The following is a 72089-nucleotide window of genomic DNA, read 5'->3' on the forward strand; positions in this document are numbered from 1 at the left end:
GCTCATGATATGGCTCAGGTCATGATCCCAGGGTTGTGGGATCAAGCCCCATGTCAGACTGAGTGTGAACCCTGCTTAAGATTCTCTCTCTCTTTCTCTCCCTCTGCCCCTCTCCCCCGTTCTTGCTCTCTATTAAAAAAAAAAAGTAGGATGGATATATTTTAAGTATAACTTTAATACAACCAAGTAAAAACAATTATTAAATCTACTTTGAAATATAAAATGATATAATTCACATGTAATTGACATCTTATCCTCCAGCTTTTGAATCCATGGGTGTTATGTTTTTGTCATGTGTCATAGAATAAGCTTCTCTGAATTTCTCCCCCAAAATTCTACTTACAGAAAAGGAATTACTGGAGATTCTGTAGAAGTGAGATAGATCCAGGTGGGTGAGGGTTCCTAAATGCTTTTATATACTTGAACTACAAGATGGTCCATATATAAAGTAAGAGCAATACATTCATTAACTTTAAAAGCACCTCTTTTTTTTTTTTTTTTTTTCTTTCCTGGTACAAATAAATACAGAGAGTAAGGTTGGTTCAACTTTATACCAAGGAAAAGAGCAAAGCTACTTGTAGAAATACTGCCTCCTAGTGGAAAGTTCACTTTTTCATTTGTTTTATAAAGCACTGGAGTACAGCACATTTATTTGGTCACTATACTACTATTCACAATTTAAAACTACAGTTAGACAAAGTTTAGTTTGATACTTAGTACCTCCAAAAGAATCATGTCATGAACTCTCATGTGATTTACAAACGTGATTCCTCTTCTTAATAAAATGACAACCAGTATTTCATATGCGCAGTTAGTAGCAGAGCTTAGATTGAAAACTAAACTTATTAAAAATAAAAATCATCATTGTGGTTTTACCCTCAAAGTACCAGAAACCTATATATAAATGCTTGAGAGTGACAAAGATCTTATAGAAACAGTAAGACATGATTATTTAACAACCTAGTCATTCTGTCTCTGAGTTAATCAAAACTTTTTCACTGAGTAAAACAGCAAGGAGACTTTTCATTAAATGCTTTGGAACAGATAATCCAAAATCATAGTCAAATATAATTTTATTTTGTTTTAGAATATTCTGGTACATAAAGTGAAATATGGTCACCTAATCCTCTTGGAAATTTATAAATTTCCATTATAATTTATAAATAATGCATAGTGAAGAACTGGAAAATGATCAACCTTTCTTAATGTGTGAAATTATTCTTAATCTTCATTGTTATCATTAAACAAAAGTATTTTTCCTGAGTTTGAAATTGTTGTCCTATGTTTAATGCCTTCCCTGAACTGGAAGAGACGAGGTATTTAAATTTTACACTGTCTTACGAGTTGCATAGAAGAATTCAACTGAACAAGGTATCAGGTTGTGACGACTTAACAACACATATCACAGTATTGCAATTGCTGGTTTATTGACTGCCACCTTTCAGTAGACATTAAACCTCCTAAAGGCTACAAGTGTATTTTTTTTTTAACCTATCTTAGTACCTCAACAAAATTTTGACTGAATATATGAATGGATGATATTAACAGAACGTTGAAAATAAAAATTTAACTTAGATAGCTTTGATTAACTGTAAAATCTAAAATGAGATTTGAAGTCATAAGATGTGGGTTCAAGTCCTGCTTTATCACAAAGTATATGATTTTAAACCTCAATGAGACTTAAGTTTCCTCATCTGAATAAAAAGAATAACAACTGGCCTATGTATTTCAGAATAGCTGTCAAGATAAAATGAGGTAACGTATATAAAAGCCCTTTGTAAATACCCAACAAATGTAATTTTCCATTATTCTACTACCTGTTCATAGAAGACACATATGAATAAAATAAAAAAGTTGAAGATGTAATGAACTACTCACTTTAAAAATACACGCCACATATACCATTTTGCCCCATGTACACATAGCTTGACTCCTCTCTTCAGCCTACAAATATATTTAAAACTCCTGATCAAAAGAAAAAAAAATACCCCTTCCTTTGAGATACACAGCCCCCAGTGCTTTCTCTTCTCTAGTAAATACTATCAAAGAAGAGTGGACACCTACGCATCCTCTTCCGCAGTGTCCTGAAATCCGACTCTGCCACCATTGCCTATAGAACAGCTTCAATATGGTTAATCCACTGGTTTCTTCTCAGTTCTCATTTTCTTCCATCTCTGAAAATTTCTTGTACGCTGTGTCTCTGAAAATTCTGAGTTCCTCTCACATCCACACTGACTTCTTTCTTCAAAATGGGAATACTCTGGTTTTCTTCCCTTATTTCTAATTATTAATCTTTTTTTTTTTTTTTTTTTTTTTTTTTTACTGGTTCAGCCTCTTGGTTCTTCAAACCCAGGTGTTGTATGAGGTTTCACCCTCAAACCTCCTTTTCACTCATCGTGTAATTCTGCCTAGATGATTCAGTCTATTCCAATGGCCTCAGGCCTCATTTCTGCAAAGCCAACTTCTAAAGCTCTATCTTTCTCCCAGCTCCCACCAATGTGACAGGGCTGTATTTCTAGTCATTGACCAAATATTTCCATCTGGATATACTTTGGTCTGCGTGTCAAACTCATTATCCTTCTCCCTTTTCCCAAACTTCTTTCTTCCTCTTGTTGCCACTCTTGGTAGTCAACCAACCAGAAATCTTGGAGTCATCAATGACTTCCCCACTCTTCCTCACCTGTCCTCTTCATTATCTATTAAGAGGATCTACTGATTCTATATCTGAAACGTTTCTCCATCTATTCTCCTCCATCTTAATTTCCATGGTCTTCATTTAGGCTTCATTATTTCTTTTTTAAAGTATTTCGCCTCTTAACTAATTCTCTCTGGCCTGGCCTCTTGCAATTTAAATCCATCCTGTTACAGATGTCGAGAAAATAAAAACACTCCCCTACTTTTTATGCCTACTCTTTAACTGAAAAATCAACTCTAAACTCTCTGACATGGCATGTGAGACCTTAACTGATCTCTTTCCGAACCTGTTTTTCCAGTAACTCCTGCCTACACACTTCTCTCTCTAGAACATGTTACACACTCAATTTCATGCCCTAGTTCATGGTGTTCCCTCTACCTGCTATGGTTGTTCTTCATTTGTCAAAAGCCTGTACATCTTTTGGGCTCATGTGATATATCATTTTCTATATAGCACTTTCCCTATCCTGCCTTCCAGAGAGAATTAATCCTCTCTTCTTCAGTACTCTTCCACGGCTATCAAAATTAAATTTAAGTATTATAAGTGTTTATCTCCTCCATTGCATTAGACTCAAGGGGAAAAATTATTACTTATTTTGACTCACCTATGCTTCACCAGTGCCTGACAAAGAGGGTACCCAATAAATACTGAAATGAACAGACCTATTCCTGATTCATGCAACACAGAAAATAGACCACACTTTATGAATAATCCTCATCTAGATTTTGTTAGAATCAAATAAAAATCATTTGTTTTTGGATAATAGTGAAAATATACCTAAAGATGAATTATCCATTATAATCCTTTTGGTTTTAAGTAAATCAAACAGCTAAATTTGTCTCTTGTCGTTGGTTTAGGAGGAGGCAGGAAACAGCTGTGTAAAAATCCAGTCAATATCTGTAAAAATACATTGAAATCAAATAAGAGACCCTTACTAATGTTATTGTAATATCAAGGTAAAAATCACTAAGTATACTAAAGTCTTTTGTATATTAAAGAGTTAAAGACATTGTGAAGATTAAAAATAATATTAATTCAGTTAAAAGTAAACTTAAGGAAAATTAGATATGTGCTAAAGGGTCAGCACTAAATCGCTGTCATGAAATATTTTTTTATAACTCTGAGAAAATTATCTGAAATAAATACTAACTTAATGAAATTATACTCTGTCTCGCTCTATGACTATAGATCAGGTATCAGCAAATTATGGCCTGTGGGCTAAACCTGCCTGGCGCCTGTTTTTTTCATAAAGACAGTTTTATTGAAATACAGTCGTACTCTTTTGTTTCTGTGTCTTTCCTGTCTGCTTTTGCTGTACAACGGCAAAGCTGAGTAGAGACAGAGACTGCACATACTACAAAGTCTATTTATTATTTATCCTTTAAAGAAAACTAGCAAATTCCTGCTATAATCAGTTGGAAATCTAGTTGAAAACCAAGCCAGTTTGTGTATGTGAGGATTTTTTATTATTCTAGAATTTAGAATCTTTATGCAAAGATTTCTTCTCAAAAATCAAAAGAATAAAAAAAGAAAGGTATGAGGATGTTATGATAGGAAGTATACTGATATGAAATACAAAGAAGATAAATGGTATTCATACCGGATTTTTTAAAAAGAATAAATGATTTAATTTTATACTTATATGCTAGACTGATTATTCTTCATTAACTAGGAAAAGGAGTGGCTATTCTTTATATTATAGCATGTCACTAAAAATTAACTTTTCTACCTCTATTGCTTCAATAAAAAGTAGAAACTTAATTCTTCCTACAAGAATAAAGGGGTAAAGTTCAATATGATTAATTATTTTTAAAAATGAGGGGAGGGAAAGGTGGAAAGAGGAAGAAGGAGAGAAGGGAAAGACGAGAGAGAACCTACTGTACCTCATTCTCTAATTGATATGAAGCCAATCTGTGTACCAAAATTAAGGCCATCTCGGACGTGGGAAAAAAACTTGTCAGGATGGCAGGATGTACAGATGTTGAGATCTTGGTTCAGGTCCTGAATATTCTGTGGTAGAATTCCTCCCCGTTCTAGAAGAATCCTTGGGATAAAGATTTTTTAAAAGATAGCAAGAGTTTATTTTACCAATAGACAAAGCAGTAATGTGTGTGTGTGTGTGTGTGTGTGTGTGTGTGTGTGTGTGTGTATTGGATATTGGTATAAAAGAATTCTGGGAAAGATCTGCTTCCCATGCAAGTTGATTTTCAGATACAAAACATGAACAAGTCCAGGAAATGGTAGATTTTATCACCATTAATCACTTAAATTCATATATAAACTGTAAAACCTTCCATATTGTTCTGCAGACATGACCTGGGAATTTTATAATCAAAATCAAGTACTTATTCAGAAGAAACTTCTAAAGTTACCAGGGTATTGGCAGACAAGATTTATTTGATTCAGAACATGCTTTTTAGTCATTTGGCCCTCCCTTCTCCTGTCCTCCTCTTAACCAGATTTTTCACAGAGAAGTTGTTTCTTCATAAACACTTTATGATATGAAATATGACTATAAATTAGTGACACTAATTCCACAAGTCACATTTAAGAATCAATTTCAATCCTTTCTACTTATGTGCTAAATGAAGCAGAATCTCAGCAAGGTTTTGTTGGCTGGAACAGAAACACAATTCAAATCAGACAATTTTCCTTTATAGGAATGATAATGGCTATTAACAGCAACACTTTGTAATTCAAAATTGTAAGGGGCCATAAAAACCTTGAAAGTGACTATGTGCTTATATTATCTAACATTTTTTCTAAGAAATATATTCCTCTAGTTATAGAATAAAATAATTTTAAAATATCAGCTTTCTGATAGTTTATTGTATTTAGGACATTTTAGCTGAGGAATGTCTATTAAGTACATGGCAAGTTTTCTACATGAAGTCTAAGTAGGTCTCTCAAAACTACATGGTAAATATATCCTCCTTCACTTTTAAATCAGTAAGAGGTACCAGACAGGAAAATTTCATTATTCAAACTTAAATGACAATGTATTTCATAATTAAAATAAGTTTTTATATATATGTGTATGTCAGCTACTTAAATACCTGCCACCTGAATTTTTCTTGGAGTTACTAATTGTTGTCTAAAGTACTTTTCATTTTAGAAACAGGGGCAGCTGGGTGGTTCAGTCAGTTGAGCATCCGACTTGGGCTCAGGTCATGATCTCATGGTTCTTGAGTTTGAGCCCCACACTGGGCTCACTACTCTCAGCACAGAACCCAATGTCCTCCTCTCTCTGGCCTTCCCCCGTTTGTGCATTCTCTCTCTCTCTCTCTCTCTCAAAAATAAATAAATATTTAAAAATAAAATAAAATAAAATACACTGAGGCACTCATGCCATAGAAACTGTACATTAAAAAAAAAAGAGAGAGAGAAAGAAACAATAAGCAATAACCAAACTTGCAGTTCTGTAATGAAGTCAAACCTACCTAGTGGCTTTACGAATGTCAACATAGGGATTTGGTGAATCAAATAACCGTACACATTCAGGATCAAGATTATGAAATCCCTTTGCTGATTCCCTTGGCAGAGTAAAACAGCAAGGTCCTACTGAAGGTCCAAGTACAACAATAATGTCTTCCAAACTACAGCCGTATTCTGTGATCAGAGCATGCACTGTAGCCATAGCAACACCTAACAAAGTACCTCTCCAACCTGGTAAATAGGAAGAAAAAAAGGTAAGGGAAGTTAAAATGTAACATTGCACCTTAATTTATATCTAACTTAAAAATGAACAGTTTGTGTATTTTTCAGTCCAGAAACAGCAAATAAATCACAAAATTAATTAAGCTAAATAATCAATTAACTAAAATACTGGTTTTTAAATAAGGTATGTTATGCAAAGCACCTGACACAGAAAACATATTTAATGAGGGGTCCCGTCCACTTTCTTTAAAAATATTCTACAGCTTCAGTTTCCACTGGGATTATATATAACTTGTTAGTATTCTCTCTCCTTCACTTTTTTCAAATTTTTTTAAATTGTGGGGAAAAATATGTAAAATAAAATTTACCATTTTAACTCTTTTTAAGTGTATACTTCAGTAATGTTAAATACGTTCATCTTGCAAAACTGAAACTCTATACCCATTAAATAACAACTCCCCCTCACCACTTTCCCCTCGCCCTGGTACCCACCATTCTACTTTGTTTCTATGAATTTGCTGACTATAGATAAGCCATGTAAGTGGAATCTTAAAAGTGTCTCTTTGTGACTGACTTATGACACTTAGCATGATGTCCTCAAACCCCTCATTCGGGTGTCAGGATTTCCTTCCTTTTTAATGCTAAATAATATTCCATTGTCTGTATATATCGCATTGTGTTTATCTATTCATCCATCTGTGGACTCTTGGATTGCTTCCACCTCTTTGCCATCGTGAATCATTCTGCCACGAGTATGGGTATGCAAGTATCTTGTCAAGATCCTGCTTTCAATTCTTTTGGATATACCCAGAAGTACTGGATACCAGGACTTCTACCTAGAAGTAGAATTGCTGGATCATATGGTAATTCTATTTAAAAATTTCTGAGGAACCATCACATTATTTTCTATAGCAGCTGCACCATTTTACATTCCCACTATTCCCACCAATAGTACATCAGGGTTCCAGTTTCTCCACATCCTTACCAAAATTTGCTATTTTCGTTTGTTTTTAATATCAGCTATCCTAAGGAGTGTGAGGTGGTATCTCATCGTGGTTTTGATTTGCATTTCCCTAATTATTAGTGACATTAAGCATATTTCACATGCTTGTTGGCCATTTGCTTATCATATTTGGAGAAATGTCTAGTCAAGTCCTTTGCCTATTTTTCTGGGTTGTTTTTTTGTTGTTGAATTATAGGAGTTCTTTATACATTCTGGACATTAATCCCTTTTCGGATATGTGAATTGCAAACATTTTCTCCCATTCTATGGGTTGCCTTTTACCTGTGTTGATGCTGTTTGTAATTCTGATGAAATCCAATTTATCTATTTATACTTCTGTTCCTTGTGCTTTCGGTATCACAACTATAAAGCCACTGCCTCATCCAAGTTCATAAGGATTTACACTGTTTTCTTTGATGAATTTTATAGATTTAGGTCTTACATGTAGGTCTTTAACCCAATTTGAGTTAATTTTTATATATGATGTGAGATAAGGGTCTAATATCATTCTTTTCTATGTGAATATCCAGTTTTCTCAGCACTATTTGTTGAAGAGACTATCCTTTCCCCACTGTATAGTCTAGGCACCTTGTTAAAAATCTTTTGACCATATGCAAGGGTTTATTTCTGGGACCTCTGTTCTGCTCCATTGGTCGATATGTCTGTCTTATGCCAGTACCATACTGTTTTGATTACTGTGGCTTTATAATAAGTTTTGAAATCAGAGAGTGTCAGACCTCTAACTTTGTTCAAGAGTGTTTCATTTTGACAGCTTTAATCTTTGATATTTAAAAATAATGTTTCAAAACCTAAGAAGTAACAAATAAGATTTTTTTTATATCCAGGAACTAAGACTCAAACGTTAAATAACATTTTGATAATGGCAAATCAAAATTTGACTTCTAGTCATCCAATCCCATAACTCTAGCTAGATCAAAAGAAAAATATGCCATTTTCTTATTTATCTTTTGTCTAAAAAGCAAAGTAGTCCTAGATTTACAAGCAGAAGGAAATCTGAAAGATCATCCCTTATTTCACATAGAGTAGTAACCAAAAGATAATTTAAATAGCATTTTAAAATACCTTTAGAAAACAAAATTCCATAACCTTAACACAGCATCTAAAAATCCTTTGTTCTTATCTTTAGATAATAAAGGCACTAGACTATAACGTATTAAACTAAACGACTTTTTCCAAACATATCTTGCTTTTTCTTACCTCCATACCTTTTACACATGCTGTTGTACCTTCCCCTTCATGAATACCTTTCTGCAGCATGCTTAACCTTCCTATTCCCCATTGCCCAGACTTCAAGGGTTCTCAACCAGAGGCAGTACCACTCCCTTTGGAATGTTCTGAAAAGCATGAAGGCTTTCTTTTTGTTGCTGCTTTTCTTACAACAACGGGGGGGGGGGGGTTGCTACTGGCATTAAGAATTTTGGAAGCCAAGCAAACTGCAATATAAGATTATCTTGCCCACAATGTTAACATTTTGGCACCCCTGCTGAGAAACATTGGTACCTAATCAGGTCTTGCAAATTCCTCAGAAATCAGCCTGGTTACTGCTTCCTTTGGGAATTCTACTCTGATTCATATAATTTGACTTAGGTACTGCCCTCACCTACTCCTATAATAAGAGTATGCTGGTTCTACCCCTTTATACTTAATACCATGTAATTAACTGTCTTGTAATGCACGCCATAAAGAAATTATAATTTTGCCTATACTACAAAATTGGTAAAACCTTAAATGCTTCATTAAGGATACTTACCAGAGTGAGCAACCCCACATGCTTTTTTGACAGGATCAGCAAAAACTATTGGTATACAGTCAGCACCAAGAGCTGCTATTGTGACTCCCCTCTGATTTGTGGTGATTCCATCGTAAGATTCAGGCTCCTTCCTTCCCATAATCCAGACGTCATTGGCATGATCAGTCTAATACCAAAGATGTGTGATAAAAATATTTTGAAAGTAGGATTTCTCATACCATAAGCTTTTCTGAAAATACTCTTTTTGTACAAAATTAAACAATCAGTTTACTATTACCAGCAAGCATTAAGTATATCACTTCTGTATGTGGTAAAATACCAAATTTACTTATCACTTAACTTTTGGTATTATAATCTCTGCATATTTTAGTCAAAGGAAAACACACTTTAACACTTAAAAATTTAATACAGTACATCACAAACATCTCCTACCAGAGATGAGTAAATCTCTACTTGCAGCACTTTCCAAAGAGTATTACTTAAGGAAAGAAGTTAATTACCAAATCAATGATATTTTTACTTTTCCTGATTCAAATAAACCTAGCATTCTGTAAGGAACAAGGCATCCATTGTGACCCTAGTTCCTCCTAATGTTGATTTAGAAAATAATAGCCTTTTTCTCCCATCATTCTGGAATCTTCCTTCTGAATCAAAAAGGGCAGTGATACCATACCCTGAGAATTAAAAGTACTTTTAGACATGAGTAGCTTCAGGTGAAATCTATCACAGAATTGATATTTAAGCTATAGAGTACAGATCTAAGAAAAACAACCATAAGCATTATCCTAACATTTTCAGTAAAACACCAGATGCAAAAGTTAAACAGCTTGATTAAAGTCCATGAAGTCATTAGCAGAGTCAAGAATATACTTTGCATCTTCTGAAACATGAAACAAAACTTTACCTTTATTTGGTAAAATTTCTCCACATTAAATCCTGCGGCATTCCCCAACCTACGCAGATTTTCTTGGACAACAACCTTGGGATCCCTCCGTTTGGAACTACTGAAGAGATTGAATGAGCTAAGAGTTGGTATGTAAGATATTCCACCTGTCCTCGTAGTAAATCCATGCAAGAAAATATCTATCGAATAGAAGTAGTGAAGATTAAAAATATGCTATACAAAGACTATAGAGCATTACCAACCCAGTCTCACAGTAAGACTTTCCCTGATCACCTCAAGCTGCATGTTTTTCTGGCTTCCAATTTCTACAGCACTGTGTACCTCCATGTATTCTTGTTATACACGATTTGTGTTTGCTCTACCTTACCCATGGGACTATTGCTTTTCAAAGGGTATCTTCTGTCCCATTTGTCTTTGGTATTCCTCATAGCATACAGCTCACAGTAAATATCATTTAACCAAGAGTAAGATGGACTCTTAAATTTCATTCTTCTGTCTAAACGCCAATGAGTTAAGGTTCCAGAATTTCTAAATAGGAGATGCTTAGGGTCATAAATCTCATTTTAAAGGAAGCCTGGGATGGGGCGCCTGGGTGGCTCAGTCGGTTAAGCGGCCGACTTTGGCCCAGGTCATGATCTCACGGTCCGTGAGTTCGAGCCCTGCGTCGGGCTCTGTGCTGACAGCTCAGAGCCTGGATCCTGTTTCAGATTCTGTGTCTCCCTCTCTCTGACCCTCCCCCGTTCATGCTTTGTGTCTCTCTGTCTCAAAAATAAATAAACGCTAAAAAAAAAAAAGTTAAAAAAAAAAAAAAAAAAGGAAGCCTGGGGGATTTGTCTTAAATCACACACACAATTGCACAAAGCAAATTTATTTATTTAGGGTGGCTCTGAAGGGACTGTCCCTCGACACTGCTGACACTACAAGGCCATCCCTGATACTCCCATGTTGCAGCTGATGCCAATGAGCTTATAAACCCTACAGTCTACAAAAGACAGGAGGGGGAAAAAGGTGACCAGCCTCTAAAGAAAGACTGTTTTTTTTCATGTACAACACAGTGTTTAATATACCTGAGATTAATGGAGATGTGATAATGGTTAATTCTCCTTTCAGAGCTGGCAGACTTCTCAAATATGTTTTTATTTCATTCTGGATTGCTTCTTGTTCTTGATCTGTGATCATGTTTATTTCTTGTTCTTGATCTGTGATCATGATCATGGACTGTTTCACAAGACCTCCCCTCAAAGTCACCTGTAAATCTTCAAACTCAAAATTGTAAACGTTGGTGAAGAGTTGATCAATAAAAGCTTTCAGCAATGTCTTCCGGTGCTTGGGTACAATTACCTTAATGCTGCTCAAGTTTTTTTCATCAATTTTTTGTTTAATGGTATACAAAGAGGCAGCCATACTAGGATTGCTAACAGTCTCAAACTCTCTCAAGACAGCTGATAATCCATTGCTTGCTTCCAATTCAAAGTTATGTTCCCCATCCCTTTCACAGCTGATGCTATTACAACACATTATGCAAAGAAACTTGGCCTTGGCAGCATGATGGTATCGGACAGCATTCAGTGTCTTCAGTAATAGCTGGTGACTGTTTTTCTGAGAGTTAAATTTCAAACCAAAGAAATCAATCAACACTGCTTCTGCCATCCTTCAGTAGGGTACGCAGCCCTTCAAACACTTCTGTGCCTCCTAAGAAATTACCTATAAAGAAAAATTAGCCTAAGAATGCAAAATTATATCACCTTCTTATGGTTACAACAGAAATTTGTGCCTACATCAAAAAAAAAAAAAAAAAAAAGGTTCACGGATCTAAAAATGTAGTAAAATAGTAAATCTAGACTTCTCCCATTAAAGCCAGTCCACTATCTGTCCTACGTGAACCATGAGAGGAGAACCATCTTTTAATTTGTTTTGTGAAAGTACCTGTACATATTTTCAGCAGGACTACAGTTCCTCTGTGTGTGTGTGTGTGTGTGTGTGTGTGTGTTTGCACACAGCAAGTTTTAAGTAGGGAATTACTTGTTGACTTAGACGAAGTCTTGTTTTTTAATTACAGGGTGTCAGTTTATGTTACATACATCATTAATCTTGATGTGACTGGCATATTAGGTCACACCTCTTCATGACACATTGGGGCCTTAAATTCAACAGATTAAATGGAGCTGCACTAAAATTCACGCTTTTAAGGGGATAAAAGCTGAGACGATCCAGGATTTACAAAGCACTCCAAGTAGGGCAATGGGCACAAAGACTACCACGATTTGGATCAGACGCGCTGCCTACCCTCTTGCTTACTCAGGGCCCAGGCCCCGCCCAGAGTGGATCTTCACCCCTCCAGCCCCAGCACTCCCACCCCAGGGCCTCCGCTTTCTCTTCAGGGGCCGCTCCCAACCTCCACTCCATACCGTACTGGGCTCCCGCTGAAGTTAACCTCGCCAGTTTTGAAAAACATTGAGAGAAGCTAGGAGGGTGACGGCCTCCTTCCCCTCTGCCTTGGGAAATGCCACAAAAAGCGTCTGTCCCGGCCCGGTCCCACGCTCGGTCTCCACCTGCCCGAGCTCCACCACCGCCTCTTCCCCGCCCCTTTGGCACTTCCTGACATACGGATGTGCACCGTAGGCAGTTTTCCCCGTGCCGCCTGCCCACGCTCGGCTTAGACCTATACTCCCAGTCTGCTGCGAGCTCGGAAGCGCTCGGCAGCCACCGCCACCACCCCAGCCCCGAGCCAGGACGGAACCCGGAAGCCGCGAGCTGGGCACCTGGAATCCTAAGCCCCGCCCCGCGGCCCCGCCCACTGCGGCGCCCGCCCCACCTCACCCACCTCACGGCCGATCAGCCGCGGGGTGGTGTGCCGGCTTAGCGTGGACTCGACGGCCGGGGGGTCCAGCTGTTGCAGAGGCCCGGGCCCGGCCAGGCCGGCGAGCGGCACGGGGGCACGAGCGAGTTCGAGGGAGAGGGCTGGGCACCGAGCGGCCAAGGCGGGCCGAGCCCCAGCACGGGGAAAGCCCGGGAAGAGCCGAGAGGCGGCCACCTCAGTAGTTCCGGGTCAGCGCGGCCCGTCGAGGCCGTCCTCCGCCGCCCTGTCTAGGCAAGAGAAACAGGAACCGGGGCCCTTTGGCCGGAGCCAGGCGGGTCAGCGGGCGGGGGCCAGGGCGGCCGGCCGTGAGGGGGAGCGGGCGGGCGGGCAGCTAGACTGGAGGGCCCGTGTGAGGAGCTGGCCGGCGGGAGGCCGGACCCGTGAGGGGAGCGGGTCGGCGGGGAGGAGGAGGGTCCGCGAAGGGGCGGGCTGGCGGGCTGGCCCCTGTGCGGGGTAAGGCGGGAGAACGTCGTGGGGAACCAATCGCAGACGCCGTTCTGTGAATGGATTCCGTCTCCGGGAGTGGGCTTCCCCAAATCGGCACCCCCCTCCCGCCCAAGCAGTCCCGGACCAGCTGTGTGAGCCAGAGTTTTGGTTTCATCCCTAGAGCCCAACCCTGAGAACCTCCTATGGTTCAAGTAACAGGCCTTCCCGGGGCGGGGATTTGGTTTGTTGTTCTTGCTTTTTTGTTTGTTTGTTTATTTTTGAGAGACAATGTGCCAGCAGGGGAGGGGCAGAAGGGGGGCGCGGAACAGGATCCAAGGCTGGCTCTGGTCTAACAGCGGAGGGCATGATCTGGGCTGGAACTCACTAACCCGGAGAGCAAGACCTGAGCCAAGGTCAGATGCTTATCCCACGGAGCCACCCAGGCGGCCGCTTGCTGTTGTTTTTTACAGTGTGTTGTTTGTTCCCGGAAACAACTTGGTTGAACCTTCCTTTGCCTTTTTGCTGATTCTGCCTTACTTGCTGACGGGACCAAAACTCCATACAGCCCCTTGTACTGACTTTTTTTTGTATGCCCGTTTAAAAATATGAGCCCCTTGTAGAACATTAGAAGGCAGTGACTCTTAGAAATGTAATAAATTAGCATCCCTTATCTAACCTCGAAGAGGGTAACACTCATTTAAAAATATTGAACAGCTGCTACATGGAAGGCAGATGCCATGGTAAAGGGAGAGTCAATCCGACCTTCACAGAGTAGGAGAAAGGGTGCTTCCTGTGGAACTGGTTATGATGGAAGGAGAGGTCCCTTTTGTCTTCATTGTTGCTTAGATGATAAATGCTGAAGAAATTTAACCTGAAAGAGAGAGCCTTACATATCTGGGAGTTTAGAAGAGCATTTGGAAGTGGGCAAGTGCTTCCATTCTATTTAACTCGGTGATGGGATCGCCAGCCCAGAACAGGAACTTCCTGTTTAGTGTCCCTGGCAGGTGTTCTGTCCAAATTTGTATTTTCATGATTTTTGTTGGACATTTGTTAAAAACTCTGAGTGGTAGATGGTACACTTGATCAGAAGGTGCACTCTGCTCTCTGAGTTTTATGTTAAGTATTACCTTAAGTAAAATAGAAATCTTTTGAGTTACAAAGCTGGTTTAAAACGTTTATCCCTGTTTTTATAGACAATGGTGGGAATTTATTTTCTTTTCCTGAAACAGTAGTGGCAGTAAAAAGTTTAAAAATATTTCAGGGGCGTGTGGGTGGCTCAGTCGGTTAAGCAGCCGACTTGGGCTCAGGTCATGATCTCCCCCTTGGAAGGTTGGAGAGTCGAGAGCCTGCATCAGGCTCTGTGCTGACAACTCAGAGCCTGGAGCCTGCTTCAGATTCTGTGTCTCCCTCTCTCTCTCCGCCCCTCCCCTGCTCGTGCTCTGTTTCTCTCTCAAAAATAAATAAAGGTTAAAAATTTTTTTTAATGTTTCAAAATAGGGAAGCTACCAGGAAAGTGATAGTTTGTCATCTTGTTGTATTTACATACTGTTTCCTTTCACCAGTTGTTCCTAGACTACTATCTAGCCTCATCTCCTAACTCTCTCTTCCCTCATCCCGGTTTACCCCACTCCGGTGGTTCTTAATCCTGGCTGCATCTCAGAACTACAAGTAGAACCTACAAAAAAAATAAATAGATCTAGGGACTCCACTCCATATACATTTAAATCAGAATCTCTGGGAGTCAAGTCTGGGCTTGTTTTTCCCTGCTGTTTGTTTTCTTTTAATCTGTACAGATGATTCAGATACATAATTAGGTTTGAAGAAACAAATGCCTTATTCCCAAGCCATTTAAACTAAAGGCTGTTCCTTGGATGAACTACAAGATTTTTATCCTTTACATTTGCTATTCCTTTTTACTTAAAACACCCTTCTCTTTTTACGCTTATTTGCTGCTTATTTAAGATCTTTAAAGCCAATCATAACTTTCCTTGAATCCCCATCCCCTCACCAGACAGAATTAATTGCTTCCTCCTTAGCATTTTGTTCACACAGAAGAAGCCCTCTCATTGATGTACTCTGGACCCATAACCTACTAATAAATTGAAAAAGTCAATTAAACATTGAAGGTATTCATATTTTTTTATTTTTTTAATATTTTTAATATTTGTTTATTTTTGAGTGAGACAGAGAGTGGGCAGGGGAGGGGCAGAAAGAGAGAGAGAGAGGGAGACACAGAATCCAAAACTGGCTCCAAGCTCCGAGCTGTTAGCACAGAGCCTGACTCAGGGCTTGAACCCATGAACCATGAGATCATGACCTAAGCCGAAGTCAGATACTCAACCTACTGAGCCACCTAGGTGCCCTGAAGTGTAAACTTTATAAGAATGAACTTGATCGTATATGACTTTTCTCTAAATAAAGCTTTTTTAAAAAGTTTATTTATTTTGAGAGAGAGAGAGAGACAAAGAGCACATGCAAGTGGGGGAGGGGCAGAGAAAGAGGGAGACAAACAATCCCAAGCAGGCTCCAAGCTGAGTTCAATGTGGGGCTCTAACTCACCAATCCTGAGATCCCCACCTGAGCTACATGATCTGAGATGAAGTTGGATACTTAACCCACTGAACCACCCAGGCACCCCAAAGCTATTTTTTGTTTGTTTGTTTGTTTTTTATTTTTGTTTTATGTGTTTTGGTCAGTTTAACCCCAAGAGTCATGATAGAAATATAACATAAATATCTTAAACATTTTGTTTTAGCCTAAAACAACTATATGCTCATTTGCCAATCTACTGAGAAAGCCATGGCGTTTTCTTTGCACAAGTTCTGATTAGAGTTTTGTGTGGCATTTCTTGCATAAACTACACCTCTAAACCATCAGCAAAGATTTCCTAAGATTTTATTCCTTTAAGAGGAAAATAATTTAAAGGCACTTGCAGAGCTGTCTGAGTGCAGATTTCTCCTTTATAATCTTTTATTGTGATCTCACACATTCAAACAACTCACAGTTTGGGGGTCTTTCCAGAATATTAAACTTTAGATTTTAAAGAAACAATGAAATTTATTTTCACACTATTTCATCACTTTACATATTACTAAATTATGAAAGCACAATAACAAGTACAACTGGCATAAACAGGTTTGGGAACAAACACAGGTAACTCAGTGTCAGATTGTACTGATAGGAGCAGAAGTAGACAGATTCACGGGAGAGTAGTTTCCTAACCAGTCAGCATGATGTGGGAATTAGCAGTTTATGATTTATAAAGGAAATAGAATGAGTTAATTGGTTAGAGTTTTTAGTGTAAGTAGACTAAGAGAGCAACTACTATACCTCTACATTTTAATTATTTTACTGTGTGTCTATCGCCTTCATAGAGACGTAGAGCATTCTGAGGGCAGAGATAGTGCCTGGCTATTAAAGGAAACTTTGGGGGAAACCCTAAAAGTTCTTCTGTCACCATATAAATCTTTAATCTTCTTATGAAAACAAATGAAATTCTGAAAAACGAACAGTTGTTTTTAAGACATTTACATTAATTCATGGGTCCCTCAAGAAAAGTAAATGTAATATTGCGCATTTCCTTGTTAAAAGCTTATATTAATTTCCTAAGGCTGCCATAACAAATTACCACAAACTGGATAGCTAAAAGCGACAAAAATGTATTCTCTCGTAGTTATGGAAGCAGAAGTCCCAAATCTAGGTGTTCTCATGACCATGTTTCTTTCAAAGTGTCTCATTTTCGTTGCCTCTTCAGCTTCTGGTAGCTCCAGGTGTTTCATTCCTTGGCTTGGGGCTCCATGTCTTGAGCCTCCTATGGTCTTCTTAATGTGCATCTGAATCTCAAATCTCCCTCTACCTTTCTGCTGTAAGAACACTTGTGTGGAAATAATGGCCAACCATATGAGAATAAGCAAAGATTATTTACTCAGAGTTTGCTATGGCAAGGAAGTCAGCCACCATCACTTGTGGGTTGGCAAAGTAGGAAAGCTTTATAGTGGAAAAAAAGGAAATCTTCAAGTATACCCTGATTAGAGGCAATTGGCATGGGGAAGCTGTAAGTGGGCTAACTAGAAGCAAGGCATCCTATGCGATTGGTTAAGTGTGCATATTTGGCTTTCTCTGATTGATCCCAAGATAGAAGTGGTGACAAAAATTAGGGAAGCTGTCAGTTATTCAGCAAACCAGCAAACACTGGTCATTTGGGGCCAGTTGTTACAGAAGTTTTTGTTTGGCTTCTAGAATTGTTATTAGAGATAGTGCTCTGGCTTCCTACAAGCCTGGCTTATAGACAGCAGGATGGTTTCCTGGTCTGGTTACTGTAGGAAACAGGTTGGTTTCCTGAGTTGGTTGCTGCCAATTGTAGGTCAGAATTCTGTATTTATATATGGTCTGCCCACTGTTTGCATAGCCCATCTCTCACCTGTCATTGGATTCAGGGCTAATCCTAAATCCAGGATGATCTCATTTCAAGATCCTTAACTACAACTGCAAACACCATTTTTCCAAATTAGCACATTCACAGATTCTGGAGTTTGGGACATGGACATATAGGTGTGGGGGCACCATTCAACCTACAAGCTCCTCTTGGTTTAGAAATCATGCTTACTTGTACACAGAGTAAAAACAAAAAACAAAAAACCTTGCTTCTTACTGTCCTGAATGAAACACGTAGGTAGGTTGTGACTGGATTTCATCATACACCTATCATTTCTATTTGAAACAGTTGCCTAGCTATCCCTTAAAACTTGGATTCAAGCTGCGGATCAATCTTTGTATGTTTACACTTTAAAACAAGACATCTTGGTAGTCTATTACTAGTGGACATTCAGAGAAATCTCACCTTTTGTAGAAAGCTAGAAGCAGGGTGGTTAATGTATTAATGTTGCCTGTATTGTCTTTGATAGGAAGTTAAGGAACACTGCAAATCCTGGTTTTTTTCTTTCTGTTTTCAGCATCCTGAAACCTTAATCACATTGCCTAGTCAAAGAAGAGAGTAATGACTACTCTTAGCAGATCCCAACACACTAGTATATAATAGGTATGAATACATTTTTAATGATCCATTTAATTAGTTCCTTTGGATGATGTTATAACTTCTCTTAAAAACATGTGGTTGAAAAGAATTATAGTCTTTTTTACCTGAAAGGTGTGTATTCTTACTTATTTGTGTGGTGGGTGACATTTTCCCCACTATTATCTTTATTTGTTAGAATTGAACCACCCAGATCTGAGTTCATCATGTTTATGGCAAATAGAGACCATAATTTAAAATTTGCTTGATTCCAGGGAACTCTTTAATCTCATCTTTCCCCAGGTTAATTTTCTTTAGCTTTCCCAGCTAAATATCAGCTTTAGATATTAAACTCCCCCACCCACTTAGAAAGCAAAAATAGTTTCACACAAAAATTATGTTTCTGGTAATATTTTCTGTTTTCTGAAAAGTCGCTATTTTAAAAGGGTAGGATGAAATTATAAGCTACTTTAACTGCCTAGCTGTCACATGACAGCTTTTCCCATTCAGAATGAAAACCGGTGCTTATATGACATGGTTGCACATACACAATTACCTCCTCGTAGTGCTTCTAAGCCAAAAGCTCTCAAAAGCCCAGAGGAGTTTGACAGTCTTGCTTTATTTTGCTCATTAACTTGGAAGAGGTACCAGATGATGAGTTTCCAAAAGCTGGAACCATGGCCTTTTAAAAATATCCCAAGGGTCAAATAGAGGGGCTTGCCTCTTCAATGCAAAAGAGATAATGCACAAATTATGCTTATCACAGTGCTTTCATACATGTTAAGTGCCTAATAAATGTGAATTTGAATCCTAATTGTTTCAAATTCCATCCTTCCTACTTGTTGGATATGTGACCTTTGGCTAATTTCTTAATTTTTCCAAGTCTTAGTTTACTCATCTATAGAATATAGGTAAAAATAGTATCTAGCTTATAGGATTGTTCTGAGGGAAAATACAGATAATTCATGTAAAAGCACTTAGAACAATGTCAGTTACTTGTAAGTACTCAATCAATGTTGATTATAGTTAATATAGAAAAATGATAGTTTACTATAGTATTTTTATTAACTTATTTTCTGTAAAGCTAATTTTTTAGTTGAAAGTATATTTTCTAAATGATTGTGTTTTATATATAGTTTGAACATTTACTATTAAATACTGCAGTTTTTTTTTTTAAATCAGAGTCACTTAATTTGTCTTTATATTCCTCAAAATACCTTACGTATTATATGTACCCACATATGTGGTTTGAATGAAAGAGTAATTGAGGGGCACTTGGGTGGCTCAGTCGGTTGAGCCTCTGACTTTGGCTCAGGTCATGATCTCACAGTTCGTGAGTTCGAACCCCGCGTCGGGCTCCGTGCTGACAGCTCAGAGCCTAGAGCCTGCTTCAGATTCTGTCTCTCTCTCTCTCTCTCTCTCTCTCTCTCTCTCTCTCTCTCTGACCTTCCCCTGCTCACACTCTGTCTTCTCTATCTCTCAAAAATAAATGTTAAAAAAAAAAGAAAGAAATTGATACTGTCTAGTCTCTAAACTCTTGTTTTCATTGATTTAAATGATTGTAATGAATTATCAGTAGATGGCAGTAGTTTGTTTTCTTTTTTATCTTTTGTCCATTTTGCAATAGAGACCAGAAAAAACTACAATTTTCCCAATTTTAAAGCATATATCCTTTCACAAATAGTTGGTTTAAATAAATGTCACCCAAGGGTTTTTCAATTTATGTTGCTTTAGAAATAGAGATCAAGAAGTACCAGTTATGTTATTTTTTATTATTATAAATCTAATGTTTTCCATTTTTTGAGATTTCTCCAACAAATTTTTAGGGAATACAAAAATGAGTAAGACACTGTATGTGTCTTCCTGGAGCTTATAGTCTAGTGGGGAAATATGTATAAAATGATGGAAATAATAAGAATAAAAATTGTAGGGGCGCCTGGGTGGCTCAGTCGGTTAAGCATCTGACTTCAGCTCAGGTCATGATCTCACAGTCCGTGAGTTCCAGCCCTGCGTCGGGCTCTGTGCTGACAGCTCGGAGCCTGGAGCCTGCTTCAGATTCTGTGTCTCCCTCTCTCTGACCCTCCCCTGTTCATTCTCTCTCTCTCTCTCTCTCTCTCTCTCTCAAAAATAAATAAACATTAAAAAAATTTTTTTAATAAAAAAAGAAAAATTGTTAAGTAGCAGGAATTTGCTAAATGTTGTCATGCACTATTTGAGTCCTCACAATAATTCTAATGAAACAGGCATTACTATTGTTTCTGTTTTATAGATAAAGAATCTGACGCCCAGGTTGGGCCTAATAAACTAGTAAGTGGTACAATCTGAATTCAAATCTGGCTGTGTCTTACTTTATGACCTAAACTGTCATCACAGGATAACAGATATAGAAAAAATTGCACCAGAAAGAGGGAGGGATTATATCTACCCAAAAAGATCAAAAAAGACTTCTTAAAGAAGATGCCATCTGTGATGAAGTTGAAAGATTGGTTGTGATGTTGACATGGCAGGAACAGTATTTTAGGAGATTCTATCAGTAGAACAGGGTAAATTGGAATGAAGATAGACTACAAACAGACACCTAGAAAGTGACAGGCACTGTTTCAGGTCTCTACCTTTGTGGACCTTATATTAGTAAAGGGAGATAGGAAGAAACAAATGTATATAAAATATCAGTAGTGACAAATGCTATTAAGAAAAATGAGGCAGGGTCAGAAAATGGAGAATGAAGAAGGGGAGGTCATGTTTTAAAGAAGGTTATCAGGGAAGTCTTCTCTACTAAGATAGTATTTGGAAGTGCTAAGTAGTGAGTGAATCCTAATATAATTTAAAGAGGGAACTACCAGGTTTTGCTAAAAGAATTGCATGCAGCATGTAAAAGAAAAGTCAAGATTCTGGCTTGTCCTTCGGGTAGATAATTGAGACAGAAGTCCTGGGCCACTTATTTGGAGAGTATCTTAAGGGATTTCCCAAAGGGCCTATGAAACATCCACAATGAACTCTTATCTATGATTATCTTGAAGAAGTCTTGTTGAATTGCTGAGTGTTCTTTCTTTCTTTCTTTCTTTCTTTCTTTCTTTCTTTATTGGAGAGGGAGCTGCCATTTATTTAGCTTTGCTCCCTCCTGTTCTATACTTTTTTAGAGAACTCCTTACTAATGTCTCCAGGGTTTGGGGCCTAAACAGGAAAAACTTAATTTATTGAGATGGAGGAGACTGGGAAGGAGCAGGTTTAGTGGTGGTGGTAGAGTGAACAGAGAAATACATAGTTCAGTTTGGACTATATTAAATTGAAATTCCTGTAAAAACCCAAGTGAAGATATCAGGTAGGCAATTTTGGTATGAGTCTGGAGGTCAAGAAGGATGTTCAGATTAGAGATATGAATAGGATAAAACCTGTAAGTGGGTTTTAAGGCTATGCAACTAGGTGACATTAGTTGAAGAGTGAGTATGGAGAAGATGCCTGAGGACTTAGCATTGGGACATTGACATAGATGAGAAAGCTGAAGAGGAACTAGCAAAGGAAACCCTAGACAAAGTCCATAATAATTACTCACTATATATGTCAGGTACTATGCTAAGCATGCTACCTATATTACGTTAATTATTATGACAGCACTGTGAGGCTTTATAGATGAGGACCCTGATGGTCAAAGAAGTTAAGAAATTGTCTCAAGGTCATAACAGCTAAAGAGCAGGAGAACCAAGATTCAAATACAGTTCAGTTTTCCTCCAAAGCTTTTTCACTTAACCATTGTGTTTTAATTTTAGGAACTAATGATGAAATATCCTTGCCATCCCTTTGAGGTTTTTGACAATTAATTTGCTTTCAGGATCACCAGGATATATGACAGGAAAAAAAAAAAAAACAAAGAAAAGTGAGAAATTATCAATATTGATTATTTTATAGGCACAAAAAAGGTGAATCAAAAAAGGGGGAAGAGACACAGAAGAATGTCAGGCAACAGAGAAATGAAGAGTCAAGGAGTTCCTGAAGAAGGTAATGAAGCAATCTTAAGAAATAAATAAAAGATAGGCAACAACAAAAAGGTAGTATGATAGGATAATTGTGTTAAAATTTATAGCCAAATAGAACAGAAGGGAACTGTTAAATTTCTCGAAGAAGGAACTTATATGTTGTTTAGAAAAGGCATAACAACCTGGAAATACAGGCCTATAATGAAAATTCATCAACTATAATCGCTATATAGTTGTTACAGTAGCATTGTATGTATATGTATAAATGGTCTGGATAAAATAGATAGGACAATCAAAATATTTCTACCGTTCTGTACAGGAACAGGTATAACATTACAGTAGGTGATTCTGAGTTGTGTATTATTATGGCATTTGATTTTGGTTTTGTTTATGGTCAGAAAGGGAATATTATCAACCCTAAATCTACTTTATTGATGACAAACATCACATTTTTCATGACTTTGAGTAAAGAAACACTAATTTTCTTTGAGTGTTTACACTTAAATTTGTATTACTTACTTTATTCTTTTGTCTAGCTCTGGCTAACCGAGGCACATCTTCATTAACTGCTGCTGTAGAGCAAGTTGCAAAGCAACAACAATCACAAACATCAGACATAGAAAAAAATAAAAAAGTTCTATTCCATTTGCAGGTAACCTATTTTATATAGTTTTTAAATGAGCCTTTACTGTCTTCAAAACTATATTAAATTATTAATAGAGAAGTTATTGAGGATACTTAATTTGGGGAGGCAATTTCTAAACTTCTATTTTTCATGTTTACTCCTTCTTAATTATTCTTTTATCCCTAAATGAAGTGTATACAAGTATTCCAGTGTCATGGAACATTTTGCACACCCAATATACAAGGATTCAGCAATGTCATTGCAACTGTAGTATGTACATATGAAACCCATCTATCACACAGAATTATTTTAAATTCACTGCCATTTGATAGTTTTTTCTAAAATGTTAAATTGAAGAAAAGTTAAGTTTTTAAGCTAGTGGGTTTTTAAAATTTTTTTGTTTTTGTTTATTTTTGAGAGAGAGAGAGAGAGAGAGAGAGAGAGAGCGCGAGCAACCAGGGGAGAGGCAGAGAAAGAGGGAGACACAGAATCTGAAGCAGGCTCCAGGCTCTGAGCTGTCAGCACAGAGCCTGACATGGGGCTCAAACTCACAAGCCGTGAGATCATGACCTGAGCCAAACTCAGATGCTTAACCGACTGAGCCAACCAGGAGCCCCTAAGCTAGTATTTTTAAAGCCATGGCTTGTGAGTTATAGTTGTCAGTGAACATTTCAAGTTGATAAGAAACATTTTTGTGTTCCTTATATTTCATAATATATTCATAATTCCACTGCAAGGAATCTGGAAGCCATACTTGTTTTTTGTTTTGTTGTTGTTGTTGTTGTTTAGCATGCAGCACATTTAGATGAACTATACTCCGTTAATATAGCTAAAGAAGCAAAAATGGAAACCGTATCTTTACTATCTGCTTTGTAAAGGTTATTATTAAATATATATGGAGGGGCGCCTGGGTGGCTCAGTCGGTTAAGTGTCCGACTTCAGCTCAGGTCACGATCTCACGGTCCGTGAGTTCGAGCCCCGCGTCAGGCTCTGGGCTGATGGCTCAGAGCCTGGAGCCTGCTTCCGATTCTGTGTCTCCCTCTCTCTCTGCCCCTCCCCTGTTCATGCTCTGTCTCTCTCTGTCTCAAAAATAAATAAAACGTTAAAAAAATATATATATATGGAAATGAAAAGAATAGGCTCTAGAGCTCAGCTGCCTAGTTTGAAAGACAAAGTTTGCTACCTTTAGCTCCATGGTTTAATTTCTTTGTGCTTCCATTTTCCTATTTGTAAAATGGAGATAATCATATGACCTACTTAGAAGTTTCATAAGGATTAAATGAATTAATATTTGTAAATACGTGTAAAGTATCCTGCTGGGGCCCTGGTGGACAGTATAGAGCTGGATTTTGATATTGGCTTTAGGTATTAGTTCATTATTAATATGATGATGATAATTATACTCTCAAGGTAATACGGATCTCCTACAAATATCTGCATTGCATTAGTCACTTTTAGAAAAGAATATATTTTTTGCAATAGAATATAATACAAAAATAATAATGTCTTAGCAGTTTATAAAGAAATTATCCGTAAAACTTCTCAATCTTCAATAAGTTGCACAGATGTTATTTCACTTATATTCAGGGCTTACTTTCTATTAAGCATTTTGCCAAGCATTGTCCTCACTCTTAAGTTGCTCATCATCTATTTATGAGGGAGACAAATAAATACATAATTATATGCAGGGTAGTAATGTCAACAGTATAGGCAGATTAACACTGAAAAAGGAGTGATCACAAAGTGATTTTTCAGTTGAATTTAAAAGAAGTCAGCTGAAGGGACGTCTGGGTGGCTATGTCACTTGAGCATCTGACTCTTTGATTTTTGGCTCAGGTCATGATCCCAGGGTTGTGGTATTTATTGAGCCCCTTGTCAGTGCTGAGCATGAAACCTGTTTGGGATTCTCTCCCTCTTTCCCTCTGCCCCTCTCCCCTGTTTGCGCGCTCTCTCTCTCTCTCTCAAATAAAATAAAAACAATTTTTAAGTCTTAAAAAAAAAGAAGATAGTTGGAATTCACTTGGATAATTGGGTATCTGGGACAGGTTTAAGGGTTAGGTGCTAAGGAGGATGGTATTCCAGACATCCAGACAAGATCCTAAGAAAATCCACAGGTGCATGTAGCATTGATACACTGATACATTCGTAGACCTACAGTTGACCCTTGAATAACAGAGTGTTAGAGGCGCCCACCCCTAACATATATAACTTTTGACTCCTCAAAAAGTTAACTATTAATAGCCTATTGTTGACGAGAAGACTTAACCAATAACATAAACAATCTATTAACACATATTTTGTAAGTTATACGTATTAATTACTGTGTTCTTACAATAAAGTAAGCTAGAGAAAAAATGTCATTAAAATCACAAGAAAGAGAAAATACGTTTCCAGTACTGTACTGTGTGTGTGTGTGTGTGTGTGTGTATGTGTGTGTGTGTGTGTGTAAATCTTCCTATAGTGGACAGTACTGTGTGTGTATCTTCCTATAAGTGGACCCATGCAGTGCAAATCTGTGTGGTTCAAGGGTCAACTGTACATGTAGTTTGGTGGCAGTATAGCATAGGGTGTGTTTTGAGACATGGTAGGAGATATATACTGTGATCAGAAACCTGGATGTATTCTAAAGGTGATAGGAAGGTTTTGATGGGTTTGCAAATGATTACCTTTATATTTTAGAAAGAGAATTATAGATGCATAAAAAACACTTTTCATAACCCAACATCCATTCATGAAAAAAACTCTCAGCAAATTAGGAGTAGAACTTCCTTAATCTAAAAAGGGCATATATATCCATTTATGAATCTTACAGCCAACTTCATACCTAATGGCAAAAGACTGTTTCTCCCTTAAGATCAGGAACAAGGCAAGGATGTATGCTCTTACCACTTCTTTTCTTTCTGTCATACTGCTGGTTCAAGCAAGTGCAATCATGAAAGGAAAATAAATAAAAGGCATCCATATCGGAAAGGAGGAAGTAAACCACTTTTATTCACAGGTAGCATGATTATCTTTAGAAAATCCTAAGGAATCTTAAAAAAAAACAGATTAGGACTAATAAGTGAGTTTATGAAGGTTGCAGGGTACAAGATTAGTATATAAATATCAATTGTATTTCTGTATATGAAAGAAACAACCAGAAATCAAAATTTAAATAGCAATATCATTTACAGTAGCATTATCATTTACTTATAGGTAAATGTGACAAAAGGTTTGTGTTATGGACTGAATGTTTGTGTCCCCCTCACCCAAATTCATATGTTGTAGCCCTAACCCCCAATGTGATTGTATCTGGAGATGGGGGGTTTAGGAGGTAATTAGGCCTAGATGAAGTCATCCTCATGACATGAGTAGTGCCATTATAAGAAGAAACACCAGAGAGCTTACTCTCTCTCTTTTTCTGCTGTGAGGATACAGTGAGAGGGTGGCTGTCTGCAAGCCAAGAAGAGAGCTCTCACCAGAACCTAACCATGCTGACACACTTTCAGCCTTTAGAACCATGAGAAATAAATGTCTGTTATTTAAGCTACTGAGTCTATGGTATTTTGCTATGGCAGCCCAAGCAGACTAAGACAATTTGTCTTAAGACTGGTATGCTGAAAACACTGATGAGAGAAAATAAAGACCTAAATAAATAGACAGATATACCATTTTCAAGAGTCAGAAGAGTCAGTATTGTTAACATGTAAGTTCTTTCAATTTTATCTATAGTTTAAAAGCAATTCTAATCAAAATCCCAGCAGGCTTTTTTTTTTTTTTTTGGAGAAATTGCTGATTCTAAAACTCATATGAAAATGGAAAGGACCTAGAATAGCCAAAACAATTTTGAAAAAGAAAAACAGTGTAGAAGTTCATATGTTACCTGACTTAAAGATTTATTATAGAGCAATCAGGACAGTATGATAAGGAATAAAGATAGACCTACAGATCCATTGAACAGAACAGAGTATGCAGTAATAGCCCCACACATATCAATTGATTTCAAAGGTGCTATTATGGATTGAATGTTTGTGTTTCCTCTAGTGTGATGAAATTTTGAGGTAAGGCCTTTGGAAAGTAAGATGTGGGTGACTTTATGAGGGTTGTGCCACTATAATAGAGTTACTGTCCTTATAAGAAGAGGAGGAAAAGGGGCGCCTGGGTGGCTCAGTCGGTTAAGCATCTGACTTCAGGTCATGATCTCCCAGTTCATGAGTTTGAACCCGTGTCAGGCTCTATACTGACAGCTCAGAGTCTGGAGCCTGCTTCGGATTCTGTGTGTGTTTCTCTCTCTCTCTGTTCCTCCCCTACCAGAACTTTCTCTCTCTCTCAAAAATAAATAAGCCTTAAAAAAAAAAGATTAAAAAAAAAAAAAAGAAGAGGAAGAGAAACCAGAACTCTGTTTTCCACATGAGGACACAGGAAGAAGGCAACCATCGGCAAACCAGAAACAAGGTCATCACCAGGAACTGAATCTGCTGGCACCTTAATTTCTCAGAATTGTAGAAATAAATGCTTGTTATTTAAGCCACCTAATCTATGATGGCTTAACAGCCAAGCTGGCTAAGGCAGGTGCAAAGACCATCCTTTAGAGAAAGAATAATCTTTCAACAATGGTAGAGGACAGCCGCATGCAAAAAAAGGTGAACTTCAATTTTCACCTCATACCACATGGAAAAATTAACTCAAAATGGATTAGCAGCCTAAGTGTAAGAATTAAAGCTATAAAATGTCTAGAAAAAAACAGGAGAAAAGTTTAGTGATACTGAGTTTGGTAAAGATGTCTTACATAGGACACAAAAATTTAAAAATTGGACTTCATCGGAAATATTTTTTAATTTCTACTCAAGAGACACTTTTAAAAATGAATATATGGTATATTTGTTGGGGCCCTATGGACATTTGGATTGTCATAGACTAGGAAAATTATTTGAAAACACATATGACAATGTGCTTATATTTACAGTATATAAACAAATCCTACAACTCAGGAAGGCAAACAACCCAATTAAAACCTGGACAAAATATTTGAATAGTCATTTTATTAAAGAAGATATCACAAAAGACAAGCAAATGAAAAGATAATATAAATATCATTCATCATTAAGGAAATGCAAATTATAACCATCATAAGATACTACTCTATACCACTGGAATGACTAAATTTAAGAAGACTGACCATACCAAGTATTGTAAAGAAGATGCAAGATATGGAAGAATTGGAACTCTCAGATCCTGTTATTCGGAATGTAAATACAACCACTTAGGAAACAGTTCACAGTTTCTTAAAAGGTTAAAATATATTTACTGTATAACTCAGCCATTCAGCTTCTAGATATTTGTTTACCCAAGAGAAATGAAAGTGTATACTCACTGGAAAACTGCATACAACTAAAATACCCATCAGAACAAAGTGTGGTATACCCATACAATGGAACGCTACTCATCAATAAAAAGGAAGAGCTAATGGTATATATAACAATACAGTGGTATCTAAAAGTAATTATGCTGAAAGAAGTAAGACTTAAAAAGTATATATTGTGATAATTTATTTATAAAAAATTCTTGAAAATGCAAACTTATCTTTAGTAAGAGACAGAAAATAAATGGTTGTCTGAGAATGGAAAGATGGGGAGGAAGGATGGATTGCAAAGCAGCAGGAGGAAGCTCGTTGGTAATGGATATGTTTATTATCTTAATTGTGGTGGTCTCAAGAGCATAAAAATAAATCAAAACTCATCAAATTGTAAAGTTTAAATATGTGCAGTTTATGTAAATTCTACCTCAATAAATCTATAAACAAAAAAAAAGAGAAGAGGGAGAGGGGAAGAAGAAGGGACAGAAGAAGAAAGAGGAGAAGTAAAAGGAGGAGGCATTGGGCATGAAGAAGAAGGGGAGGAGAGGGAGGAGAACAAAAAATATAGTTCTAGTGAAAGGATAGAAATGGATTGAAGGAGGAATTGACTAAAGCCAGGGAGAAACATTAATAACCTATTATATTAGTCCAGGAGAGAGAAGAAGTGATTACCAAATCAGTGGAAATATCTTTCCCCATATTGATCAATAGTGTTAATAGCCTCATCTAGCTGGCAGTGCATGTGTCCCTGTGCATCATTCATTCAATCATTTAATATTTATTGAGCACCTTCTTTGTACTAGGTACAATTTTAAGAACTGAGAACATAATACTAAAGAAAATAGACAAGGTTACTGCACCCAGGGGGCTTACTTTCTAGTCAGGGGAGGCAGGCAATAAAGAAATAAAATAAAAAAGGTAATTCCATTAATTGATGTATTTCAAAGGAAATACAATAATGTATAGAGAGTAATGCAAGGAGAAGGATGGATGGTTAATCTATATTTTAATTCAGAGAAGACTATTTGAAGAGTAATAATAAAACTGAATTGTGGAAGACAGAGACCCCAATAGGTAATAACTAAAGGTAGACAAATCTAAGGTTGAGATCACAATTACTCTCCAATAGAAAGTCATTAGGTACATTTAATAAACAGAAAGGAAGGTGGAGGAGGGGAGAGTAGCATGTGAGAGGGATGGCACAGTAAATAGTGGCTAGAGGATATATGGCTTTGTAAGCCACATTAAGGAATTTGAATTTTATTATTAATGGAATAGGAAACCACTGGAAGGTTCTGAGCTGGGAAGTAACATGATATGATTTATGTTTTTGAAAGATTCTTCTGCCTGATATATGGAGCCCAGATGTGGGAGAGGGGGTGCGGAATGGAAATAGGGAGACCAGGCAGGAGTCCGGCCACATTAAAGAAATTGGTCAGAAGTGAATGTGGGATTTTATTTTGGAGGCCCAACCATCAAGTTCTGCTGAATTAGGCTGTGGGGAGTTAGGTAAAGGGAAGAATCAAGAATGAATTGTAGGTCTTGAGTATCTAGGTATAAGGTGGTGCAATTTATTGAAATCGGGAAGACTAGGGGAGGAACATATTGGGTGTGTCGATTATTTTCTGAACATGTATAATTGAGATGTCTATTGGGTATCCAACTAAAAAAATCAAGTGGGTATTTGAAATATCAGAACTGGAGATAAAAATAGAGGTTCCTCAACATATTGTATTTTTCTCTTTCTTGTCTCTGCCAGGAAAACGATAACTTGGTCTGACTTTTTAATGCATTGCCCCTTCCCAAAATTAAAAATTTATTTAAAGAGAATGGCCATACTAGACAAAAAAAGAAAAGGATGGATGATGGTCTGCAGAGTTGTTTTGGAGGGAGGATCTATAAAATTTGATTAACAGATATAGGTAATAAGGAGGAGGAAATAATTAGGGATGGCTCCCAAAGTAGTACCATTCGTTAATTAGTTTGGGAATCCAGGGGTATGGTAATTCACATTTTTGGTCCCAATTCTTCATCCTTGTCTGTATTCATACCCTTCCCCATGTATCATTACCACGGGTGGGCATACTGTTACCCTTTGACTGTGAGTTGCATCATATGACTAGCTGGGATGTTAACAGATGTTATGAATAGAAGCTTGAAAAAGCTCTTCCATAATTCCATAAAAAGGATGCTTCCATTCTTTTGCATCTGCTATCATCATGGGAAGGATATGCCTGGTCTGGCCCACTAGAGGGTAAGATATATATGAAGCAAAGCCAAGACATCACAGCCAGCCCAGTCAGCCAAGCCAAACCATCTTACAGCCAGTCAATTCTCAGACATTTGAGCAAATCTAACCAATGTCAGCATCTAGCCAATTCCAGCTGTGAGCAATAAGTATGTATTGTTGTATGTCACTAAGGTTTTGTGGTCCTGACAATAGATAAGTAATGCAAGGAAGAACACTATGGGAAGGGGAGAAAGATTAGTCTGATTTGGGGACGTGGTGAATTTGAAATGGCCAGTGATACCTGGGTATAGGACTTAACAGCCAGTTATGTTCTGTGAATCATTGGCATACATGTAGCTCTAGATGTAAGTATGGGTAAGATTACCCAAGGAATATACATAGAATGAGAGGAGGAGATGATGATGGTTGCACCCTGAGGAAGACCTATATTTGAAGGAATGACTGAGATTGAGAAGGAATGTTCAGGTATCTGAGGAGAACCAGAGAAGAATGGTGGTGTGAAAACTATGTTTTAAAAAGGAGGTGCTGCTGTTGGTGGGAATGCAAACTGGTGCAACCTCTCTGGAAAACTGTAGAGGTTCCTCAAAAAGTTAAAAATAGAACTACCCTATGAGCCAGCAATAACACTACTAGGAATTTACCCAAGGGATACAGGAGTGCTGATGCATAGGGACACACGTATCCCAATGTTTATAGCAGCATTTTCAACAATAGCCAAACTATGGAAAGAGCTTAAATGTCCATCAGGTGACGAATGGATAAAGAAGATGTGGTTTATATACAATGGAATACTACTTGGCAATGAGAAAGAATGAAATCTTGACATTTGCAGCAACATAGATGGAACTGGAGGGTATTAGGCTAAGTGAAATAAGTCAGTCAGAAAAAGATACCATGTGTTTTCATTCATATGTGGATCTTGAGAAACTTAACAGAAGATCATGGGGGAGAGGAAGGGGAAAAAAAAGTTAGAGAGGGAAGGAGACAAACCATAAGAGACTCTTGGATAATGAGAACAAACTGAGGGTTGATGGGGGGTGGGGGAGAGGGGAAAGTGGGTGATGGGCATTGAGGAGGGCACTTGTTAGGATGAGTACTGGGTGTTGTACGGAAACCAATATGACAATAAATTATATTAAAAATAATAATTAAAAAAATAAAAAGGAGGTGCTGGTGGTGCACCTGGGTGGCTCAGTCGGTTGAGCATTCGACTCCAACTCAGGTCATGATCTAGGAGTTCCTGAGTTCAAGCCCTACATCAGGCTTGCTGCTGTCAGCTTAGAGCCTGCTTTGGATCCTCTGTCCTCTCTCTCTGCTCCTCCCCGACTTATGCTCTCTCAAAAATAAATAAAACATTAAAAAAAAAAGGAGGTGCTGGTGAGAAATGCCAACTGCCCCAGAGAGGTAAGGCAGACATCTTAATACTTATTTATAAATGAATAAAGTGAGGTTTAGGTTTAGATAGGGCAATTAAATTTGCTATATATGATCATACCAACTAGTAAATGGAAGTAAGGGCCCTAGAATATAGATCTTTTTGATTTTTAACCTAGGGCTTTATAATTTTCATCATATTATCTTTCTTCAGTGCATACTTTTGATTCCATAAATATATTATTTAAATGATTGTAAAGTACATTTTAGTATGAAATGTTAACACAAATGATAAATTTTAATATTTTGAATTAGATGAACATTAAAAAGTAAGAAATATATAATTCTGGGCTCACTTCAAGATTATAAGATAATTTGTTACTTATTGAATGGTTCTTTTTGTATAACAGTTTTTCAATATCTGATAAATATGTATTTTTATGTTGTGATTTTACATCATGAATTATGGATCAAAACAATAGTATCCTCTTTTTTGAGTATCATAAATTAATAATAATAATATTGAAATATTTTACAGGATGAACTCCATGAGCTTGAAAAACAAATAGCATCTGTCTCTGCAGAAACTAAAGAAACAGAAAGGCAAATTTATCAGCAAGATGCTGCCATCGAGAATACCAAACTACAGTGTGGGAACCTGGAAACTCAAATCAAATCCTTACATACAGAAAATGTAAAGCTTAAATTTGACATAGAAGGAGCTCAAGAAGACTTTGAGGAACACATGATAAGATATAATGAATATTATGCAAAAATAAAAGAGCATAAAGATAGTTTGTGGGAGGCTGGAAGCAAAAGGTCATTCATGACTACACTCCATGAAAAACGAGATCTTGTTAGAAAACTAAAAACAATGAAAGAGGAACTTATGCAAAATCTCAAAAATCCAGAAGGAAACCACATAAAACAAGCACAGGTTTGAAATATCACTTACCAAAAGTTTTTCTATTACTCCTTTTTTCAAGCACACTTATTACGTGATAAATTTATCATTAACTTAATAAAACACCCATAGCTGCTTTAACTAGATTTAGAAACTATTTTCACAACTTCTAAAAACTTAAATACATGAGTTATATAACAGCTATGCCAAATGAACAAATGCATAAAGGAATTGTTCTCAAATCCCATGTGGATTAATAAAAAAATTCAAACAATTGCAGTGAACAATTAATCCATTTTTTTGCAGAAACTGGTGACTCACAAAAACGTTGAAGCCCTAGCTTAAGCTAATGGATCCAACCAATTCAAATCAATTTAGTATGCGTAATGCTGTTATACAAACAGCATCAATTAATAATTGCACCTTAAGCATTTTCTATTTTTTAGAGTATTGTTTGAAGATGGGGAGATATAAATTTAAAATATCTATCATTTCTTGCTAGAGAATTTAAAAGTATCCTTTATACTGTTGCTGGGCAATTGCCACTATGACTACCACTTTTTTTTTATGTCTTATCTACATTTAGTTTTAATTTTATGTCTTTAAATCAAAGGTTTATTTGTTTGAATAACAGTTCTTTATTCTTTGTACCTATAGAAGTAATGTTCTAATCCTGTTTACCAAAATTAAATACGATGTCTAGTTTTTTTTAAATTATAGAAACATTGAAAATGTTGGACTTATATTGATCATTCATTGTTTGACTTGTATATTTTAAATTTTATAAATATGCAGGAAGACATTATAAAGCTGAAGGCTAAAATTATAGCTGTAAAAGAATCTATCATTGAAAAAACTTTCTTTCTTGAGGAAGAAGAAAAGACACATGAAAAATTAAGAAAAGAAATAGAGGTAAGTCTTAATTATCTGGATTTCAATGTTTTATGGTATCATTTCTTAACATATACTATATTTATAATTTACATAGTTTATTTTCAATTCCTAAAACAGCTAGAGAACAAAAAAGAACTATAAAAAGCAATAAAGTTCAAATCATTACCAGAAATAACTCTCTCATTCAGATACTTAAATATGTGAAATGTATTCAAAAAAGCAAACACTCATTCCTATTAAAATATGGCTTGGGAGGGTGCCTGTGTGGCTCAGTTGGTGAAGCATCCCACTCGACGTTGGCTCAGGTCATGATCTCACATCTGGGTTTCACTGAAGGCACAGAGCCTGGGTTCTCTCCCCCTCTCTCTGCCCCTCCCCCACTTGTGTGTGTGCTTGTGCATGCTCTAAATAAATAAATAAATAAATAAATAAATACTTAAAAAAAATTTAAAATGTGACTGGGAATTATTCCAGGTCTCATTCCATCAACAACTTGGTACTCAATTAGTAGCTAGAAAGTAGAGGCTATCAAGTTACTAGATAGACATCAGAAACTCCTTGAAATAGAGTAAAAGGCAATGGAAGTCATTAGTATCCTAATCCTTTCTGACTTCACATTTTCAATTATTAAGAATCAAATAAAAAAACTGATATGCAAAATTGAAAATGAAATTAAATTGGGGGTACCACTAGTAGACTTCTATGACCATTATTGTTTAAATAAATGGAGAACAAAAATAGAAAAGAATATGTTGTTGAGGAAATAAAAAATTATTTATTATTTGAAATTATTATGTGAAATTATTATTTGAAATAATATGTGAAATATTATGTGAAATAATTTTCACCCTTAAGACATTAATTTGAAACTAAAAAGATATGTTTGCTTGTGGCTAATTTAACACAATAAAAAAGCATCTGAGGAATTTGAAGATAAAAATCCTCACCTTTACAAAACATTTTTCTAAGAAATACCATTACTTTATCATATATTTAGTAGTAACCTAAATAAATGATTACTTTTTTACCTTCTAGATCAAGATTTATTATAAAACTAGAAACAGTAAGACACTATCAGCGGCATCAAAATAGAAGTACAATGATTAATGAAATAGAAAAAAGACTCCGGATATAATCCATCATAAATGGTACAAACAAAATAAGTTAGCCATGTGGGAAAATAAAGCAAATTTGGAAATAAAATTATATTTCTATCTTATAACACATACAACTACTTCCAGGAAGATTCAAGACAATATAGGAAACAAACTTAACCATTTGTGTCAGAGAACTATTTATTTTAAAAGACACACACACACACACACATACACACACACACACACACACACACACACACAACCACATGATTAAATACTGCTTTTGACAATATCATAAATTTCTGGATTATTAAAATGTACCATTACAATAAAGAAGATAAGACTCATAGAAGGTATTTGTAATTTATACAAGTGACTAAGAGATAAAAGATGTCAAACAAGCCAGTAGAACACTGGATAAAATATGAAGTCTTATTTTTTGAAACATGAGTATCCAAAAACACTGGTAAAATTGACAAACCTAATTAATAATAATGGATTGATAATTAAAACCACAATGGGGTGCCATATTTAGTCCCTTAGATTATCAATATTACAGTTGGGAAGATATGGAGCACCTGAATTTTATTATTTTTAAATATAATTTATTCTCAAATTGGCTTACATACAACACCCAGTGCTCATCCCAACAAGTGCCTTCCTCAATGCCCATCACCCATTTTCCCTTCTCCCCCATCCTCCCATCCACCCTCACTTTGTTCTCTGTATTTAAGAGTCTCTTATGGTTTGTCTCCCTCCTTCTCTGTTTGTAACTAATTTTCCCCCTCCCTTCCTTCATGGACATCTGTTAAGTTTCTCAAGATCCACAGATGAGTGAAAACATGATATCTGTCCTTCTCTGACTGACTTATTTCACTCAGCATAATACCTTCTAGTTCCATCCACATTGCTGCAAATGGTAAGAATTCATTCTTTCTCATTGCCAAGTAGTATTCTATTGTGTGTGTGTGTGTGTGTACATTTTAATATAATTTATCGTCAAATTGATTTCCATACAACACCCAGTGCTCATCCCAACATGTACCCTCCTCCATGCCCATCACCTACTTTCCCCTCTCCCCCACCCCCCATCAACCTTCAGTTTGTTCTCAGTCCTTAAGAGTCTCTTATGGTTTGCCTCCCTCCCTCTCTGTAACTTTTTCTCTTTCCCCTTCCCTTCCCCCATGATCTTCTGTTAAGTTTCTCAAGATCCACATATGAGTGAAAACATATGATATCTGTCTTTCTCTGACTGACTTATTTCACTTAGCATAATACCCTCCAGTTCCATCTATGTTGCTGCAAATGGCAAGATTTCATTCTTTCTCATTTCCAAGTAGTATTCCATTGTATATATAAACCATCTTCTTTATCCATTTGTCACTTGATGGACATTTAGGCTCTTTCCACAATTTTGTTATTGTTGAAAATGCTGCTATAAGCATTGGGGTACATGTGCCCCTATGCATCAGCACTCCTGTGTCCCTTGGATAAATTCCTTTATTTATTTATTTATTTATTTATTTATTTTAATTTTTTTTTTTAACGTTTATTTATTTTTGAGACAGAGAGAGACAGAGCATGAACGGGGGAGGGTCACAGAGAGAGGGAGACACAGAATCTGAAACAGGCTCCAGGCTCTGAGCTGTCAGCTCAGAGCCCGATGCGGGGCTCGAACCCACAGACCGCAAGATCATGACCTGAGCCGAAGTCGGACGCTTAACCGACCGAGCCACCCAGGCGCCCCAACGCTTGGATAAATTCCTAATAGTGCTATTGCTGGGTGGTAGGGTAGGTCTATTTTTAACTTTTTGAGGAACCTCCACTGTTTTCCAGAGTGGCTGCACCAGTTTGCATTTCCACCAACAGTGCAAGAGGGTTCCCATTTCTCCACATCCTTGCCAACATCTGTTGTTTCCTGATTTGTTAATTTTAGCCACTCTGGCAGGTGTGAGGTAGTATCTCAGTGTGGCTTTGATTTGTATTTCCCTGGTAATGCGTAACATTAAGCATCTTTTCATGTGCTTGTTGGCCATCTGGGTGTCTTCTTTGGAAAAGTGTCTATTCATGTCTTCTGCCCATTTCTTCACTGGATTATTTGCTTTTTGCGTGTGGAGTTTGATAAGTTCTTTATAGATTTTGCATACTAGCCCTTTATCTGGTATGTCATCTGCAAACATCTTTCCCATTCCATTGGTTGCCTTTTCGTCTTGTTGATTGTTTGCTTTGCTGTGCAGAAGCTTTTTATCTTGATGAGGCCCCAATAGTTCATTTTTGCTTTTATTTCCCTTGCCTTCAGAGATGTGTCGATTAAGAAGTTGCTGTGGCTGAGGTCAAAGAGATTGTTGCCTGTTTTCTCCTCGAGGGTTTTGATGGTTTCCTGCCTCACATTTAGGTCTTTCATCCAGTTTGAGTTTATTTTTGTGTATGGTGTAAGAAAGTTGTCCAGTTTCATTCTTCTGCATGTTGCTGTCCAGTTCTGTCAGCACTATTTGCTAAAGAGACTGTCTTTTTTCCATTGGATCCTCTTCCCTGCTTTGTCAAAGATTAGTCGGCCATACATGTGTGGGTCCAATTCTGGGTTCTATATGCTATTCCATTGGTCTATGTGTCTGTTTTTGTGCCAATACCATATACTGTCTTGATGATTACAGCTTTGTAGTAGAGGCTGAAGTCCGGGATTGTGATGCCTCTTGCTTTGGTTTTCTTTTTCAACATTACTTTGGCTATTTGGGGTCTTTTGTGGTTCCATACAAATTTTAGGATGTTTATTCTAGCTCTGTGCACTCTCACTGGGATTGCATTGAATGGGTAGATTGCTTTGGGTAGTACTGACATCTTAACAATGTTTATTCTTCCAATCCTAGAGCATGGAATGTTTTCCCATTTCTTTGTGTCTTCTTCAGTCCTTCATAAGCTTTCTATAGTTTTCAGCATACAGACCTTTTACATCTTTGGTTAGGTTTATTCCTATGTATTTTATGGTTCTTGGTGAAATTGTAAATGAGATCAGTTTCTTTATTTCTTTCTGTTGCTTCGTTATTGGTGTATACAAATGCAACTGATTTCTGGACATTGATTTTGTATCCTGCGACTTTGCTGAATTCATGTATCACTTCTAGGAGTCTTTTGGTGGAGTCTTTTGGGTTTTCCATGTAGAGTATCATGCAAAAAGTGAAAGTTTGATTCCTTTGCCAGTTTGGATGCCTTTTATTTCATTTTGTTGTCTGATTGCTGTGGCTAGGACTTCCAACACTATGTTAAACAACAGTGGTTAGAGTGGACATCCCTGTCGTGTTCCTGATCTCAGGGGAAAAGCTTTCAGTCTTTCCCATTGAGGATAATACTAGCTGTGGGCTTTTCATATATGACTTTTATGATGTTTAAGTATGTTCCTTCTATCCCGACTTTCTTGAGGGTTTTTATTAAGAAAGGATGTTGTATTTTATCAAAGGCTTTTTCTGCATCTATTGATGGGATCATGTTTCTTATCTTTTCTTCTGTTAATGTGATGGATCACACTGAATGATTTGTGAATATTGAACCAGCCCTGCAGCCCAGGAATGAATCCCACTTGATCATGGTGAATAATTCTTTTTATATGCTGTTGAATTCAATTTGCTAGTATCTTGTTGAGAATTTTTGCATCCATGTTCATCAGGGATATTGGCTCGTAGTTCTCCTTTTTTGTGGGGTCTCTGTGTGGTTTAGGAATCAAGGTAATGCTGGCTTCATAGAATGAGTCTGGAAGTTTTCCTTCCATTTCTACTTTTTGGGACAGCTTGAGAAGGTTAGGTATTAACTCTGCTTTAAATGTCTGGTAGAATTCCCCAGGCAAGCCATCGGGTCCAGGACTCTTAGTTGTTGGGAAATTTTTGATAACTGATTCCATTTCTTCACTAGTTATGGGTCTGTTAAAATTTTCTATTTCTTCTGGTTTGAGTTTTGGTAGTGTGTGGGTGTTAGGAATTTGTCCATTTCTTCCAGGTTGTCCAGTTGTTGGCATGTAATTTTTCCTAGTATTCTCTGATAATTGCTTGTATTTCTGAGGGATTGATTGTGATAAATCCATCTTAATTCATGATTTTATCTATTTGGATCCTCTCCCTCTCTCTTTTTGAGAAGCCTGGCTAGAGGTTTGTCAATTTTGTTTATTTTTTCAAAATGTCAACTCTTGGTTTCATTGATCTATTCTACTGTTGTTGTTTTTTTTTTAATTCTATATTGTTTAGTTCTGCTCTTATCTTTATTATTTCTCTTCTTCTGCTGGTTTGGAGTTTCTTTGTTATTCTGCTTCTGGTTCCTTTAGGTGTGCTGTTAGATTTTGTATTTGGGATTTTTCTTGTTTCTTGAGATAGGCCTGGATTACAATGTATTTTTCTCCTAGGACTGCCTTGCTGCATCTCAAAGAGTTTGGATTATCGTGTTTTCATTTTCATTTGTTTCTATATATTTCTTGATTTCTTCTTTAATTGACTGGTTGACCCATTCATTCCTTAATAGGATGTTCTTTTACCTCCATGCATTTGGAGGTTTTCCAAAGTTTTTCCTGTGGTTGTTTTCAAGTTTCATAGCATTATGATCTGAAAGTGTGCATGGTATGATCTCAATTCTTCTGTATTTATTGCGGGCTGTTTTGTGACCCAGTATGTGATCTATCTTGGAGAATGTTCCATGTGCACTTGAGAAAAATGTATATTCTGCTGCTTTAGGATGAAAAGTTCTAAATATATCTGTCAAGTCCATCTGGTCCAGTTATGATTCAGGGCCCTTGTTCTTTATCTATTTTCTGTCTAGATGATCTGTCTATTGTTGTAAGTGGAGTATTAAAGTCCCTTGCAATTACTACATTCTTACCAATAAGATTGCTTATGTTTGTGATTGTTTTATATATTTGGGTGCTCCCAAATTCAGTGAATAGACACTCATAATTGTTAGCTTTCCTGATGGATAGACCCCGTAATTATTATGTAATGCCTTCTTCATCTCTTGTTACAGTCTTTAGTTTAAAGTCTAGTTTGTCTGATGTAAGTATGGCTACTCCAGCTTTCTTTTGACTTCCAGTAGCATGATAGATGGTTCTCCATCCCCTCACTTTCAATCTGAAGGTGTCCTCAGGTCTAAAATGGGTCTCTTGTAGACAGCAAAAAGATGGGTCTTGTTTTTTTAACCATTCTGATACCCCATGTCTTTTTATTGGAGCATTTAGTCCATTAAATTCAGTGTTATTACTGAAAGATATGGGTTTAGAGTCATTGTGTTATCTGTAAGTTTTATGCTTGTAGTGATGTGTCTGGTCCTTTGTGGTCCTTGCAATCTTTCACTCACAGTGTCTCCCTTAGGATCTCTTCTGGGCTGATTTAGAGGTGATGAATTCCTTTAGTTTTTGTTTTTTGGGAAAACTGTTATCTCTCCTTCTATTCTGAATGACAGGCTTGCTGGATACAGGATTCTTGGCTGAATCTTTTTCCTGTTCATCACATTGAAAATTTCCTGCCACTCCTTTCTGGCCTGCCAACTTTCAGTAGATAGGTCTGCTACTAACCTTAAGTGTCTACCCTTGTATGTTAAGGCCTGTTTATCCCTAGCTGCTTTCAGAATTCTCTCTTTATCTTTGTATTTTGCCAGTTTCACTATGATATGTTGTGCAGAAGATCAAGTCAAGTTACATCTGAAGGGAGTTCTCTGTGGAGTACCTACATTTTAATATACTGTTGGTATGAGTGTAAATTGGTAAAAAGTATTTTGGAAAGGAATTTGAAATTACCTAGTAATTTTTAACTCTAATATTCTTTCTTGAGGTAAATTGTTGTAAGAGTAGGTACACAAATGAAAAGGTTTAGTTTGACTAATTTTGACTAAGATATATATTTACACCTGTTATTACCATCACCTAGATCAGGATAGAACACCTACCCATCATGCTTACGAAGTTCTTCTGTGCTCCTTCCCCCAGGCTACCACTATTCTGGTTTTTAAAAATAACTTCATTGAGATATAACTTGCATACCATATAATTAATCCATTGAGAGTGCATAATTCAATGGTTTTTAGTATATTTATCAATAATTTGTAACCATTACCACATTTAATTTTAGAAATTTTCATCACCTCAAAAAGGAAACATCATACCCTGTAGCTGTGACCTCTTCTTTTGTCTATTTTGTTTACCTATATTTTTGCTCTACCATATTCTTCTTTCCTACCTGATGCTCTAAAATTCCTTCTTTTATCATTTCCTGTCTCTTTAGAAAAATAAATTCATTCTTTTTAGAATAGGTCTGCTCATGACAAAGTGTTTTAGTTTTTTTTCATTTGAGAGTGTCTTGGTTTCCCCTTCACTCCTGATGGATATTTTTGATGCATATAGAATTCTGGGTTAAATATGTTTTCACTCATATGTGGGTCCTGAGAAACTTAACAGAAGACCAGGGGGGAGCGGAAGAGTGGAAAAAGTTACAGAGAGGGAAGGAGGCAAACCATAAGAGACTCTTAAATACTGAGAACAAACTGAGAGTTGATGGGGGGGTGGGGGAGAGGGGAAAGTGGGTGATGGGCATTGAGGAGGGCATCTGTTGGGATGAGCACTGGGTGTTGTATGGAAACCAATTTGACAATAGATTATATTTAATAAAATAAAATAAAATAAAATAATTCTGGATTGAAAGTTCTTTCCTCATTTGAAAAATGCTGTGCCACTTCTTTCTGACCTCCATGATTTCTGATGAAAAATCCTGTCATCCAAATTGTTTTTCTCCCTATAGATGAGGTGTTCTTTTTTTAAATTGAAATTTGATTAACATACAGACTTCATAACATCATAACATAACATAACAACATCATTTTGGGTATTATGCAATATATCAGTTTTATACATTACTCAGTGCTCATCACAATAAATGCATTCTTAATCCCCTTTACCTACTTTACCCATTCCCCCATCCAATATCCCTTCAGCAACCACCAATTTGTTCTCTGTATATGAACAATACGGAATTTTGCAATATATTTTATATAACATTCTTCTCAAAATAGGGTAGCAGCCATTTGATTTTCAAAAACTGTCTCAAATAGCACATGACTCCTTCACTTTTCTCTGTGTGTGCTACATTCCTTACAAAACCCCTTCTAATGATACATGTCCTCCTGAACTTGCATTCTAGTTGGAGACATAGACATAAACAATATATGTAAGTAAAATATATGGCATGTTAGCTAAGGATAGGATTAAGGACAAAAAAATGGAGCAGAGAAGGGAATATGGAATATATGTGGTGTAAGGAGAGAGAAGGCGAAATATTATATCTTCTAGCCATCAAAAGCTGCACTGAGAAGGTCTCTTTCAGCAAAAATCCTAAAAGAAGTGAAGGAGCTAGGCATGCAGATCTGAGTGAGAGCTTTCCAGGAAAAAGTAAATGCAAGTGCAAAGGTCTTAAGATGAGACCATTCCTGGGCTCAGAGATTAGAAGAGCAGTGTGGCTAGAATGGAGGGAAGGAAGAAAACAGTAGTGGATGAGGTCAGATTTGGCTTATACAGGGCCTTGTTTTCTTTTTGCCACTGTGTTTTGTGACCACCACCTCTCCTTCATTATTGCTTGTTTCTTCCTAGCCACAAACAGTAACTAAATGAGAGTAGTGGCCCATCCACTTCCTAGAGGCAAAAAGTTACTTTCTGTACAGAACCATTTACATCCTTGGCTGCCTACAGATAATCAAATTTGAACATTAAGACACATATCAAAGTCTGAATGTTATCAGTAGAGGCTGAACAAATGGCTGACTTTCAAGAAGGCTCACAATGTGAACTTTGCCTTTACAAAGTCACTTCTTGTCTCTCTCCCTCTCTCTCTCTTTTTTCCCTTTCTTCATTTGTTGTATGCATGGGGGGGTTGTTTATTTGTTAATTTCAAGTTTTTATTTAAATTCTAGTTAGTTACCAGAGGGAAACGGGTGGAGGAGGGATGGGTGAAATAGGTGATGGGGATTAAGGAGTGCACCTGTCATGATGAGCACTCCATGATGTATGGAATTGTTCAGTAACTATATTGTACACCTGAAACTAATATAACATTGTATGTTAACTAGCTGGAATTAAAATAATACAAAATAAGACAAATGAAATATTGGCATGTGAAAAAGAAAAAAATAAAGTCACTTCTTGGCCAAACTGCCTTTTAGCCTTGTGAGCTTAGAAACTTAATCTTGTTAGTATCCCAGAGTTGCTTAGACATAGAGAGATGCTAGAAAGTTCACAAGAAACTGATGTATATAACTCAAATATCAGCTTATTAATTTACAATAATAAAACTCTCAAGGAAACCAGATAACTTATGTCAGCCATTGGTGCTTCTCCCTATAAGGGAACTACATTGGAAGCCAGGAGCTGGTTAGTGAGCATGGAAATCAAGTCAGTCATCTGAGTTTGAATGTTCTTGGCCTCTGGCTCTGGGTGCTCAAGGAGCCAATCCCCATAACACAATTATACTTGTCAGATAAACAGTTCCTACCAGCACATGACTCCTTAACTTTCCTATGTGTGTGCTACATTCTTCACAAAACCTCTTCTAATGATATATTCTTTCTTTAGGTGTATTAATACCTTTTGTGACATCTAGCTATGACTGGTGATCTGGAGTCCCACTAAGGGTACCTTGTACATCTCTACTCTGATCCATTGTGTATTAGTTTCGTAGCTTACTACTGAAGAATAATTTTAGAAGCATGCTACTATGCAACTGACCAAATTTACTGATTAAACAAAAATTTGTTTTAGTTATTTTATTGCTATGAATATATTCTATGAACAGCAGTATGTGCACATTCAGCAACTATTCTCTCCTTATGAATATATTCTATTTAATATACCAGTGGATATAATATATAAATATATTATGTATAGTGGGTATGTATATTTTTATATAGAAATATAGATATAAATATATATCCTCTTAAGTATATTCAATGTATAAAAAATCTTTTTGAATATAGTTTCACATCTAATATGATGTTTCAGTTTATATTAATTTATTTCTAATCCTTTTCAAGTCATGTTTTATTTTGTAAACATATTAGCAGGGTTAGTTCACCAGTTTCAATGAATTATCTGAACTTAAAGAATTAACAAAAATGAAAACTTAGAATGACATAAAGTTTATAGAACTTTATGTGAAGTGTCAGTTGACAAGTTTTCACTTTATCTTTATGGTAGTATTTTGATGTCTCTGTTCCCATTCCCCTGATGCTGTTGCAGAGCTGTATTTTGATATAATTTATTTTTTTGTAATCATGTATGTCTTATTTTATGCATTAAAAGCATTATTCTGAGGAGTCCGTAGTCTTCACCATATTGTCAAAAGGACCCATGGCATAATAACGGTAAAGAAGGTCTGAGCTAAGGCAGGAACTTGGAAACAAAACGAGTGACCTTTGGTGGGGGAAAAGCAGAGAGGAGATTCAGGATGTGTACTCTTATTTTAACAGGTACAACATAAGAGATATAATGCAATTCTTAAGCGTTTGCATTGTCAAGTGAACAAGCTTCGGTCAAATAGAAGACAATGGCAATCGAACATTCAACAACTGGAAAAAACTGCAGCTGAACTGAGAAAACGCATTGGAATGAAATACTAACGTGGCTAAAGGGCAATGTAGAACATAGACTGTGCCAACAAAACAGAAAATTCTTTGGATTCTTAACAACCAGCATCTACTACCAGAGGTCTGTCTTAATAACAGATGTATTTTCTCTCTCTCTCTCTTTTTTTTTTTTTTTTGAATCAGTTACCTGTTTACCTTCAAAGCCTACAATTGACAACAGTAGAGAGACAATAGGAATGCTTATGTAAGAATAGTGCAAGATTCTATATAAACACTTTGAGTGTATAAGATAAACTGTACTCATGATTCTTATTTTATAAATGTGTTGTTTGCACTATCATATGAGGTAAAAATTTAGAAGGAAAGAAACACTTGAAGTTATAATGATTTATTTTAAATGATTTATTTTAAATGATTTATTTTAAATGATTGTTTCAAACATTTTATTAAAACTTGCTTTTTTACCGCTGCCTTCACAGTAGTCCATAAATATTGACATTTATAATAATGTTGTTATATGTTCAGTGCTTCAGGTACTTTACTCAGTTTTTTATTCTGAAGGTAGCAATCATTTTTTTCTTTGTTATTAGATAACATAATTTTAGAGTGTTGCAATGCATAAAATTTTTTACTTTTCTGTCTGTAAATTTGTTAGTAATATTCTGTGATGAAATTGATGTTATAGCATCGTGCAAGGTAAATATGAGCTCTTAAAAAAAGAATATTAACCAGTATACACTACCATGTATTTTTTCTCACTGAAAGTCATATACTATGTCCATGGCAACATTTCAAAATTTAACTTGATACTAAGATAAAAATCCTCCTTCTTATGGCTCCATTGAATCAAATTTTTAGGAACAAAAAAGTATTGAAGATAATGGTTTTTAAATATTTACTTTTAGGACTTAATGCTTTGAAAGCAACAACATCAAAAAGGTATCTCAAGTCCATTTTCTCCTCACCTTTCTTTGTGCCTACGACTAAGTAAGAGGATAGTTGATATAAAACCTGACATAAATAATCTTGTTATGTCTAACATTAATAATCCTATTATGAATTAGCATGGCTCAATATGGCTAACATGTCAAATATCTTTGCTGTTAACACAATCAGCCTTGGTGCATGACTCAGAAATGCAGTTAGACTAAAAATGGCTAAACCTGCAGATTGTAGAGAGTATCCACTATGCTCAGCGGAAGACAAGGCTGACACAAAGGCTGATGATATAAAAAATATTTCAGTGTAATTTGCATATTTAAAAGGTTATTTTTATAATTATACTTTATAATTTTATTTACAGTTTATAATAGGAAAATTCTAGCTTTCTAAACTTTTTAAGCTTATAATAGGTTTCAAAATATTTGTACGTGATAGCTAAACACCTTGAGTTATATTTGTGAAAGTTATTTTTAAATTAAGATAGAAAAATAGGTTTAATCTGCTTAAGATAATGTGCTCTATTTGAGAAAGTTGTTTTTAATGTAGTTTTCTGAAATACCCATGATAACAATACATGTACCTATTTTAAATTTTGTGACAGATGAAAGAATTATTTGAAAGAGAAATTCTTTTCTTTCCTTTCTCTTTCTAATCTTGAAAATCATTTCAGATGATGGAGGCTTTCAGATTAACCAAGAAGAACTAAAACTTGAGGTATCCTCAAGCCTGATCATATAGTTAGTGGATATGATATCTCAACATAATCATAAACTCTGAAGTTAGAAAATGAAGTAATTTTTTAAATTTCTCTATAGCCGAATCTAGATTAGAATATGAGCTCTTCTGCTTAATGGCCTTTGTCACATACACTTTTACCTTACAACTCAGTCTATTTTGAGTAATCATTCAGTTCAGATTCTCCTTCTTCTCATTTTCTTCTTGGAGGTAGTCTAAATTCCTGGAGCAGGGGATGGGCAGTACACTTACATTGTTTGTCATCAGGGGAAGGGTCCTGGTCCAAGCAGCATTCTCACTGGCCTCTGCAGAGCTGTAACCCATCTTCTTGGTCTTGAGGAGTTTGCCTATGCCACACCTGCAGTTGTTGTCTCTAATTAATGTGGTCAGCCTCCTCACCCAATCACAAGGTCTCTTCTGCTCATGTTTACTTCTCTTTTTCTGTATGTAGGACAAATTTTACCTCGTTGGGGCCTGTTATTCTACTCACGAATTCTTCCTTACTCTTTGATTCCTGGTATAAAATGAGTCTTTCAAGTCTCTCAGTGCTTTGGAGCTCAGCAAAGTTTTCTCTCAAAATGCCCCGTGTTCTGCAAAGGAAAGCTATGATTTTAACACTATTGTGTCTACTGTGGACTCTTTCAAAAGCCTAATGTGAAGCTCAAAGCTGATAAATGACTTCTAAATTCTGAGTAGTTGTGTCCTGACTCTAGCCTGCTAAGTTCTCTTATCTAAATGATCAGGAAAAGGTAAGTAGTACAAGGAAGCAGTGGGAGGAAAAAAACCTACAGTTATATATCAAAATATTACTTACTACATGTGCAATCTATAGGCAAATTATAGTTGACCAATGTGAATAAATTGATATCTACTTTTAAGTCATATATTAACAGTGGTGATTTCCATTGTCAAAGCAGCTATCATAGGCACTGTCATGGACAGTATAAATGATCTATATGTTATCTGTTAGGCCATGTTATTCTAGTCAATTGATTACTCATGTTATTTTCTAAAAGACTAAAGATATGAAATAGCAAAAATAGTAACATAATTGAGCAACTATGCAATGCCCTATTTGGCAATTTGCATACATTAATTCATTTACTCTTCAGAATAATGAGAATAATGGCTTAAAGTATATATTATTGTCCTTGACTTACAGATGGGGAAACTGAGGCTTAGGGACTTGCTTAAGATCTTATCACACAGCTCATCAGGGGCAGAGTTGAAATTCATTGCCCTATTTTTTTTAGCTACATAAAATATCCTGCAAGAAATGATCCCAAAGCAAGCCTCAATTTTACAATTTTATTATTAAATAAATATTTTATTTGCATATTTAATCAATTTTTAAAATAAATTACAAGGCATAAGACAAATTTAACTTAAAGGAGAAATCTTATGGTTAAAAAAAGGGGGGAGTTCCACATATAGGTCACCACACCGTCCTAACAAGTGAAAAGTTAATAGGCTGAAAAATCAATAACTCTTCTTGGATCCCTAAGAGGTGAGGACACAAGGGAAACCACTGTCTCTGAAGATGGAGACACAGGTAGGCAAATACAACAAGGCACTGCTGGCCAGAACAGAGACTCACAAACCGCCATAGGAAACAGTGTCAGGACAGGAAAACCTAACTGTAATTGATAAATTTCTGGAGTCCTGGCGTACTCTAAGAGTTAAAAACCCCAGGGGAACCCAGGCAGAGGTAGGTCCCCACAATACTGTGAGATTTATCTCCAGATAAGAATTACAACTGACTTCTCCTCAGGAACCATACAGGCAAGAAGAGAGTGGTGTGAAATATTTAAAGTGTTGACAGAATAAAATCCACCAACCTAGAATTCTGTACCCTATGAAATTATCCTTCAGAAGTGAAGGAGAAATAAAGACTCTCAGACAAATTGAGGGAATTTAATGCAGTAGACCTACCTCACAGGAAATGTTAAAGAAGTTCTTTAGAGAAATAAAAAATAATATAAGTCAGAAACTTGAATCTGTATAAAGTAAGGAAGAGTATCAAAGAAGGAATAAGTGAAGGTAAAAGGAAACATTTTATTTTTCTCATTCTTTTTTTCTTTTAATTTTAGTTAGGTAACATACAGTGCAATATTGGTTTCAGGAGTAGAATTCAGTGATTTGTCATTTGCATACATCATCCAGTGCTCATCACAAAAAGTGCCCTCCTTAATACCCATCACCCAAGTGGCCCATTCCCCACCCACCTAATTCCACCAACCCTCAGTTTGTTCTCTATCATTGAGAGTCTCTTGTGGTTTGTTTCCCTCTCTCCTTTCTCCCTGCTTCCCATATGTTCATCTATTTTGTTTCTTAAATTCCACATATGAGTGAAATCATATGGTATTTGTCTTTCTCTGTTTGACTTATCTTGCTTAGCATAATACCTTCTAGCTCCATCCATGTCATTGCAAATGGCAAGATTTCATTCTTTTTGATGGTTGAGTAATATTCCATTGTATATGTATACCACATCTTCTTTATCCATTTATCAGTCAGTGGATATTTGTGCTCTCTCCACAGTTTGGCTATTGTTGATAATGCTGCTATAAACATTGGGGTGCATATACACCTTTTGTATCCTTTGGGTAAATACCTAATAGTGCAATTGTACCCTTCTCAGGGTCCTCACCAACCCCTGCTGTTTCCTGAGTTGTTAATTTTAGCCATTCTGACTGGTGTGAGGTGGTATCTCATTATGGTTTTGGTTTGTATTTCCTTGACAATGAGTGATGTTGAACATCTTTTCATGTTTCTGTTAACCATCTTGATGTCTGCTTTGGAAAAGTGTCTATTCATGTCTTTTGATCATTTCTTCACTGGATTATTTGTTTTTTTGGGTATTGAGTTTGATAAGTTCTTTATAGATTTTGGATGCCAAGCCTTTATCAGATATGTTGTTTGCAAATAACTTCTCTCATTCTGTAGGTTACCTTTTCATTTTGTTGATTGTTTCCGTCACTGTGCAGAAGGTTTTTTAGCTGGATGAAGTCCCAGTAGTTCATGTTTGCTTTTGTTTCCCTTACCCCTGGTGTATTTTTCTTATTCTTTTTTTAAAAAATTTTTTTAACGTTTGTTTATTTTTGGGACAGAGACAGAGCATGAGTAGGGGGAGGGTCAGAGAGAGAGGGAGACACAGAATCTGAAACAGGCTCCAGGCTTTGAGCTGTCAGCACAGAGCCCAACGCAGGGCTCGAACTCACGGACCGCGAGATCATGACCTGAGCTGAAGTCGGACGCTTAATCAACTGAGCCACCCAGGTGCCCCATATTTTTCTTATTCTTAATTGATATAACAGATAACAATTTGCTCAAAATAATAATGTTAGCAACAATGTATTCAAATATACATGCTTATATATATACAAATATGTTATGAATGCTTCTATATGTGAAATGAGTGATGGCAATGATAGAAGGTATGGAAGGAAAGAATTAAGATTATTTTGTTATTAAAAGATATTCATACTACCAGTGAAATGGTATAGTGTTACTTGAAAGTGGACTTGGTTTGGTTGTAAATATATATTTCAAACTCAAGGGCAAGCACTAAGAAAAGTTAAAAAATAAGTGTAACTGATATTCTCCAAGAAGAGAAAATGGAATCATATAAAATGCTTGACTAAAACCACAAAAGGCAGGAAAAAAAGTGAGAGACAAAAATGGGAACAAAACACAAGGGCAAAAATCGAAAACATTAACAAATATGCTAGATATGAATCCAGCTATATCAGTTATCACTATGAATGTCAATGATGTAAATGCACCAATTAAAGACAGAGATTATCAGAGTGGATCAAAAAACACAAGTCATATGTTGTCTATATGAAGCCACTTTAAATATAAATACACATACAGATGAAAAGTAAATGGATAGAGAAAAATATACCATGCTGACATTAATCAAAAGAAAACAGGAGTAGCTATATACTTTCATAACGGAGCAGACTTCAATGTAAGGAAAGTTATTAGAGATTAAGAAGGACATTACATAGTAAGAAAGGGGTCAATTCTTTAAGAAGACATAATAATTCTTAATGTGGATGCATCTAACAACAGAGCATCAAACTATGTGGGGCAAAAACTGATAGAACTGCCAAGGAAAAATAGATAACTCCACTATCATAGTTGCAGACTTCAACATAACTCTATCAGAAATGGACAGATTCACCAAAAGAAATTCAGTAAGGACATCGTTGAATTCAACAACGCCAATCAACTGGATACAACTCACACCTATACACTACTTCATCCAACAACAGCAGAATACAGATTTTTCTCAAGCTTACATAGAACATTCACCAAAATAGACAATATTCTGGGCCATAAAACATACCTTAACAAATTTAAAAGAGTAGAAATCATAAAACATTTGCTCTCAGACTATAATGGAATTAAACTAGAAATCAATAACAAAAGATAACTGGAATAATCCCCAAATAGGTAGAGATTAAACTACATACTTCCAAATAAATAGATCAAAGAAGAAATCTCAAGAAATTATAAAATATTTTGAACTAAATGAAAATGAAAACACAATTTATCCAAATTTGTGGAACACAGTAAAAGCAGTGCTTAGATGGAAATTTATGGCATTGAATGCATATATTAGAAAAGAAAAAAAATCTAAAATTAATCATCTAAACTTCCACATTAGGACGCTAGAAAAAAAACCAGTAAATTACATTCAAAGTAAGTAGATGAAAAGAAATAAGAATTAGAGCAGAAATCAATGAAATAAAATGCAGGATATCAGTAGAGAAAAATCAATGAAACCAAAATCTGGTTCTTTGAAGAAATCAGTAAAATTACTGAACCTCTAGCTACATTAACTAAGACAAAAAGGACAAGTCACAAATTTCTAATATCAGAAATGAAAGAGGAGACATCACTATAGATCTCATGGAAATTAAAAGGATAATAAAGGAACACTATGAATAGCTCTATGCCCATAAATTTGATACCCTAAATGAAATGGACTAATTCCTTGAATGATATAATCTGCCAAAACTGACACAAGAAAAAACAGATGATCTGAATAGGCTTATATTTATTTAAGGAATTGAATCAATGATTCATCACATTCCAAAACAGAAAGCCCCAAACCCAGAGGGTTCAGTGGTAAATTCTGCCAAACATTTAAAAATTACACCCATTCTCTATAATCTCTTTCCGAGGATAGAAGCAAAGGGAATACTTCTTAACTCATTCTATGAGGCCAGCATTAACCTAATACCAAAACCAGACAAAAAAAATTACAAGAAAATAAAACTATAAACCAATATCTCTCGTGAACATAAATTTAAAAATCCTCAACAAAATATGAGCAAATCAAATCCAAAAAAGTATAAAAGAAATTGTATGCCATGATCAAGTGGGAATTGTCATAGGTACACAATTATGGCTCAACATCCAAAAATCAATTAACATAATCCATCACATCAACAGACTTAAAAAAGTAAAATCATGTGATTATATCAATAGATACATAAAAATCATTTAACAAATCCAAATCCCATTTATAATAAAAACACTCGGTAAAGTAACAATACAGGAGAACTTTCTCAACTTGATAAAGACTAACCACAAAAAAATTCTACAGCCAACATCATACTTAATGGTAAGAAACTCAAAGCTTTCCCATTAAGATTAGAACAAGGCAAGGATACTTTCTCTCACCATTCCTTTTCAACATCACACCGTAAGTCCTTGCTGATGCAATAAGGTGAGAAAAAGAAATAATATGTATACAGATTAGGGAAGATATAAAACTGTTCATAGATGACATGATAATCTAGGTATAAAACTGAAAACAATTGAAAAAAAGAACAAGCTGCTGGAACCAATAATCAATTATAGCAAAGTTTCAGGGTAATATAAAAAAGTCAATGCTTTTATATAACGATAGTGAACAAGTAGAATATGAAATTTAAAACAATACCAATTACTTAGCACCCCTAAAAATGAAATACTTAGGTACAAATATAATAAAATATGTGCAAGATCTATATAAGAAAAACTAAAAAACTCAGATGAAGGTGTTCAAAGAACTACATAAACGGAGAGATATTCCATGTTCACTGGTAGAAAGACTCATTATAGCCAACATGTAAGTTCTTCCCAAGGTGATCTACAGATTCAATTCAATCCCAATAAAAATCCCAGTAAGTTATTTTATGGATATTGACAAACTGATTGTAAAGTTTATAGAGGGAGGCAAAAGACTAAAGACTAGCCAGCACAGTATTGAAGAGGAAAAACAAAGTTGGAGCACTGACCTTATTTGACATCAAGACATACTATCAAGTTGCAGTAATCAAGATGGTGTTGTACTGGTGAAATAATAGGTAAATGTACATATAGCCACATAAAGAGACCCACATAAATGTATCAACTGATCTTTGGCAAAGGAGCAAAGGTAATACAGTGGGGCAAAGATAGTCCCATTCAACAAATGGTGCTGAAACAATTGGATATCCACCTGCAAAACAACGAACCTACACACAGACCTTACACCCTTCACAAAAATTAACTCAAGGAGTGTCTGGGTGGCTCAATTGGTTAAGCAACTGACTCTTGATTTAGTCTCAGGTCATGCTCTCATGGTCTGTGAGGTCAAGCCCCGCATTGGGCTCTCTGCTGACAGCACAGAGCCTGCTTGGGATATATTCTCTCACTTTCTCTCTCTCTCTCTCTCTCTCTCTCTCTCTCTCTCTTTCCCTGCCCCTCCCCCACTCAATCTGCTCTCTCTCTTTCTCTCAAAATAAATAAATAAATAAGCTTAAAAACAAACAAACAATAACAACCAAATTAAAGTGGATCATAGACCTAAACATAAAATGCTAAACTGTAAACTCCTAGAAGGTAACATAGGAGAAAATCTAGATGATGTTGGGTTTGGTGTTGCCATTTTGGATACAACACCAAAGGCAACCCATGAAATAAATAGTTGATAAGCTAAACTTCATTAAAATTAAAAGTTTCTATTGTGTAAAAGACACTGTCACAAGAGAATGATAAGACAAGCCACAGACTGGGAGAAAATACTGCAAAAGCTCCATTTGATAAAAGACTGTTATTTAAAATGAAGAACTCTTAAAATTCAATAACAAGAAGACAAACAACTAGATTTTGAAAGTGGACCAAAGACCTTAACAGAAACCTCACCAAAGAAGACAGATGGCAAATAGCATATGAAAAGGTGTTCCACTTTATATGTCACCAGGGAAGTGTGAATTAAACAATGAGATACACTACACACTTACCAGGATGGCCAACGTCAGGAACCCTGACAACACCAAAATGCTAATGAGGATGTGGAGCAACAGGAACTCTCATTCATTTCTGGTGGGAATGCAAAATATACAGCCATTTTGAAAGACAGTTTGGTGGTTTCTCATAAAACTAAACATATTCTTACCATACAGTCCAGCAATTGTGCTGCTTGGTATTTATCCAAAGGAGTTAAAGACTGATGTCTACGCCAAAACACAGATGTTTATGGCAGCTTTATCCATAATTGTCAAAGTTTGGAAGCAACCAAAATGTCCTTCAGTAGGTGATTAGCTACATAAACTGTGGTATATCCAGACAATGGAACATTATTTAGTCCTAAAAAGAAATGAGTTATTAAGCTATGAAAAGACTTGGAGGAACCTGAATGAATATTACTAAGTGAAAGAAGCCAATCTGACAAGGCAGTAATACCGCATGATTCCAACCATATGACATTCTGAAAAGGTAAAACGATGGAGATAATAAAAAGATCAGTGGCTGCTAGGGTCGGGGGCAGGGTAGGGGAGAGATGCATAGGCAGAGAACAGAGGAATTTTAGGGCAGTAGAAATACTCTGTATGATATTATAATGATGGATATATATCATTATACTATTTATCCAAATCCGTACAACACCAAGAGTGAACCCTAAGGTAAACAATGGACTTTAAGTGATTATGATGTGAAAGTACCATTCTGGTGAGTGAAGTTGATAATGAGGAAAGCTTTGCAAGGAGTATATGGGAAATCTTGTACTTTCCTCTCAATTTTGTAGTAAACCTAAAACTGCTCTTAAAAATAGTCTTTTTAAAAAGCACTCAAATGTAGTTAACACTACATCAAGGTCAGTATCAGTAAACATTTTGCTAAGTGAAGTGAAATCCTGCTTATAAATATTACTTTGGAACCTTTTAAAATTCATATAGGTGACTGCAATGAAAACTCTACGTTCCTGTATCACCTAACAGTGAATGTGGAATCCATTGCTCATATAAAAATCATTCAGGCCTATATTAATGATATGGAGATTTGAGACCATTTTTTTGGCAGGAGGAATCAGTAGATTGAGAAGAGCTTGTAGTTTTGCAACTATTTGATTTGTTAGTTGCTTATATTTTCAATATTACACATATTTTTCATTAAGCTAAGGATAACTAATGCTAATGAATCTAAAAACTATATGCCTTTCAAAAATAATCTATGTTATATTTGTTTATTTGAATTTATAATGTATTTCTAAGGAAAGGGTTTTTTTTTCCTTTTCTGATAAATTTGGCAGTGTGAGTAATGGGTTTTCGATATCACATTATTTATCATATAATATTCTCCTGAATGTTGCTGAACTATGACCAAAACCAGGAAAAATAAATTGAAACAGATACTAATAGCAGGATAGCTTTATTCAATACATAGCTAAGAATGGGATGCTCCAAATTGCTTTTTCTTTTCTGTAATTTTCAATTTAAACGATGGCTTTGAGATCTAAAACTTTAGAAAAATAAAAATAGTATGTGATTTGGTAATGGCAGAGCTGTTTACATAATCTAGTGAAGAGAGACATGAAGTAATGAAATTTAAATCTCTTAATTAATGAGATGATGTATTCAAAAGGAAAATCAGAGTTCATGCAATAAATAGTTTTAAAAGGCTTATTACCCAAAAGTTCCCTGGCATAACAGTCATGTCCAAATTGGAATAAAACACATAAATAACAGATGTGTTCCAGTATTGCTCAGTCCACACAGCACAAGGTAATTTAGAGACAGTGATAATACACTAACAATCTAAGATATAGTTTCTGTCCAAAATGTTTAACTCAAGACATATGATCCCCCTCATCTACTATTACTTATTACTCCCCCTGACATTATTTGACATAGTATATAGACAAATGTAATCACTTTGCTTGTATTGAAGAAGCTTCATCAAGGTGTTCTCAAGACTATGTATGTCTCCTTGAGTCCACAGTGCTGCTTTCTTTGTGTACCTGGCATAAATAAATAAATAAATAAATAAATAAATAAATAAATAGCTAGCTAGCTAGCTAGCTAGCTAGCTAGCTAGCAAGCCTGCAATCTGCATGAGTTGTTTTGTCTTCAGTGACTAATGTTAACTAACTCATGCACAGTGATCCAACCAGATGTCAGCACATCCAATTGGCTGAAAATATCACAGTTTTCTCTTCATCTGCCTGTTCCACAGAGACTGTATAGAGCCATCCTTAAGTGTCTGTCATTCTTTAGAGTGAGACCTCTTTGGAGACACTTCCATCCCTTAGATGTAACATTAACTTTGCTGGGCTGTTAGATAACGTTGATATTATTTTAATTTGTGGTTCATACAGATTTGTATTAAGCACTCACCTTGCAGAAAGGTCCAATCTTTTTCTAATCTTCCAGTAATTTGGGTTGTTCATCTTCTAAGCCTTTCAGTCTCAATCTGTCAATGTAATTTACCCCTGCACAGTTTTTTAATAACTAGTGTAACTCTCTCATTTTTCTTACATTCCTTTCCATTAAAAATGCCATGGCCTCATTCAGAGCTCACCTGTTTTCAGTCTCTGCAGAGCCATAGCTGTGTCATCTTCAGGCTCCAGTTCTCATTTTTGTTGTAACTCCAAAGTTTAATCCATGGCTTAAAGTTAGATCCTGAACATTGAAAACAATCTCTTCATTTATAACTGGCTTACGCAAGAGAATCTCTTTTTTCTACTTTGAGATGCTTCACAGAGATCAGCTTTCTCAGAAACACTGTGCAGTGGACATGGTCCGGACTCTGCCCAGATCCTCTCAGATCTTTCTTTTATCCTTTATGAGCATCCTTCTCCCAACTAAGACATGTTTTTGCCTCCAATAGCTCTCACCTAAGACTTCCTGTGGGAGGTTTGCTTCCCTCAAAAAAGACTTTGCCTGATACTGCCGCCTTGCTTGGCTTTCTCCTTACTAGTTTGGCTTCCCTTACCAATTTCACCTGGGAGGGCTTCAGTAATAAATCACTTGCTCAGAGTCTGCTTCTGGGAATCCCAAAGTAAGTCCCCTTGCAAAAATAATCACACACTGAAATCTATTTTCAAGAGATGACAGTTATTCTACTCCTGCTGCTCATTCCAGATCAATCCCTCTCCCAGCAGTAGCAGCAGCAGCAGCAGCGAAAAAGTCAAAAAAAAAAAAAAAAAAAAAGGAAAAAAAAGGAAGAAACTTACACCTTTGAAATTTAATCACTGTCCCATTTAGCATAATTTTGATATCATTTATTTGCTTTAAATTTAAAAAGCCAAAAGGCACAAACTTTATTCCATATATTTAGTGTGAATATAAAATTACACTATTAGCCTTCAAATATAGTAAATAAATCACTATGTTGCATTTATCTTTTTTGATGTTAGTGTTCTTAGGAACTACTATGTTGCTGTATACGATAATTTATTAAATAAATCTTGATTCTGAGATCCCAATTTCAAAGTGTAGGATATTTTTCCAACCGTGTTAAAGTCACATGACTTTATACAGCTGTATTAGAAGACTCATGCAAGCAGACCAAAAGGGTAATATTTATGGAAAACATCTATGTTACTCTCATTCCAACCAGATGCCAAGACAGAGACAGGAATAAATCATGTGTGCACATCCACAGACCCTACTTCTTTATATAGTCATTCTGGTTCTCTCAAGCCATTCTTTCCCATCTTTTCCATTTTTTTTAAATTAGTAATTCTCCTTTTTAATAATTCATTATGCTACCTATAGCTCAAGAACACTGGAATAATAGTCTGTTGCAGACTAAGAGTAATTAACTCAGAAAACTACCAAGACATATGGATCTATAAGACAGAACATTGTAAATATGAAAGTCACAGCATCTGCCAGCATAGTTTTTTAAAATTTGTAACTTTGAGAGTATTCACTGCTAATAATATATTATATCTCTGTGATATTTTTACCATAGCAACATTCAAAATATAAAATTAATAATTCTCAAAAACAATTATTGCTGTTGTGAAAATTATTTTATCCTAAGCTAAAGTAAATATAATCCTTTTTGCTCTGAGCTTCAGAATGCTTTCAAAGTTAATGTTTCTGGTCCTCAAAACTTCTAGCTGATATATGAATAATTTAAAACTACTGCAAATGCAAGTGAGGCCCAGCAATAGGATCAAAACTTGAATACAGACTTTCATTTTTGTAACATCGTCTAAAAAAGAAGCTAACTAGTGCAGGTTATAGCTCAAAACACTGAACTAATTGCAAAGAAACAATTTTCAAGTTATACCTTCTCTGTGTTAGGTAACTGCCAAAAATAAACATGGCATGATTCTTTTCATCCAAGAGATCAATTTAGTTGGCAAGAGAGACATATATATAACAGATTCAAATACAATGTACAGCACCCTGCAATAGAAACAATTAACCCAACTTTGGAAACACAAAATGAGGAGCGCTTAATTCCAAATGGAGGCAGGGAGGCTTAAAAGAAGACATGATGTCTGAGGTGAACTGCAAAGCATTATAAGTTCTTGTGATTGTTTCCACTCATCAGACCCTGAAAGTTTTTTATTCCTGTTTGCATCTCCACAACCTAGCAGATACTTGGAGTGTATAAATAGTACTCTGATGTATGTTGAATGAGTTAGTGAATAAGATAATCAACCAATATTCTTATTGATATCTCCCAACATTCCTATCTTCTGTCTCTCTTAGCTCTAGTACTATTGTTAATGCTATTACTTGAGTTCTTTTCTATGAGTAAAAACTGAGCATGCAATGCTTCTCCTAAAAAGAAAGAAAAAAGAAAAACTTTACGTGGACACAAAATCCATTTCATCACTAAATAGTAAACACTTACAAATCTGTCCCAACCTGCTTGTTCACCCTCATTTTTTCCTGTTCAACCTAACAACCCTATACTCCAGTCAGAGCAAAATTTTAACTCTTCTGTAAGCATGTATTTTCACATATTATTCTCTTTGCCTTGAAGTTCTCGCCTACATTCAGGAATTAACTCTAACTCAGTCTTCAGCCTCAATTTCTCTGTAATGCCACGGCTTAGAAATACTAAGAAACCTATATTATGATTTCTGAATCAACACAAATATTTGCTTACAACTTAGAGAACTTATGTACAAATCCTTGTTTAAAACAGGTTAAGGAATGCCTGGTTGGCTCTGTCAGTTGAGCATTTGACTCTTGATTTTGGCTCCAGTCATGATCGCAGGGTCATGGGACTGAGACCTGTGTGGGGCTCTGCACTGAGTGTGGAGCCTGCTTAAGATCCTCTCTCTCTCTCCGGAGCTCTGCCTCTCTCCCCTGCTGGTGCTCTCTGGCTCTCTAAAAATAAATAAATAAATAAAATAATTTTAGACTTCTAAATATTGGGCTTTATTATGAACAGTCTGGCATGGAATTGTTTGGATAATACCAAATAACAGATAATTTCATTTATCATCTATAAAAGAACATGAGAATTAGTTGTTCCATGACTATTCCAAAATCTACTTTTGTAATTTTAAATCAAAATGTGAATATTTATGAACACAAACTTTTTTGAATCACTGGGTTCTACTCCTGAAGCCAAGACTACATTGTATGTTAACTAACTTGAATTTAAATTAAAAAAAAAAGACAAACTGTTTTAAAAAATGCCTTTCTAGAAAATGAAATTATGTTTTTAGTGTAGCCCTAATGAAAGTAAACATGCTTAACAAGCCACAAGAAATATGCTTTTTGTCTTCTTCAATTATAAATACTTTGATTGAACCATGCTTTATAAGAGTTTTATATATTGAAAAATTAGATAAAATGTTCTATCCTTTAAAAAAGAAAGCTGGTAATAAGCTTTATGAAAATACAACTCAACAAATGAGACTGTATGGGAATAGAAAGAAAATCTGTATTAAAAATGAAAACCAGAATATTTCTCTTAATATTGTACATTAATCATAAATTTAATGCATACTTAGGGTAATTTGGGGAAATTTCACTTTGTTTTTATTGTTTCTCTATGGGTTATGCATAATTATGAAGTTTAACTATAATTTTAATGTAATTTTCCCAATGACACACTTTATATCTTTCCTAATTATATTTGTAGCAAAATCATTTTCAGGAAACCAGCTTTCTGTGTCTATTCTATTACTCTTTACACCACTGAAAATAGCCTCTCTGTTAATCACTTTCAAATATTCTTTACTTTTTCCCCTTAAATTACAATATTCCATTAGCTGATGGCACAGGGGTTTTGAGTACTTTTCAGAGTTTTGGCATCAGAGGTTATCTTTAGCCATGCTTATTAGGCCTTAGAGAGTGCTAATTTTCTCATACAAAGGGAGTTTTGAGCTTTCATTAGGATGTTTCCCAGATGCTTTAATTTTCAGATACAGTTTAGTACAATTATGGCTGCTTTAACCAAGGTTATTTGAAAAATAATCTACGTAGAGAAATGGAAAAGCACCAAGTAGCTGATAAGCAACCATAGTAACGTGGTTTAATATCCCATGTACCAAAGAGAAAATGTGTATTCTGTGATATTAACTATTGTAATTGCTAATACATCATGATTTAGGCAAATAAGTTCGATATTCTCCTAAGTCCTTGAAATCGTAAGCATTCTTTGAATCTGAATTAAAATGTAGCACTATTTAAAATGATGGGCACTGGAGAGGAGGGAATAAAAAAGTGAAAGGCCAAATATACCTAATTAAATAATGGAAAAAAGAGCTTATTAATATGCATATTACCAAGAGTCTGAATTCATTGACTGAGTTAAGACAAAATGTAGATTATAAAACATTATGAATGATATGTTCTAACTCCATTTTTTAAAAAGTGATAGTGAGTTTTATCTCAAAAAGCTAGGAATATTTAGCCCATATCCAGCCCAAAGACTGTTTCTCTGGGCTAAATATTCCCAGTTCTTTTGTAACAACTTATATAAGTTCAAGTCCCTTCAACATCCTAGTGTCATCTCTGGTTATATTCTGCCTGGATATTGTCCTGTGAGAGGTGCAGACCAGGATTTGATAATTAAGATATAGTCTCATCAGCTGCTTGTAGAAACATATTTCATCCTATATGAGGCTAGTTTTCTAATAATGCAAACTAAGTTTACAAGGGCAACTTAGGCTGTCATTGTTCCTAGGGTTTTCAGTAGGTGGAGGTAGGAGATATCAGTATTTTGGACAAAAAAAAAATTGAATTTATACTGTATTTTCAATTCAAAGATTACATGTAGTTTTTACTCAATTTTACCTTCAATTTCATAGGTGTATGTTTTTTTCCCTCTAATGCTGAAAATCTTAGTTGCTGAATCACATTATTATGAATATTTATTTTCAAAATATCATGATGTTATTTTTAATAATATAATTACAAGTTAATTTTTTCTGTAGAATCTAATTTATTTTTTATAGCTACATAGCTTTCCATTCTAATGGATGTCCATAGCTTATTCTTTTTTCTTAGTGTTTGTTTATTTTTGAGAGAGATTGACAGAGAGAGACAGAGCGCGAGTGGGGGAGTGGGAGAGAGAGGGAGACACAGAATCCGAAGCAGCTGTCAGCATAAAGCCCGACGCAGGGCTTGAACTCATGGACAGTGAGATCATGACGTAAGCCACAGTCGGACTCTTAACCAACTGAGCCACTCAGGTGCCCCTCAATTCAATTTTTTTTTACCCTCCCCTGACCCCTATAGCTTATTCAACTCTTAATGAACATTTGAGTTTTTTTCTAATCTTTTGCTATAATAAATAGTACTGTAATGAATGCCTCCTGTGAAAATGTCATTTTCTATTTTAGCCAGTATGTCTTTGGAATAGATTTCTAGAAGTGGAATTGCTAAGTTGAATTTTGTATATACTTTATATATATTTAATAAATACATATATTTATATATACTTTATATATAAAAATATACATAAAGTGTATAATGTGCACACAAAATTTTGCTTGATGTTATAAAATTTTTCTCCATTGTGTTGAACCATTTTGTATCCCTATCAACAGCAATGTATGAGACTGCTTGCTTCTCCAAAGTCTTGCCATCAGAGTACATTGTCAAGCATTTGGATTTTTGCCCACATGACAGGAGAGTGAAATTTTATATAAATTCATTTTAATTCACATTTCTCTAATAATTGAATTTGAGCATCTTTCATATGTTCAAAGGCCATAAACATTTCTTTTTCTGTGAATTCTTTTTAAAATGTTTACCCCTTTAAAAAATTAGAGTTGATGGCTCTTCTCAATTCTTTGAGACCTCTTGTATAAGCAATAATAATCCTTTGTTGTTGTTGTTTACTGTGGTAAAATATATACAACATAAAATTTACCATTTTAACTATTTTTATGTGTACAGTTCAGTAGCTTTAAGTACATTCACATTATTGTGCTGTTAACCAGCAACTTCACTCCCATCCATATCCAGGACTTATTCATCTTCAACTGAAACTCTGTACTGATTAAACAGTAGCTTTCCATTCTTCCTCCCTCCTGTTTCTGGAAACTACCTTCCTATTTTATATCTCCATGAATTTGACTTCCCTAGGTACCTCATGTAAGTGAAATTGTGTAACATTTGTCCTTTTGTGTCAGGCTTATTTCACTTAGCATAGTGTCATATTGTAGCATGCGTCAGGATTTCCTTCCTTTTTAAGCTGAATAATATTCCATTGTATGTATGTACCACATTTTGTTTATCCATTTACCCCTCCATAGACATTTGAGGTTTTCCTACTTTTTTGCTGTTATGAGTAATGCTGCTCTGAACGTTCGTGTTTGAGTCCCTGCTTTTAATTCTTTTTGAGTATTTACCTAGCAGTGGAACTGCTAGATGATATGGTAATTCTATATTTATTTGAAAAACCACCCTGCCTTTTCCACAGAAGCTGCACCATTTTATATTCCCACCAGGAATGCACAAGGTTTTCAATTTCTCAACATCTTTTCAACCGCTTATCTTATTTTATAATAGCCACCCTTATGAATATAAAGTGGTATTTCGCTTGGTTTTTATCTTCATTTCCCTAATTAGTGATATAGAGCATCTTTTCATGTGCTTATTGGCCATTTGTGTATCTTCTTTGGAGAAATGTCTGTTCAAGTCCTTTGTCCATTTTTTTAATGAATTTTTTTTAGTGTTTATTCTTGAGAGAGCGTGAGCAGGGGAGGGGCAGAGAGAGAGGGGGACAGAGGATCTGAAGCAGGCTTTGCGCTGAGAGCAGTGAGCCCAATGTGGGGCTCAAACTCATAAACTGTGAGATCATGACCTGAGCCAAAATTGGACACTCAACTGACTGAGCCACAATGGCGCCCCTGTCCATTTTTTTAATTGAGTTATTTTTGTTGGTGGTGGTAAATTGTAGGAGTTCTTTATATATTCTAGATTATTAATCCCATATCAGTGATATAATTCAAAAATATTTTCTCCCAATTCATGGGTTAACTTTTCACTCTGTCCTTTGATGTGCAGAAATATTCAATTTTGATGAAATCCAATTTATCTATTTTTTCATTTTGCTTGTGCTTTTGGTATCATGTCCATGAAATCCTTGCCAAATCCAGCGTCATGAAGCTTTTCCTCTATGTGTTTTCCTAAGGGTTTTATTGTTTTGGTTCTTAGATTTAGGTCCTTGATCCATTTTGAGTTAATTTTTATATTTGATGTAAGGTAATAGTCCAACTTCATTCTTTTTCATGGGAAAATCCACTTTCCAGCCCTATTTGTTGAAAAGACCCTCCTCTCCCCATTGAATGGTCTTCACACTTGTCAAAAATCATTGTCCATATATGTGAAGGTTTGTTTCTGGGCTCTGTATTCTACTTCATTAGTCTGTGTGTCTGTCTTGATGCCAGAATAAAGTTTTGTTTGTCATGCAAGTGGCAGATATTTATTTCAGTTTGTCATTTGTCTTTTTACTTTGTTTACAGTACTTATCTTTTCCACGCAAAAGTTGTTTAATTTTATGTAGTTAAATTTATCACTGTTTTTATTTATTTCCTTTGTATTTTGTCTCATAGGAAAATTTCCCTGCACTTTTTTATTTTAATTAATTTAATTTTATTATTTTTTAATTTCATATGTATTTGATGTATTTATGTATTTATTTTTAATATCATTTAGTGTCAAGCTAGCTAACGTACAGTGTATACAGTGTGCTCTTGGTTTCAGGGGTAGATTCCCGTGATTCATCGCTTACATACAACACCCACTGCTCATCCCAACATGTACCCCCCTCAATGGCCACCACCCATTGTCCCTTCTCCCCCTCCACCCCCTGCCATCAACCCTCAGTTTACTCTCTGCATTCAAGAGTCTCTTATGGGTTTGTTTCCTTCTCTGTTTGAAACTGTCTTTTTCCCCTTCCCTTCCCCCATGGTCTTCTGTCAAGTTTCTCAAGTTCCATATATGAGTGAAAACATATGATATCTGTCTTTCTCTGACTTATTTCACTTAGCATAACACTCTCTAGTTCCATCCATGTTGCTGCAAATGACAAGATTTCGTTCTTTCTCATTGCCAAGTAGTAGTCCATTGTATATATAAAACACATCTTCTTTATCCATTCATCAGTTGATGGACATTTGGGCTCTTTCCATAATTTGGCTATTGTTGAAAGCTCTGCTATAAACATTAGGGTGCATGTGCCCCTATTAATCAGCGCTCCTGTATCCTTTGGATAAATTCCTGGTAGTGATATTGCTGGGTGGTAGTAGGGTAGTTCTATTTTTAACTTTTTGAGGAACCTCCACACTGTTTTCCAGAGTGGCTGCACTGGTTTGCATTCCTACCAACAGAGCAAGAGGGTTCCCATTTCTTCACATCCTCGCCAGCATCTGTTGTTTCCTGAGTTGTTAATTTTACCCACTCTGACTGGTGGGAGGTGGTATCTCAATGTGGTTTTGATTTGTATTTCCCTGATGATGAGTGACGTTGAGCATCTTTTCATGTGTCTGCCTATACTTAACTTATAATGGAACATGCCCATGGTTTCATTTGTGCATGAATAACACTGTAAGGTTTTCAGAGAAAGAGTTGACCCCTTTTGGTAGAAACATGATAAAAGACTATACAAAGACTGCTGGTCAAGTTAGAATGTAATCTTCTGCTTAATAGTAATGGAGATAACCATAATGATGAGGAGGATGATAATGATAATAACTATCGAATGAATGACTTCATATTCTGTACAAGGCACTGTAGGAAGTCTTTGTATACAGTTAAGTATAGGGAAAAAAGAAAAACTCAATTGTTAAGAGCTTTAACTTTGAAGTTATATAAGCCTGAGTTCTAATACATGTTTTACTAGATTAGTTCCAAACTATCACTTACAGGTGGTGCAACTTTGGGCAAATATCTTACATTCATTAAGTCTCAATTTTAAATGTGTAGGGTGGGAATAATAATAGGATTTACTTCATGGACTTGTTGTAGAATTAAATTAGATAATGTATATAAAGTCTTTAGAGATTAAAATTAAGTATTTAATATATATTAACTACTGTTAATAAAATTAGTACTAATTATTTCATAAATTTCTCAGTTTATAAATAAGATTACCAAAGCAATGAGAAAGTAGATAAAGTCAAATAACTAATAAGGTCAGAATTGGGATTTGAACCTAACCTTTGACTGTTTTTACTCCAAAGTTCCTATCTCTCTATTACATCAATTGAAAGTCATTTTCACATGAATGTTGATTTTTAGAAAAGCCTATAATAGATGGACTTGGTTATGAAGAGAATTGTCTTCTGATTAGAAACAATGGCAATTACATAAGAAACTTAGTGTATAAAAGCATAATGCCTGAATCCATGATCTTTGCCTCTTTTTCCACAAACTTTAGAGCTGAGAAGTCAGAGAAGATAAGGACTGAAAAGGTGTCACCAGAGTAAGTAATTAAGATCCTATGGTTGATTTCTGAGGCAGAAATCATGGTATGTAGGGTTTTGGAGTGAGTGTATTTGGCAACAGAAGGGCTGGCATGGTGGCTAAGATTAGACAAGCTTTCTGGGGCATAGCGGGAGTTGGGAGAAGCCCCAGCAGGGAGGCAGAAGATGGATGGTGTGGAACATTTATTGCCCGTGACTCATATTTCCATAAAGGGAAGAGAATGTCCAATCTACTCTCCAGGAATGGAAAATTATGGGAGGAACATTTTTAGCTTATCTCTCATCCCAGTAGATGAGTAACATATTTTTAATTAATTTGGAAGAAGGCTTAGCCCCTTTTCCCTGTAAGCTAGCCTGCAAACCAAGTGCAGACAGGGTACATTCTAGGCTGCTATGATAGGACACAATCCCATGTAATAAAGCTATTCGCCCAAACAGCTACAGACACATTTCCCAATCAGCTTTATCAATAATGAAGTTAATGTTTTGATGTGTATTTGTCCAAACATGAAAGGAGAAAAAAAGAGTGTAACAGAGGTCAGCAACAGGCAGAAATTGAAGCTGATAGGTGGTTGGCTTTAGTAAGTTCTAGTAGTAGTGATATAGGCAGAATCTAGTTCCAGGTTGGAGCACTTGACATGGAGATTTGAAACTGGGAATCTAAAGAGTGAGAGTTGCTTCCTTATGACTAGATTTAACCTAGAATCTAAGCACAAGCTCATTCCCATAGGACTGGAATTTGTGGCCTTAGGTGTGAGGACTGGAGAGATTCCACGCATCAAAACAAAACAAAACAAAAATCAGATAAATGTAGATAATATGTTGATTGCATTTTTGAGAAACAAGATACTAAATGAGAAGCCAAACATAAAACAATAATTTATAAAGTAGCCAAAAGGGTTAGGAAGAGGATTTTCTAGGGTCTGGGAAATCTGACCATACTTGTAGAGCTCTTGAAAAGGGCAACACTGCACATACGAGATGGGAAGAGAGGAAGAGAGGAAGGGGGTAGCCTTGAGGAAAAAATCACATCCGAGAAAGAATGGGGAAAAAAAAAGAGAAAATAACTAAAGGAAAAGGAAACTTCTTTCTTTTTTATTGAAATTCTAGTTCATTAACATACAGTGTAATGTTAGTTTCAGGTGTACAATATAGTGAATCAACAATTCCATACAACAGCCGGTACTCATCACAAGTGCACTCTTTAATCCCCATCACCGATTTCTCCCATTTTCCCACCCACCTCCTTTTGGTAACCATCAGTTTGTTCTCTATAATTAAGAGTATTTTTCTTTGTTTGCCTCTCTCTCTTCTCATCCCTTTGCTTGTTTTGTTTCTTTAATTCCACATGAGTGAATGCCATTTGCAATGATGTTTACTTTTTTATTTTAAGAGAGAGAGAAGCAGAGAGAGAGAGGGAGAGAGAGAATCCCAAGCAGGCTCCATGCTGTCAGTGCAGAGCTCCACATGGGGCTCCATCTCACAAACCGTGAGATCATGACCTGAGCCAAATCAAGAGTCAGACACTTAACGGACTGAGCCATCCAGGTGCCCCAGGAAAATTAAATTTTAAAGAGAGGAGGGAAATGGAAGGAGTTCTTGTTTAGATGGAGGAAGGATAAGAGCTGAGGGTGATGGTGTGGAGTTAGCACATTTGAGCGATGAAATGGTGTATAAAGCTATGAAAGAGGGATTGGCATTAATGGTCTAAGTGATACAGATTAGAGTAAATCCATAGTGAACCTACTAAATTCAGTTTTGCCATTTTTATTTTGGTATGTTCTGTTGTCCAGGATAAGGAAGCACAGCAAAAGATGGGATGGAAATTGGATTAAATAAATTCAGTACATCAAACACATTTTAACATTTCTTTCTTAATAATTATGGATTTTAAATAGCTATTCTCTTAATATGGTAGTATAGCACTAAATATATAAGTTATAAAAGATAAGGCTGAACTCAAAACATACCTGGGAAGTAGTTTGTTTGGTTTGTTGGTTTATTTTATTTTATTATTTTCTTTTATTATTTTTTAATGTTTATTTATTTTGAGAGAGAGAAAGAGAGCAAGTAGGGGAGGAGCAGAGAGAGAGGGAGAGAGAGAGAGAATCCCAAGCAGGCTCCATGCTGTCAGCACAGAGCCCAATGTGTGGGACTTGATCCCATGACTGTGAGATCATGATCTTAGCTGAAATCAAGAGTCAGATGCTTAACCAGCTGAGCCACCCAGGCGCCCCTGTTGGTATATTTTAAAACTAAATTCAGTATCTCAGATTACAAGTGGAGTGCTAATATTTATTGAACACCTGAGAAATATTAGACATTTGCTTGGGTACCACACAAATATGTAACTTGATTTAATTAAATATTCCAAGGTTCTGGATCATTTATTTAAAAGTTCTGGATCACTTATTCAACAATTGTGCATCTACTAACTGCATACCTCTGCAACATAATATAATGGACAGTACATAGTTCTTTCTCTCCTTTATCTTACACCCAGTTGTGCCAGTAATACATGAAACAGATTAATCACTTTAGCAACATTGAAAGGGTAAGTACAATGAAGTATCACTATGTTTCACAAATTTTCAGAGGAATGAAGAGCATGAGATGTTTTTGGAATGATGGACAGGATTTTGATGAAGTGGAGAGGAAAGGCTTGGATATTTCAGACCACAGCTGTTGCGTGCTAGAATGACCACAGTACATAGGTCTAACTACTTCTGGGAAGTAAAAGAGAAAGTTTGAATCAGATACACTGAGATTCAGAGGCTGGGTGGCAGGTGAGAGGGCTGCTTGGTGCAAAGAGAGAAGAGAAACATATCCCTGAGAGTCTGCACCATGGGTTCATCTGATAGTTGTAGCTCCTCTAGGTTGTTTTGGACATGAAATCCTGACTATGCCATGTTTTTTATATAGTGTTCTATGAACATTATTCCATCATAAGGATTTTCCTTTTTTTAAATGTTTATTTATTTTGAAAGAGAGAGAGAGCATGAGCTGGGGAGGAGCAAAGAGAGAGGGAGAGAGAGAATCCCTAGCAGGCTCCGTGCTATCAACACAGAGCCCAACATGGGGCTCAATCTCACGACCATGGCATCATGACCTGAGCCAAAATCAAGAGTCGGATGCTCAACTGACTGAGCCACCAAGGTACCCCATAAGGATTTTCAAAACATGAAGTCTGAAAGAGTCAGTGTTGTCTGTAATCATTAATGTAATTCCCTCTCCCCCAAGCAGTCCTCAGCTGACCTACCCATTAGTGCAAGTTAAACTGGAAACTACTAACTTTGGAGCAAGCCACAAGGCCTTCAAGTAACCTAGGATTTTTTTTTCTTTTTTAAATATTAAACTATACTAAATAAATATGTAGCAATTTAAGTTTTTAAGTTTCTCTCCTAGAGCCAAAAACTGAGTTCAGATGTTTTTAGTGTTTATAGCTTTAAAAGTAGCTAAGGGGTTGATACCATTTTATCATGCCTCTTAAAAATAAAAAAGAAATAGCCTGGTAAATTTTATTTTGACAAATGGTTGAATAAAACCTTCCAGAATATATCCTATAACCCCCAACCTACACAAGGTCAGATAGAACACCATGCTGACTGTGAGAGAAAGCCTTGGACAGTTGTATGAGTTGTAAGAGGTCTCAGGAGTCAATGTAGGCCAACTCACCTCCCCAAATCCTTGTATCTTCATACAAGCAAAGCAGCTAGATCGGTAGGCTGGCCCATGCTGTCACACCTTTTGGCCCACACTTCCCACTACACCTAACATTTCAACAGATTCACTCATTTAACAAAAATACTTATGAGCAGTCACTCTGTGCAAGCTATTAGGATACAGTGTAAAAAAAAAATACATGTGCTCTCTGCAGTCATGCAGCTTATAACCGAGCAGGGAAAGCAGATGTTAAATAACTACAAGGTTAATTATTGAACTGTAAAGATGCTAAGTGCTCTAAAAAAGTAATACGTGGAGCTGCTAAGAGAATGACCTAGTCTGGAGGACTCAAGGAAGTCTTGAGTTGTCCAACTAAGGAATGCTACACATGTAGCAATTTATTGCCCCATAGAGATTCCATAATGTAAAGAACAAGAAAATTATCATCAACAATGTCTCATACACTCTCATGAGCACTTTATGAATCTTAACTCTATCTTCATAACCTATGAAGCAGATGCTATTACTATCATCATTCTCATTTCATATGTGGGGAAACTGAGGCACATAGAGGCTAAGGAACTTGTGTATGGTCACAGAATGACATAATGGCTTAGCTAAGATTTGGATTCAGATGCCCTCAACCACCATGCTGTGATGCTTCTGTTCCATAGTCCATATAAAGCATAAGGGAAGAAGCAAGCACATCAAGGTATAAAATATGCTAGGATTAGCTTATGTACATTTGTCTTCTGCATCCAGTAGCTAAATTCAATCAAATCTAAGATCACTAAAATCCATCAGAAATCAAAATGGAGCTGGATAATATTTTGATATATGATTTACATTTTTTTCTCACCTATTTTTTCCTTTACCCTTTCCATATTTAAGCCAATAGCTGGCTCTGTGCTCTTATGCCTCAGGTATAGGAAGTTGTCCCTGTCCTTTCTGGCTTTTCTTTCTAAAAATAAAACAAAGCCCCTAGAAGAACTTCCAGTGCTTATAGAGGATGCATTAGGGAGAAAATGTTTGCAGGAGCAAACTTTTGAAAAGAGTAGAAGGAAGGAAAGTGCTTTCCCCAAGGACGGAGGTCCTGGGGCAGGAGTCAGATGCAGTCTTCTGGAAATGTCCAGGGAGGCAGAAGAGCCTAGTGTGGAACACCTTCAAGTCATAGGTATGACTGTCAAGGAAGGAGAGCATGGTAGCATCAGAAGGCCATCACACTGGAAAGGACAGAGCATGTGGAACGTGACAATGAGCATGAATTCAGTAGGATCCAATCAGGAAACCACTGTCTTCATCTGTGTTCTGGTGGGTGTCTCCTCCCTACCACCTGGCAACATCTCAGAGAGATCCTATAGCATTTCTGGACAATTTCAACCATAGCTACAGTCTCATAGGTAAGCAATAGGCCTAACTTTAATTTCCTGTTTTGACTAAAGCTTTTCTTCTGTCAGGTGAGGTCTGACTCCAGGCTTTAATTAGGTACTAGGAGTAGGACAGGCAGGCTGTCCCTACTGCTGTCTTCTAAACTTCAACTGCTGACAGGACCTTCTCTTCTCCTCACCCCAAGGTGGAGCAGGAGGGCTGAGTAGAAAGAGCAAAGGCCTATTTACTCAGAGGTCGCTGTTTGTAGTTCTGTCAGATGTAGAGTCTCTCTCTTAGGTTATATTTGCAGATTATTTAAATACCCCTCATTCAAGGAACTCTAGTCTGGACCTTTCCCTAGTGGATACCTTCCAAACGACCTCTTACCATCCCCTGCAGCTGTCGCCTTCTAGTGGTGCACACACAGCCTCTTTCTGCTGGGGTCCTTGAGCTGGCTCAAACCTGGCTCCCCTGTGGAGTTCACTTGCTGATGTACAAAATCCCAGAACAGTGGCACATTTGGGGAAGGGGAAGTTTCCAAGAGAGGTGGAGGTTAAATTTCCTCACAAGCATGAACGATAGAAAGTCCAGAGTCAGAAATTAAGATGACTTATAGAAAATAAATCGATATTCATTGCATTTCTAAGTTTACAGTTTGAGAATCTCACCTGCTAAAATGGTAAGTCCCTTATATGAATGTTGCCTCTGGAATTGTGTAACACATGGCTCTAATCATCTATTAGTGTATGCCAAGAAGTTGTTGCCTATTACAATACATTTCCTTGGACTTTTTTGAAAGTTACATAGGAGAAGTCAATTGCCATTGTCCTAGGCAAAGTAGGAGGTTGAAGGAACAATTTACTTTCTAACTAATTTTAATCACGGAAATTATGGTATACAATGAAGAGTACCTTCTGGTTTCTCATTCAAGATTTAAAAAGTTTTTTTTTTTTAATTTATTTTTGAGAAAGACAGAGAGACAGAGCGTGACTGGGGGAGGGGCCGAGAGAGGGAGACACAGAATCTGAAGCAGGCTCCAGGCTCCGAGCTATCAGCAAAGGGCCTGATGCAGGGCTCGAACTCATGAACTGCAAGATCATGACCTGAGCTGAAGTTGGACGCTTAACCGACTGAGCCACACAGGCACCCCCTCACTCAAGATTTTAAAAACAGTCTTCTTTTAAAAAGATATTCATTCGCTAAACATTTATTCTGCTCCTACTGGATACAAGGGCTATAGGATTCAAAGAAGACTATATGGTTTAACAAGTAGAAGAGGGTATGACATGTCACAGATACTGAAACAGAAGGGAAAATATGATAAATGCCACCACAGAAGAGGCAGGGACAGAAAGCTCAGTGGTTCCCAACCAGAAACCATTTCAAAAAAAAAAAAAAAAAAAAAAAAAAAAAAAAAGTGTGCTCCTCATAACAAGAGTGAAAAACAGTCTTCTTTAGTAGAGCAATATGGAGAAAGAGATTTCTTTCCCTCCTCTCCCCACACTGGCCTCCCTCTTTCCTCCTTTGTCAGTAGTAGCTCAAAATCCTCAAGTTACTGCTAATCACTAATTGTCACAAAGTTGACTTTTGTTCATGATCCACTTTATAGATTTTATCTTGTCCTTATTGTGGCATCAGGGGACCATCATGTTTTGATACTTTTCTGTTCCATTGATCTTCTCTTATAATTTTCAAGATAGTTACCAAGAAAACCTTGTATTCTGTGCTGGGGAGGAGAAACTGTTAGCTGGGCATTTTTACCCAATATTAACAGTTCTAAAACAACAAAATTTCATACTTAAAAGTATATGATGCTGTTGTGTCAC

General features: G+C 36.2%; 2 protein-coding genes across 4 annotated transcripts; one reads left to right on the top strand and one right to left on the bottom strand.

The window, feature by feature from the left end:
- Window positions 1-2274: 2274 nt before the first annotated feature.
- LACC1 (laccase domain containing 1) lies at window positions 2275-12939 on the bottom strand. 2 transcript variants are annotated; one of them, XM_049647449.1, is made up of 7 exons: window positions 12855-12939; window positions 11098-11734; window positions 10031-10209; window positions 9127-9292; window positions 6136-6361; window positions 4579-4739; window positions 2275-3592 (listed from the first exon to the last, which is right to left on the bottom strand). In XM_049647449.1, the coding sequence occupies exons 2-6, from the start codon at window positions 11678-11680 to the stop codon at window positions 4580-4582; spliced, it is 1314 nt and encodes a 437-aa protein (XP_049503406.1). In that variant the 5' UTR covers window positions 11681-11734; window positions 12855-12939; the 3' UTR covers window positions 2275-3592; window position 4579. The 2 variants fall into 2 exon arrangements, with proteins under 2 accessions (XP_049503406.1, XP_049503407.1); XM_049647450.1 differs by lacking the exon at window positions 12855-12939 and adding an exon at window positions 12439-12777.
- Window positions 12940-13296: 357 nt separating this feature from the next.
- On the top strand, window positions 13297-52812 carry CCDC122 (coiled-coil domain containing 122). 2 transcript variants are annotated; one of them, XM_049647453.1, is made up of 7 exons: window positions 13297-15442; window positions 18269-18354; window positions 22234-22323; window positions 22838-22953; window positions 32425-32823; window positions 33586-33702; window positions 44262-52812. In XM_049647453.1, the coding sequence occupies exons 3-7, from the start codon at window positions 22278-22280 to the stop codon at window positions 44409-44411; spliced, it is 828 nt and encodes a 275-aa protein (XP_049503410.1). In that variant the 5' UTR covers window positions 13297-15442; window positions 18269-18354; window positions 22234-22277; the 3' UTR covers window positions 44412-52812. The 2 variants fall into 2 exon arrangements, with proteins under 2 accessions (XP_049503410.1, XP_049503408.1); XM_049647451.1 differs by lacking the exon at window positions 13297-15442 and having other exon boundaries at window positions 15470-18354.
- Window positions 52813-72089: the final 19277 nt, after the last annotated feature.

Source organism: Panthera uncia (assembly GCF_023721935.1).
Source record: "Panthera uncia isolate 11264 chromosome A1 unlocalized genomic scaffold, Puncia_PCG_1.0 HiC_scaffold_16, whole genome shotgun sequence".
In the NCBI taxonomy this organism is placed as follows: Eukaryota; Metazoa; Chordata; class Mammalia; order Carnivora; family Felidae; genus Panthera; species Panthera uncia.

What these genes read in the sequence shown, in the direction of transcription:
- LACC1 (XM_049647449.1), bottom strand. Translation starts at nt 11,680, where the DNA reads ATGGCAGAAGCAGTGTTGATTGATTTCTTTGGTTTGAAATTTAACTCT. An exon ending in AGAAATTTTACCAAATAAAG is followed by an intron (nt 9,293 to 10,030) that starts GTAAAGTTTTGT and finishes CTTTGGTATTAG; the next exon opens with ACTGATCATGCCAATGACGT. An exon ending in ATGTGGGGTTGCTCACTCTG is followed by an intron (nt 6,362 to 9,126) that starts GTAAGTATCCTT and finishes CCTATTTACCAG; the next exon opens with GTTGGAGAGGTACTTTGTTA.
- CCDC122 (XM_049647453.1), top strand. Translation starts at nt 22,278, where the DNA reads ATGTCAGGCAACAGAGAAATGAAGAGTCAAGGAGTTCCTGAAGAAG. An exon ending in AAGTTCTATTCCATTTGCAG is followed by an intron (nt 22,954 to 32,424) that starts GTAACCTATTTT and finishes AATATTTTACAG; the next exon opens with GATGAACTCCATGAGCTTGA. An exon ending in AATTAAGAAAAGAAATAGAG is followed by an intron (nt 33,703 to 44,261) that starts GTAAGTCTTAAT and finishes TTATTTTAACAG; the next exon opens with GTACAACATAAGAGATATAA.